The sequence below is a fragment of the Camellia sinensis genome, chromosome 13, assembly GCF_055761805.1.
Source record: "Camellia sinensis isolate YWXY chromosome 13, ASM5576180v1, whole genome shotgun sequence".
Lineage (NCBI taxonomy): Eukaryota > Viridiplantae > Streptophyta > Magnoliopsida > Ericales > Theaceae > Camellia > Camellia sinensis.
The window spans coordinates 20,235,488-20,307,576 of NC_138973.1; the positions used below are offsets into that span (position 1 = coordinate 20,235,488).

At 34.7% G+C, this 72,089-nt stretch overlaps 4 protein-coding genes, 3 long non-coding RNA genes and 1 pseudogene across 10 annotated transcripts; 2 read left to right on the plus strand and 6 right to left on the minus strand.

The window, feature by feature from the left end:
* Positions 1-5,360: 5,360 nt before the first annotated feature.
* Positions 5,361-13,003, minus strand: LOC114321794 (tetraspanin-19). 4 transcript variants are annotated; one of them, XM_028269009.2, is made up of 6 exons: positions 10,998-13,003; positions 8,788-8,962; positions 7,452-7,551; positions 7,280-7,360; positions 6,094-6,198; positions 5,361-5,696 (listed from the first exon to the last, which is right to left on the minus strand). In XM_028269009.2, exons 2-6 carry the CDS (start codon positions 8,943-8,945, stop codon positions 5,490-5,492), a joined length of 651 nt encoding a protein of 216 aa, XP_028124810.2. In that variant the 5' UTR covers positions 8,946-8,962; positions 10,998-13,003; the 3' UTR covers positions 5,361-5,489. The 4 variants fall into 4 exon arrangements, with proteins under 4 accessions (XP_028124810.2, XP_028124813.1, XP_028124812.1 ...); XM_028269012.2 differs by having other exon boundaries at positions 5,361-5,590; positions 10,998-11,158; XM_028269011.2 differs by having other exon boundaries at positions 5,361-5,656; positions 10,998-11,158.
* Positions 13,004-13,155: 152 nt separating this feature from the next.
* LOC145806044 (uncharacterized) lies at positions 13,156-13,586 on the minus strand. The gene is made up of 2 exons (XR_014348473.1): positions 13,480-13,586; positions 13,156-13,386 (listed from the first exon to the last, which is right to left on the minus strand). It is a non-coding gene; the product is annotated as an uncharacterized LOC145806044 (long non-coding RNA).
* A 141-nt stretch (positions 13,587-13,727) lies between these two features.
* On the minus strand, positions 13,728-22,825 carry LOC114321795 (uncharacterized). Its single transcript, XM_028269013.2, has 8 exons — positions 22,360-22,825; positions 21,869-22,027; positions 20,505-20,836; positions 15,173-15,512; positions 14,867-15,015; positions 14,669-14,762; positions 14,167-14,238; positions 13,728-14,069 (listed from the first exon to the last, which is right to left on the minus strand). Exons 1-8 carry the CDS (start codon positions 22,723-22,725, stop codon positions 14,025-14,027), a joined length of 1,557 nt encoding a protein of 518 aa, XP_028124814.1. The 5' UTR covers positions 22,726-22,825; the 3' UTR covers positions 13,728-14,024.
* On the minus strand, positions 16,048-16,267 carry LOC145806045 (uncharacterized). The gene is made up of 2 exons (XR_014348474.1): positions 16,139-16,267; positions 16,048-16,101 (listed from the first exon to the last, which is right to left on the minus strand). It is a non-coding gene; the product is annotated as an uncharacterized LOC145806045 (long non-coding RNA).
* A 583-nt stretch (positions 22,826-23,408) lies between the features above and the next one.
* On the minus strand, positions 23,409-30,105 carry LOC114321796 (uncharacterized). Its single transcript, XM_028269014.2, has 3 exons — positions 29,214-30,105; positions 27,921-28,001; positions 23,409-24,327 (listed from the first exon to the last, which is right to left on the minus strand). The coding sequence occupies exons 1-3, from the start codon at positions 29,602-29,604 to the stop codon at positions 23,909-23,911; spliced, it is 891 nt and encodes a 296-aa protein (XP_028124815.1). The 5' UTR covers positions 29,605-30,105; the 3' UTR covers positions 23,409-23,908.
* Positions 27,547-27,665, minus strand: LOC114321826 (5S ribosomal RNA; annotated as a pseudogene).
* Positions 30,106-52,846: 22,741 nt separating the features above from the next.
* Positions 52,847-56,703, plus strand: ADCL (D-aminoacid aminotransferase-like PLP-dependent enzymes superfamily protein). The gene is made up of 5 exons (XM_082901685.1): positions 52,847-53,271; positions 54,003-54,046; positions 54,474-54,652; positions 54,932-55,605; positions 56,376-56,703. The coding sequence occupies exons 1-5, from the start codon at positions 53,079-53,081 to the stop codon at positions 56,468-56,470; spliced, it is 1,185 nt and encodes a 394-aa protein (XP_082757811.1). The 5' UTR covers positions 52,847-53,078; the 3' UTR covers positions 56,471-56,703.
* A 427-nt stretch (positions 56,704-57,130) lies between these two features.
* LOC145806046 (uncharacterized) lies at positions 57,131-59,269 on the plus strand. Its single transcript, XR_014348475.1, has 3 exons — positions 57,131-57,424; positions 58,703-58,853; positions 58,941-59,269. It is a non-coding gene; the product is annotated as an uncharacterized LOC145806046 (long non-coding RNA).
* The last annotated feature ends 12,820 nt before the right edge of the window (positions 59,270-72,089 follow it).

Genomic DNA, 72,089 nt, shown 5'->3' on the forward strand with positions numbered 1-72,089 from the left:
TCACCCTTCTTAGCTCTAATTGCATCAGACGCAACTGACTGAGACTCTAACTCCCTCCCACTTCTCAAAGTAATCACCGCTTACACCTGCTCATGGTGCTTTTCATTCCCACCCGAACTCTCTTCCCCATATTGTCCCTCAGGGTTAGCCACAGTTTGACTCGGTAATTTTCCCTCATCTCTCCTATTCATGTTGTTAGCCATTTGACCCAATTGGTTCTCTAGCTTGGCAATGGAGTGAGTATGGGAGTGAACTACTGGTGCTAACCTCTTAAGTTTTGAGAGAACTTCTAATACCTGAGTCTCAAAGGCCGAGTTGCCTTGAGGTACAGGCAGGGGTTATGGTTGCTGGTATGGTTGTGGGGGTCGATAAGGTTGCGGTGGTCGGTAGGATGATTGGTTGGCAAATTATTAAAATTCTTCCTTGGTGGTGGAGGATTGTAAGAAGTACCTTGTGAAGGGGGTCTCCATGAAAAATTGGGGAGATTTTTCCATCCGGAGTTATAGGTATTGAAATATGGGTCATTACCCGGGTTGAAGAATCCTTGAGCCGCATTCACATGCTCTTGGACTAACTCTGGAAATTATGATGCCGAAGGGCACTCACTCATCATGAGCAGGGCTCGCACATATAGCACATGCCTCGTGAAATTGAGGTTGATCTTGTTGTGTAGGGGCATGTCCCGCAGCTAATAATTGGTCCATTTTGCAGGACAATGCCTCTACTTGTTGGGCTAACTCCAGGTTTTGCCCGACCTCATAAATGTCCCCTCTCTTCGGGGCTCCAACTATTGGTTGCCGGACTTGCTGGGCTTCGTAGGCTTGGTGAAGGGAATTATCACTTAGGTTCTCAAACAATTGCCATGCATCGGCATCATTTTTGGACATTAATGTCCCACCACAGGATGAATCCACCATTTGGCGGTGCGACTCAGTTAAGCTATAATAAAATGTTTGAACAAGTTGTCAATCAGGCACTTGGTGGTGGGGACACTGTTGGAAAAGGTCATGAAGTCTTTCCCATGTCTCATGAAATTGCTCGCCATCAATTTGAGCAAAATTGGTGATGGCTCGCCTAAGTTGGTTGGTTTTACCTATGGAAAAGTACTTCTCCAAGAACCGCTGCTGTAATTGGTCCCAAGTTGTGATTGAATTAGCAGGTAAGGAATTCAGCCAGTGTTTGGTTTTATCCTTTAATGAGAATAGAAACAATCGCAACATTAAGGCCTTATTTGTGAAATTCTAGATCCTCAATGTCGATCAAATTTTCAGAAATTCATTCAAATGTTTGTAAAGATCATCATGAGCTAGTCCATGGAATGATGGGAGCATTTGTATGGTGCTGGACTTAATCTCATAATGAACAGCAGTGGTATTGGGTAATTGGATGCATGATAGTGATGTATATGCAGTGGGTGTGAAATAATCCTTAAGGGTCCGGTTGGGCACATTCGGGACATTTGGATTTTCCATCTCTAATGGTTCAATGTATGATTATGAATATTCAAGCCTAGAAACACGGGCAGAGGCTCTAAGTCTCCTAAGAGTCCTTTCTAGTTCAAGGTCCAAACTCTACAATTCAGGGCGACAAGAACGGCGCCTGTGCATACACTACTCACACATATACAAAAAGTTTCGACTCTGTGCTTAAGTTACGAAAGCAAAATAACAAAGGGAGAAATACTCACAGCGGTTTAACAAAAACGCTTTACTCTTCTTGTGGGTGCTTGACGTGTAGATGTTGTCTCCAACCTCTAGTTAAGCTTTGTCTTTCTTTTTAGCACTTTGATGCTTTGCTTGCGAGTGTTTGCTTCTATTTAAGCACTTTAGTGCTAAGGTTTTTTTTTTTTTTTTTTTTAAGCTCGGTTGCGCTCCGCTTGCACTTCGGTGATAGTTTTCACTTTCAAATGCTTTGAACACTTAGCAACACGAAAGCATAAAATCCTAAACTAAAAATTAAAATAAGAATATAACTTTAAATTAATTAATTTCGCCAGAAGACCCCAGCAACGACGCCAAAATTTGATGGGTCGTTACACACACCAAAATTAAACACAAAACTACACCAAATTCTTTTAGAATAATGGCAAGTCTAGGTATCGATCTACAGGGACAATTGTGAAATTAAACTAATTTAATTATTAAATTCCTAAATTAATTTTGATGAAAAGATTGATTGTTCATAACCTAATTTAATAACAAATAAATTAAACTAAGTAATTAAAATATCAATTATAAATAAAACTGGATTTACTGATTTGGGGAAAAACCTAGGGTAAAGAGTCCACCACTAGTCATGTAAATAGGGTTTCCAATTGAAATCAATTATGTTATGGTTCGAACGGGATAATGCTTTGCAACTACAAGTTCAAAGCATTTAACAAGAAAATCATCACGTTCAATATACAAGCACAAACCATCTCAAGTAGTACGAATTGTTCACTCTAAACTAGGGTAGTGACACGACTCGTCCCTGGTAGTATGGTCCGTCTCATACCTTGAATGTGAAAGAATAGAAAACTCTTGTATGGAAAATATTCAACAATCACAGAAAACCGAATATTTGAAGTAATAATGGAAAATATATATAAAACTTCTAAAACACCATACAATTGTTCAAACCTTTACATAATTGAAAATCAAAAAGAAAAACCTAATTACATGGCTAGGGTTTCATCAAAACCCAAGAAAAGAAGACTAGCCACTCATGGAGAAGTGGGAAGATGAAGAAGATGAGGAAGAAGACCCCATGGAAGTGTCCTTCAAGCTTTTTGAAGAAAATCACCTCTTGGAACCCTAGCCTCTCTTTCCTTGCAAAAATAATTTCAAAACCCTAATCCAGCCCTTTTCTTGCCTATTTATACTTCTAATATCTTGCAAACAGGTTTAAAATATCGAGCCTGTTTTCCCAGAAAAGTCAACGCATGTGCGAGAATCTATTTTCTCTCCAAATTCTGTCTTTTTGCCCATTTTATGCTCCGACTATGTATAACCTTGACATTAAACACATAAAATATACAGTTTGACAAGCAAGTAAAGTTAAAAGATCCTAATTAACGGCCTCAATGTTGCACAATTTGACCTTAATCATATATTAAATTTTATTAAAATTTTAATTCACATAATACTGAGTACCCTTTTTATTAATAATTTCTTAGTCATATATATGAAAAAAAAATGATATTTTCATATCTTTTATTTTATCTTATGTTGTCACACTATCTATATTAGTTACCGTGTATTCAACTTTACTTTAAAAATTTGGTATGATCATAAGGTTGTTTTGAGTATAATTTATAGGTTGATTTTTTAATTATTATAAAAAAGAAGTGTTAAAAAAAAAAAAGAAAAAAAGGAGTATCAGTTCTGATTTAAAAACCTTATTATATGTATATTTTTTTTTTAAATTAAGAAAAATTAATAATTTATCTTAAATATATTATTTAGAAACTCTCCAAAAAGAGGAGTACCAGTTCTGATTTGTTTTTGACTAGTTTTTGTGTAAACGATAAATGCAAAAAACATGAAACCCCCACTGCTAATCTAAACAAGAAAGACAATCTCACATTGAGGGGTATTTTGAAAAAATAGTTAAAAGTTGATTTTTTAGTTTTTTAACTCTTTTTTATGAGAGAAGAAGTGGGTTAAAAGTTGGGAAGTAACTTTTAACCCACTTTTCAAAATAGGTCTGAACTTAAAAGTGCGTCATACAAGTTTAGAATGTTTATTACATTTATCTTTTATGAGATTTGGAATAATAAAATAAAAAAAAAATTGAATTTTTTTTTAATGATCCATGATATTAAGATTTTATAAGATAAAAGACATACAATATTTTTATAATAATTGGGATCCCTCTACATTTTCACAGAAAAAATTCAACTCAAACAAATTTGTGCCCGACTCAAAAAAATTCCGGCCCCAACACAAAGAAATTTCTCTGGTATGATCACAAAAAAATTTCATCAAGGAACCTTAACTAATAAAAAAAAAAAATCTTAAATCTCTTCTACAACACAAAGTTAGAGAGGAATATTTCATTAGTTTTTCCAAATTTTTTTACAAATTTAATATAATTATATTATTTCTTTTTTTTTTTTTTAGTAAGATTAAAGAAATCAAAATTAATACAAAAAGTACGAATATACTTATAAAATAGTAAAATATTTATTTCAGCATAAAAAATATGATAACATTATTTTTGTCTATATTAATAATGAATTATTGATGAAAATGAGTTAAATGTTACGTATTAAAACTTTAAGAAGTTCAACATAATTATGCCAAGTTTATAAAATTTATCATATTTTTTTCTAAATCTTAAGAGAGATCAAAGTAATTTACTCATTTTTAAAAGTTTTATATTTAATTATTACCATATGCAAAACAAGTAAGCTTAATCAATTTCAGTAATTTGTGAGTTATTGAGCACATTAAAAATTTATTTATCAAATCTTATACCAAATGACAAGACCAGCTGATTAAAGTTCATCATAAAAATACATAAATAATAAAAAAATATTTAAATGGCAAGGTTGAAGCCAAATTTTAAAATGGTATAGTTCAAAATATCATAATTTGCAAATGTTGCAAATGTTTTTGCTATTTTCTTCACAAAAAAATAATTATAAATTTAATTTATAGACCTCATAAAAATAAAATAAAACATATTATTCAAATGGGATTAGGGTTATGAAGGTTTATATACACAAGGTTGATATCCTATACTTTGAGTTGCAAAGCAACAAAGTTCTATATATGTTTATAAATAAACCATTGGTTCGGTTCCAAATCAAAACCCTGATTTTGAACGAAAGAACCGAAAAACGACCAGCGGTTAACCTAATTTGAAATGGACCTGTTTATTATTTTTTCAATTATTCTGTTCAGCCCTAAATATAACTAAGTTAGCAAGAAAACAATTACATTCATTCCCCTAAAACCTCTTCATGGGCTGTTACTATGACTTTGCCCAATCTACAAACAAAAAAACAGCTCCACCTTCCCCGCTGCCAAGAACGACGAAGGGACGGGAAACTTCCATGTAGGTTCTAATAAGTGAATTTATTATTTAATAAGTCTTATGAGAATTAATAACATTTATTATTAAACACTATTAAAAAGTCACTAATTGTTAATTTTTAACAATAATTTAAACATTGTATATCAATAATTATAAATTTTAGCAACAATTTAATAAAATGCCACAAAAAACGTAACCAATTTTTAACTTTTCAACAATAGTTTGAAAATTTTGTTATAGAAAAACGTTAGTAATTGTTAATTTTACCAACAATTTATAAAAATCGTGACAAAAAAATTTACTAATTGTCAATTTTTAGTGACATATACAAAAAATCGTCACTAAAAATTATTTTAACAATGATTTTATTATGATTTATTTTTTATGAGAATTAAATCCAACTATTAAGATTTATTAATAATTTACACAAGAAGAACTATACCAATGAAATGTTAAAACATTTTGAGTTAGCTCGAACTTCTTCTAATCTGTCGAAAGGATCTAGTGAAAATCCCCTCCATCATTTCTGCGAGGCGTCTTTGGTCATCCGATCCAGGTGAATCGCAATCTGTCAAAAACGATTGTGTGATGTCAAGTGGATCTGTATTGCGGCTTTGAATAGTTGGCTCTCCTCCTACAGCCCAAAGAATTGCAGCAAGAACAACAACACTGAGCTGAAATATTAACCTCAGATATCAGTTTAACAGTAAGAATAACAAAATAAAATTTTATATGGTTTTTGTTTTAGTTTTGGAAGAACTCTAAAAACTTGTTTGACGAACTGTTTTGGGAGAAAGTTTCGTCCTTTTACGAAACATCAGAAGAAGAAAAAAAAAAAAAAAAGTGATTTCAAATTTTTGAAAACTAGTGTTTTCACGTAAAAATGAAAACAATATGAAACATGGTTGTTTGCAGCACTTATCCATTATAAACAACATAGTGATTATAGCACTAATCATCATATTCACAAAATTAACCATTCCATCACAATTTCCTACACTGAAAATGTATAAATTGAACACATATATACATATAAAGTTTTCATTATTTAAGACATAAGACAGTGGATACCTGAGCCACCAGAACTAAAATTGCGATCAAGCGACACAAAACAATATGGAAGAGAAGGAAGCTCTTGAATTCTTTATAGTGCCCATGAATGTACTTGATAATTTGCTGTCACAAAACAGACCAAAAAAGAGAAGTATTTATGAGAGAACACAAATTAATTAACAGCCACATAACAAAAAAGAGTGCATTTGGAAGCAATGGCATGAAAGAATGACTTAAAGCCACCACCAATACACCTAATTATACGAGTGGCACGTCATTTTGAGAGAGCTCCCACTTTGTAGGACAAGTTGATTAAAAATCAACTTTGCTTGATGAGTTTCAACGATTTTTTTTTAAAGATAATGTCATTAGTTCTCTATCATCGCAAGAAATTAATTGAAATTAACAACAACTAAGCAGGGATTTTGACACGACAAGAAGAAAAAGGATTGAATGGATTAACTCCTCAACATTTGGTGATCTCAGATCAGAAGTGTCGATGGTGACTCACATAAAGAATTCAAACAACTTCATATACAATATGTCAAGAAGTACTGCTTGTGGAACCTCAATATCCACGGGCTTAAAGGGTCAAATGGGCTTTTGGGGTAGAAGAGCTTCAACCCTCAACTGTAAACTTCAACCCTCGACTGTAAATTTCAATCAAAGATCAAGCTGTGTCCGTATTTCACAGCAAACATTTCCAATGGGAAATTTCTCCGAGACTATACAACATTAAGATGGTTTAGTTAAAAGGTGAATATGTGGTAAGACTAGAAAAGACAAAGTTAGGAATGAGTATATTTAAGAATGAGTAGGAGTAGTACCGATAGAAAATAAGTTAAGAGAGAATAGATTGAGATGGTTTAACCATATACAACGGAGACCAACAGTAACCGTAGTGAAGAGATGCGATACAGTAACGGTACATGGTAGTGTTAAGAGAAGGGATAGACCTAAATTAATGTGGACTAATGTAGTAAATATAAATATGAATCTCCTTAACTTGACTAACGACATAGCCTTGGATAGAGTCGAGTTGAGAAGAAGGATTCATGCAGGCGATCCCATTTGATGGGACTTAAGGCTTGGTTTGATTTACACTCTAAAGAAAAGGTACATAGAACTCGTAACAACGTTGAAGTCATTCTTTCTTAGTGTCGCTACCAAGCACACCTTATTTAATGAGCACAAGAACACGTACTGATTCCCAGTCAATTCTGAATAAAATCGTGACAATAACTCCCACTTGGATTAAAAGAACAGAGAAGATTGAGACAATATACTTCAATATCTGGTTAAGTGTAACACTGCATGACTAAATCACATATACAGAAAGAAAATAAGAAGAAAAAAAAAAAAGAGAGAAAGGATACGACAGCAAGTGTGGATTTGTTGATACAGTTTGCAACCATATGTCCTGAAAGAGTGCTCAAGCAGACAACAATCCCAATACCTAAACATACATAGATGAACCTGTTGATAGGAGCTACAATGTCAAATGTCATTTCGATGTGAAAATCAAACAAAATATATATGTTATATAAGCAATGCTTGAAAAGAAAAATAAAATGAAACGAGTCTTTCTTCAAAAATCAAGACAGATCGTTGAGGGCCGGGTCAATTCAAATTAATCTCATAGCCATGAAATAGAATTTCCCAACTCAAATTCATCTAAAGCTTTTAGTCCCAACTAAGGCTGTATTTGGTTGGAGGATTTGATGAGAGAAATGAAAAGGAAAAAGAAAATGTAATCTGGCTTTTTGTTTGGTTATAATGAAAAACATAGGGAAATGGAATGTAAGAGAGAAATGCAATCCCACTTTCTATTTTTTGGGTTCATTTTTTTTTTTTTAATTTTCCAAATCAACGAAACATAGCTTGAAATTCGAATCCTATCAATTCTTTTTCATTTTCTTTTCATTTTTATTTCCCTCGTCAAATACTCCAACAAAACACAGCTTAAAGGTTTAAAAAAATGATAGGAAAACAACAAATTACACAACACAAATGAGATATTATTAGCCAACACAGCCTAAAGGTTAAAAAAATGATAGGAAAACAACAGATTACACAACACAAATGAGATATTAGCCATGTTTGGGGAGTCGGTTATTTAATTTAATTTAATTTAATTTTTTTTGACTATTTTACTTTGGCAAAAATAATTGTGTTTAAAAAGTTGATTAGTTTTTTTTTATTTGATTTGATGGTTGTGAAAGAAAAAATAAAATGATTATAAATTTGATATGATATTTTATTTTATTAATTATTTTAATTTATTTTATCTTTTAATAAGGTATTTTAATCCAACTACCCTTTCCTAACACCACCATTGAAAAAACGAAATCCCATGAAAATTGATTGGATTTCAAGGGAATTGAATTTAGTAAATCTTATTTATTTTTTTAATTCCCTACTAGAGGCATCACCATCCACATAATTTTTCCCTTTCCAATTCCTCATTAATCCAAACAGAAAAATGAAATACTTCCTTTCCAATTCCAATCAAGCACTGTAAAAAAAATTCTCCAGAGAGAGGGAGAGAGAGAGAGAGAGAGAAACTTGAAAGACTTTAATGGAAGAACAAATACGAATAATAAAGATATGTGAAACAGCAATACAGTTAAAACCCAGATGAGAGCATTGTTCTGAATCAGTGATAAAGCAACTAATAGACTCAGAGAGAGAGAGAGAGAGAGAGAGATATACCAAGGTCTGGGAAGATCACGAATAGAAGGAAGAAGAGAAACCCCATTATTCCACTTCTTGAGCAACCAAAGGGAATAAATAATGATCCCAACTCCAAACAGATTAACAATGACATTCACAATCCTCATAGAGTTGTACAAGCAATACCTGATCATCATTCTTCTCAACCTTCCTTCTGCAATATAATACCAACACACCCACACCAATCACTCACCACCATTTTTGAGCTTCCTTTGTTTTGGGTTAAAATAAATAAACCCTATGCAAACAATATAATTTTCAATGTGACTGTGGATCTCTTTAACTTCAAAACAAACATATTATTGAAAATTAATTTATTTACAAAAACCACATTGTCATATTTTGTGGAAATTTTTGTATGACTTTTTAATTTTTCAAAATAAATTTATTTCCACACAAGCAAATTTTTTATTTTATAAATAGATAAAAATAGGATTAATTACAGCTTTCACCTTTAATTTGATTCAAAATTTATTTTAATTTTTAAAGTTTTAATTTGAATAATTTATTCCCTACTCTTTAAATCTGATTTTAATTTGATTATCTTACCTACGTTTCTATTAATTTTCTTTGCATGCACATCTTAAAAAATTGTCAAATGTTTCAAAATTATTAATTTTAACTTTCAATTTGAACGAAAAAATCAAATTAAAATTATACTTAAAATATAGGGATCAAATTATTGAATTTGAAATAATTTGAAACTATAGTAATTAAATTAAGGGGTTATTTGAAATGAACTATATAAGTGCACTTTTTGACTTTTTGGGATTGTTTAGAGTGTCCTAAATAAGTGTACTTTTTGTCTTTTTTGACTAAAAAATTGAGGAAGAAAATATAGATGTTTGGGTTAACTTTTTGACTTCTTATGAAAAAATATGTAATAAAAAATTGTAAAAATTGATTTGTAGGGAAAAATTAAGATTGAGAGTTGTACAGCCATAATTGTTGACTTTTGATGAATAGTGTTAACTTTTTAACTTTTTAAGTAACTTTTTGACTTTTTAGCTTTTTTACAATATGCCAAACTTGGCCAAAAAGTAGAGGGAAAAAAATATGATTGTTTGAAATAACTTTTTGACTTTTTACGAAATATGTGTATTAAAATATTGTTCAAAATAACAAAATTACCAGATTACCCCTAATGCCCCTAGGCGTGTACTGACAGTGATTGTTTAGGAAGCCAATTAGCTGCGTTGTTTTGATGTTGTGCGGTGGACTGGACGGTGCTGTTCAGCCCGTGGGGTCCTACCACAGATCCCGTTTTGATAATCCGAACTATTAAATATGTAGAACTCATCGAATACTATACGATTGTGAAAAATCAAGTTGATCGGATATCGATAGCTATCTCATTGGATCAATTTTTTTTCAACTGTTAATTTAGTCACCGTCTATTTTTTTTATACAAAACTGATTTGATCATATAGCTATCGATATCCGATTAACATAATTTTTTACAAGCATATAATAGTCGATGGGTTCTACATATTAAACGGTTCAGATAATCAAAACGAGACCCATGATCGGCCCCTACGGGCTGAACTACACTGTCCTGTGTAACTTTTTTATGCACCACCTATGTAAATTTGTACCATCACTTCATAGTGTACCATCACTACAGTGGCCACAGTTGACTTGTACCTTTTTCTGTGTAAATTTATTGTTTTTATATTTTTTTTTTGTGAATAATAATAACTTTTTGACTTTTTGAATAACTTTTTGTCTTTTATAGATTATGCCAAACAATTAAATTTGAATCAAACTACAAAAAATGAAAAGTGTAATTTGCACTAAGTAGTTTAATAAAAAAAATGATTTAAAAAGATGATTATTTCACGAGTTTGATTTACAAATTAGGTATATATATAAAAAAAAAAATTGAAAAAAAAAGTTAAAAATAAACTCTCCTTTTTTATAAAAATACAAAGAATTAAAAAAAAATCTTATTTTGCATGTTTTTTTTACTTATACATCTAAACATGATATTCTTTTCTTCCTCAACTTATAAACCAAACCAACCGTACATATTGGAAAATATGTTCAACTTCTACGAAAACAAAGACATTAAAAAATAATTTTTATTTTTGTCTAAACAAATAGAACATAAATACTAATTGGATATATCTTTTTGGACTTTGAAGTGTTGGTATATCGAGAGAGAGAGAGAGAGAGAGAGAGTTACATACCAACAGGCAGGCCCGAGAGTTGTCAGTAAGCAGCTAATCAGGAAAGGAAAATATAGGACAGGCAGATTCGCGTTCATACATAAATACATTCCATTTGTTGGAGTGAGGTGAAAGTGGGGGAAGGTTGGAACGTGGGGAGGGAAACAAGAATTGTTTTGAATGTTAGATAGATTTTGGAGCAAAGTGGATCCACAAAACGTTGAAACTTTTGCACCTACCATTCACAGAATTTTAATACCTTGCTTGTTTTTATTTTTCGAAAAATACTTTTCAGAAAAATTTTATTTTATTATTTTTTATATTTTTTTATTTTTATTAAATTTTTTTAATATTTTAAATAATTTTTTTACTTTTTAGACACACCTAACATAAATATACTTAAAAAGTAAAAAAATTATAAAAAAAATCTTTTAAAAATTCACTAAATATCAAAAATACAAAAAAATATAAGAAGTCAGTACATTTTTTATATTTTTATGTATTTATTAATTTTTTAAAATATTTTTTCACAAATTTTTTACTTTTTAGATACATCTAAGTAAGGTGCATTTAAAAAAGTAAAAAAAAAATGTTTAAAATTTAAAAAATATTTACTAAAAACAAAAAAATACGAAAACCAAAAAAATCAGTTTCAAAAAACTTAATCCAAAAAATTCAAACCAAACACACTGAATAATATTGGATTATTATTTTTAAGGGCGAATTTCATTAAATGAAGTGTCATTTTGGGAACATAGTAAAAAGTCACGTTTTTAGATAGAATGTCCAAAAACGTGGCTGTCAAAAACGCAACAAAATCCATTTGGGAAGTGCCAAAAACGCAGCCCTAAATTACAAATTAGGACCTATGAAAAAAAAATAAAAATAAAAAATTTCTTATGTTGGGTAAGGATATTTTGGTCATTTTAATTTGATTTGACACTATAAATAAATATTAAACTAAAAAGTAAAAAGTCAGTTTTTTACTAACTTCCCAAATCACTTCCAAAAAAGCCAAAAAACTTGGTAAAAAGCCAAAAGTCAGCTTTTTACCAACTTCCCAAAACAACCCGAACTCTGTAATTTAAAATTTGTGTTACTTTAGTTTTTGATATTTTAATTGTGATATATTTGATTATAAATTTTGAATTTCGTTCTAAATAAAAATAATTGAAAATACTATTGTTCTATTTTAAAGATAAAGTCGTCAATTTGATAAAAATATAAACTGGTTTCATAAAAAAAATGTCAAATAAATATTTTTAAATTTTTAAAAATTATTTTTACTTCCCAAAGATAAAATTATATAAAAGTGATAAATCTTTTACATTTTTTATTTTTTTACCAAATTAATTTTTAGTATGTGTTTGGATGATAATGATGTAATATGTGGTTGTTTTTGTTAATATTTTTGAATAGTTATCATATAATAAATGGTTGTGTTTATTATTAATAGATATTTTTTTTATAATTATCATGTAATGGATATTTAGGAGTTATTTGAAATGTTCTAAATAAGTACACTTTTTGACTTTTTGTGAAATATGTGTTAGGTTTAAAATGATATGATAGAGAGGTGATGTGACTTAAATAGGATAGTAACTTTTTGACTTTTTAATTTTTTTCAAAATATGCCAAAACGGGCCTTGTTAGGCTTTGTGATCGATATTTTAATATAAGAAATATTTTTAGTTTTGAATTTTTTTTTATTTAATTGATTTGATTTAACAATAATATTAAAGTTGTCATCATATTTAATTTTTTAAAAAATAAAAACTAATTTAATGAAAATAAATTTTAAAAAAAATTATTCCTACCCTCCCAACAGATAAAATTATATAAAAATAATAAATTTTAAATTTTTTTCACCAATTTAATTTTTAATTTCTTAGAGAAAAAAAAATTGAAAATAGATTTTAAAAATCAAACCAAATAGAACTTTATAACTAAAAAAATTTTAGCATAATTTATTAAAAAAATGTCATTCCAATTTAAACAATATATAAATTAACCAACCCAATACAAAATAAGTTGTATAACGACTGCTCTTAAAATAGACCGTTTGCAAAGAAAACATCTCTGATTGTCCTTGTTTAAAACAAGATTCAAAATTCAAAATATAATGTACCACAATTGAAAAATTAAAAATTAAAATGGCACAAATTTCAAACTAGGAGAATTATTAGTGTAATTTGCCATAGGTTTAATTTTGATTATACGTTGACTCTGTCCGATTAATGATATTGGTACAACATGTTGAATATTATCTAATGTATTAGTATTACAAATATATCGACCTCACGCCTTGTTGTCGTGATTGTCACGAGTCATATGAAGCAACCTATCACATGATTATTCAGTCCTCGTAATTCAATGCAGGCGAAAAAACTAGAGCATCAAATAAATCAACCTATCATGATTATTTCCAAACAAAACTTAGTACCCGTTGGTTGGAGAAAACAAACCTCTAACAAACAGAGGAAAGGAACAGGATCGTCCGTACCTTGTCACAATATTTAAATATCTATCATTATATCGCAAAACCTCACTACATACACGATGAGTAATGCTAGGGATACCAAATTTTCTACCAAACAAATGACCAAATGTCTCACATGGGTGTGGGGTCCGCAATTTTGTGGGTCCCACACCCATGTGAGACATTTGGTCATTTATTTGGTAGAAAATTTGGGACCTCTAGCATTTTCCCATACACGATAAGACATTGGTATGACTCTAAGAAACACTGAATTCTGGAAGGTAACAATGAAAATAAAATCACTACATGGAAGAGAGCATAGCAAGTTGATATTACAAAAGGATTTTTGCAACTACAACGAACCTTGAGTCTCAGCGGTGCATGCATTTTCAAACAAATAATATTTTCCCCGCATACAAGCAATAAGATGAAAACTACTAATATTGTAAGAACTTGCCAAAATGCCCCAAGGAGCGACACTACAAAGGGAAGGGAACAAAAGTACCTTCCAATTATAATAAAAACTTGCACAAGGCATAGAGGTGTATCCTAATACAGATACGATCGACTCAGTCCAACTTTATCCTGTCCATATCGTTCATCACCCCTTCAAGCTGTACAGAAACCTCATCACAGTTAAAGCAACTCCAACCATTTGTAAGGCTCAGAAGAAAGCAAATTTATTGAAGAGGGACAATGGGGGGAGAATACCTTAACAATCTGACGCAAGAAGTAATCCCCGTATCGCTTAGCTGGTTTTGATTCAACCACGTGAACCATGTCCTGCATTAACAGAAACAGGTTGACTCAGATATGCCTGTTAGCAATCTAAAAAACCACTGACAACCCAACTTCGTGTGCCTTGGGAGATTTCTTGTCTGTTTATTCGCATAAACTAGCATCCAGTTTACATTACATAGATGCAAATAATATAGCATGGGATACTAGATTTGCCTAGTCTCTTGTGTGTGCAGTAGTTGTTTGAAGGCAAGGAGCAATTCATGCAACTGAGAATGTGCCAGCCAAAGTTTTCTCAGGCATTGCATTTTGTAAGATTCTGCTGCTCCAAATCCCAACCATACTTCAGGTTATACCATGATAATTCAATTGAGTTATCCAAACACCCCTTTAAGCTATTACACCTCAAAAATTCACACTGACCCTACAATGAGAAGGTTATGAACAAAAAAAAAATGCATAACTACAGACATACATCATCGATGTAGAAATCAATATCAGCATTAGAGATGGTTTTTCCATCAGAATCAACAGCATGAGTTTTATGCTTGTATGCCATCAGAATTGTCCTGCAAAGCAACAATCCCAGCAGACAGCTTAGAGAATCATAACAGATAACGCCTACTCAAGCCACCAAAGAAGTAGCAAAAATAATAATTCATGTAATATTAACCTCAGAGTTGGTTCATCAACTTCCATGTAAGTTGCAAGCTTCCCAAGGGAGATGGTCGAATACACATTCAGAAAGGTCCGAACACCTGATAACAACTGTTGTTGCTTGACTTCATATAGGAACAACTTCAACTGAAGTCTATAAGCATCCTGCAACAAATGCCAAGTTGACAAATCATCCATGAGAGAGAGAGAGAGAAGAGTATGGTCCCCAAAAAAAAAATGTGCTTCAGTGACTGATTGGATCAAAGACAGCAATTGTGGGCCAGGTCCCCTTAAGATGCAGGCATAGATGATATGTACATACCTGGTTGTAATTTACAAGAGGCTCCTCATAACTTGGAGCTGAGGGAGTAATGAACTTGGGACAAGCATATGAGAAGAGCTCATCATAGAGGGCAAATGCTTCATCATCGTATCTCTGCATTCTCAACATCTTCTCACCATACTTCTCCCTAAGTTGTGAGTGCACAGTCTCGTCAACAAGCTTCACTTGGGGACAAAGAGAGAGACAAATTGCAAGCAAGGCATACATCTGCTCATTCTTCTTCAGTATCTGTTCATATTGAGGAGATTTTTGGTGATATTGCTTAATCTTGTAAATGTACAGCAGAATCTTATTAAATTCTCGAATCGCCTCCACATACCTGTAAACATGCTAACAAATGTGTTAACCAACCAAAAAGTGCAAATCAAAATAATACGGACATGCAAGTTGTGTTTTTCTCTATGTGGTGTCTCTTAGAAGAGAAAATGATATGTCATGAAGCAAGAGCTTTACACACAAGTTCCGATAAGGGCATGGAAGTAAGTATGTAAGCCCCCACCAACAAACCTAGAGTTAATGGTAGGTTACTATGATAGGAAATTGATGATCCTAAGCGGGTTCAATGGAATATTGACAATTACACCTTACTTGGTTGGATAATCAATTCTATGGAAAAACGCATCTACAACATGTCTGTGATACAGTTCCTCGGGTGTGAAGTGCTCTTACCCAGATGTACGCACATGCCCACAATGATGCTAGGATTTTCGAACTCTATCAGGATATTTCTCATGCCTCTCAAGAAGCTTTGGGCTTTACCGTTGCCGAATTTTTTGGGTAACTTCAGTCTCGCTGAGAGGAGTTAGCATAGTATGAACCATTAAGTGATTTTCCAGCTGTTGCCGCTTCTATTGTGTCTGCTCATCTTGCTCGCCAGCACACTTATCAATTTCTGATGGGTTTAAAACCTGAATTTGAGTCTCTTCGTATTCAGATTTTGAACACATCACCTATGCCATCCTTATAAAAAGCTTTTGCTACTATTGACAGCAAGGAGCGTCGTCATCAATTGATTCAACCGGTGGCTCCGCTTCCTTCCTCCGTTCTTGCCTCATCTTCAGTTTCAGATCAGATGGCTCTTACTGCCAAGTTTAGTTCTCGTGCTTCTAGTAACAAGGTTATTTGCCACTATTGTGGCGCAATTGGTCATGTCCAAGCACGGTGCTTCAAGCTTCATCCTGAGTTGAAGCAACGCTTTGTAAGGACACGCCCTTCAAACCCTCCCCTTATTGTTGTTATTGCTAACACATCTAGTACTCCTCAGGCAACTCATTCTGTTGATCTTCATCAGCTTCAATCTCAGATTGGTCGCCTTCAAGAGCAACTTGGTTCATTCACTATCACATCTCCAAGTGTCCCTTCTACTACCACACTCGCTACAAGTACTACTACAGCCTTTCATGTTTGCACTGCACCTACTTTGGTATTGGATTCTAGGGCCAATGATCATATGACCGGTGAGTTTTCTTGTTTATCCTCTCCTGTCTCTACTACCGCTCATACTATATGTCTTGCTAATGGGTCTATTTCACATGTCCAACATAAGGGTGATGTGTCCCTATCGTCTGATATTACTTTTGTCTTACATGTATCCTGTTTTGCTTATAATCTTCTCTCTGTTAGTTGCCTTGCTAAAAGCCTTCATTGTGCTATTATTTTCTTACCTACTCATTGCTTATTACAGGACCTGACTTCGAAGAAAATTTTTGGCAAGGGGTTTGAGCGCGACGGGCTATACTACTTCGAGGACCTAACACCTTTCCATCCTACCACTTCTGGCCTGCAAGTAGTTGTGCTACCTGAGCCGTCTTCCTATGTGTTTTCTTTTCATACTTTAGCCTTGTGACATACTCGTTTAGGACATGCAAACTTTAATTATTTATGTTTACATTTTCCATCACTTAATAAAGCTTGCAAGGATCATCAGTTTCATTGTGTTGTTTGTGAACTGTCTAAACATATCCGTACTTCTTTTATTCCTCGCATGTATCGCGCCTACTGTATGTTTGCCCTTATTCACTCTGATATCTGGGGTCATTCTCCTATTTTGGCTTTTTATGGGCATCGCTATTATGTGACTTTCATAGATGACCATTCTAGGTATACTCGGGTTTATTTGCTTAAAAAGAAGTCTGATGTGCTTCCACTTTTTTTTCAACTTCTACAAATGGTCAAAACCCAATTCCACACCGTTGTACACAATATTCGTTCTGATAATGGAGGGAAGTACATCTCTAATGCATTTCGCTCCCAACTTAATCAGTAGGGAATTTTGCAGCAACTCACTTGTACTCACACCACCAAACAAAATGGGATTGCTGAACGTAAAAACCGTCATATTATGTCTGTTGTCTGGTGTCTTTTTTGTGGGATGAATGTCCCTAAATCCTACTGGCATATGGCTGTGCTTACTGATGCTTACCTCATTAATCGAACACCTAGTCGGATTCTTCACAAGTTGACCCCTTTTCAATTACTTCGCCCAGATACCGTGTTATTTCCCCTTGTGCCTCGTGAGTTTGGTTGTACTTGTTTTGTTCAGGATCGTAGTTCTACTCGAACCAAGTTAGATAACAAGTTTCTTAAATGCATCTTCTTGGGCTATTCAGCTCTCTCTAAAGTCTATAAGTGCTATGATTCGTCGTCTCGTCGTTTTTATCATCCTATGGATGTCACATTTTGCGAAGATATGCCATTTTTTGGCTCTAATCCCGTGTTACAGGATTCCGCCTCGAGTGCACCGCCTCCTGCTATGTCACCGAGTGCTCGCCCTGCTCATATCATTGATTCATTTGCTCCTTCATCATTGCCTGTATCTGCACCTGCTAGTCCTCCGCCATTACAAACATACTCTCGTCGCCCTCGTGCTCCGCCCCCTCCAGCATCTTCTTCGCCCTCAGGCCCAAGTACTCCCTGTACTATTCACTCCCCAGTTCCTTCCTGTTATCTAACCCGTGAACACTGTCCCCTTAATCAGTTTGGTTGGTTTAGTAGTACTAATCACCCTATTTCCCAACTTTTATGTTATGATGGCCTTTCAGCTTCTCATTGGTCTTTTCTTAGCAAGCTTGAGTCGGTCTCTATCCCGCGGTCTGTGTCTAAGGCTCTCCAGAATCCCCAATGGGTTGCAGCTCTGCAAATTGAAATGGCTGCTTTGGAGCATAATCACACTTGTGATCTAGTCTCTTTACCTTCTGGTGAGACGACTGTTCGGTGCAAGTGGGTTTTTACTGTCAAATACTTGGCTGATGGTACAGTGGACCGATATAAGGCTCGTCTTGTTGCTTTACCCAGGTTCCTGACAAGGATTTTGGGGCTATATTTGCACCGGTTGCTAAAATGACCACTGTTCGTTTGCTTATTTCCTTGACTGCCTCTTCTTCTTGGCCCCTTTCATCAACTTGATGTCAAGAATGCTTTTCTACATGAGGACTTAAGACAATCTACATAGATCCTCCACCCGGGTTTCGGGCTGAGGAGGCGTATACTGGCAAGGTCTGTCGTCTGCGTAAGTCTCTCTATGGCTTGAAGCAATCTCCCTGTGTATGGTGCCACCGTTTCAGTTCTGTTATCCTATCCATGGATTTTATTCAGTGTCACTCTGACCATACATGTTTCATTTGTCGTCAGCCCAATGGTTAATGTATTATTTTGTTGGTCTATGTGGATGATATCATCCTTATAGAAGATAACTCCATTGGTATTGTTAAGGTAAAACAGGAGCTTAGTCGAGTATTTGACATCAAGGACTTAGTCCTCTCAAATATTTCTTGGGGATTGAAATAGCTCGTTCTCGCAGCGGGATATCATTGTCCCAACGAAAGTATACTTTGGATCTTCTTCGGGACACCGGTATGATGGGTGCAAGCCTGCATCTACTCCTATGGATCCAAATCTGAAACTTTCGACTGAGTCTGGTGAGTTGCTTTTTGATCCATCTCGCTACCAAAGATTGGTAGGACGTTTGATCTATTTGACTAATACACGACCAGATTTGACATTTGTTGTAAGTGTGGTTAGTCAGTTTATACATTTACCTCGTACTGCTCACCTTGATGTTGTTCACCACATCTTGAGATATCTCGAGTCATGTCCAGGTTTAGGTTTATTCTTCAATGGTGGGATTCAGATATGATTGTCCTGTTTTACTGATGCAGACTATGCAGGTTCATTGACTGACAGACGTTCCACTTCTGGGGTATGCACTATCCTTGGTACCTATCTTCTGACATGGAAAAGCAAAAAACAAGCAGTTGTTTCTCAATCATCTGATGAAGCTGAGTACCAAGCCATGGCTCATGGGATATATGAGTTACTATAGCTTCAATCCATTCTTACTGAGTTAGGCTTTGAGGAGAATAACTCCTCCAAGCTATTTTGTGACAACAAGTCTGCCATCTTACTTGCCTCTGACTCTATGCTTCATGAGCATACTAAACATATTGAAGTTGATATTAATTTCATCCGGGAAAAGGTTCGAGCTGGCATTGTATGTCCTTCATTTGTTCCATCTTCTGATTAGACTACCGACATCTTTACCAAATCTGTCGGACCATCCCTACTTCGATCTTCCATTGACAAGCTGGGTTTGGTTAACATCTTTGATCTAGCTCAAAGGGGAGTGTTGAAATACAGAATATTGTTTATTTAGGAGATCCCGTGATTTCTATAAATTACAGTTATTTAGGGATCTGATTTTTAGGATTTGATTGTATAATTATTTAATTCTTTTTTCTTGTGTATCTTATATTGATTATAAATAGACATGGTCTCACCCAAATTAGGGTAAGCCAATATTGTACAACTTTCTTCTCAAGATACACTGACAGTAAAATAGTATCATAGATACAGAGATAGGACAGTGGTTGACCTTTTGCTCCTGTATAAGGAAAATTAAATGCCACTAGCTGAGCCAATTGTAAATGACAAATCACCAATAAAGGCAATTGAAAAGAACTTACAACACCAGAGAAACACCAAACTCAAGTACTACACTTGACTACCAAATCACACAAAGTGAATGCTAAAAAACTGCAGGCGAGTTCATCACATGTAGGCCTATTTATTTATCATTATTACTAGTAATTTATAAAGTAAGAATATTCACGTGGTCATCAAATTTTATTATTGAAATACTGCATCCAGGTGATCAAATACTGCATCCTGGTGATCAAATACTGCATAAAAGTAAGAAGTTCAAGTGCTTAGTTTTTACTAAATAAATGTTGGGCTCTTGGTTTTCAAAGTCATGTTTTGTCTAAGCAACCAACGCCTACAACATTAAACATGATGGATAGATGTACAAACATACCTCCGTAGCATAAGATTCGCAAAACCATAATGATATATGGTGGTTATGTGGCTTCCAATAACAATGGTGTAGACACCTTGTTGACTTATGTCAATGGGAAGTAAACACTTTAAACCAGTATGATAATCACCCAAAAGACAATGGACTCGTAGCAATCCCACCATGCTGAAATACCCCAAGACCTTCAAGACATTGCTTCCACCATCGTAATCATATCCATCAGTTGAAGTGAACTGTTCAAGGCCTTCCTTCTCCTGCTCTAGGATTTGAATGATCATGGATTTCTCAACAAGTGCTTGCAAAAAGTTGAGCACACCATACACATTCCAAGCCTATAAAAAATTGAAAATGAAAATGTTAATGTAATCAAGCACTCTCCTATTAAGGCAAAGATATTGTGTAACTGAATTATAAAGAACGGAGATAAAAATACAGACATAAATTACTGAAAGACTCTTCCTGCTATAGCCTCTCAATAACCCTTAATGTAGAAATATAAGTCAGAATAAAATATTAACTTCGCAAAAAGAGGATGAATTGAGCCAAAGATTAACCACCTCTCCACCATTAAAACCTAGCATCTATAAACAATAAACACCAATGGCTCTCTCCCCGTGTCAGTAAAGCATTTACAAAACCACATCTCTCCACTCCAATCACCCACACTTGCAGGACATTTCCTGTATCTAGGGTATTTATGCGTAACACAAACACATGCATGCATGTATATCTATACTATTATACGCAGCCAGATCCTAGATTAGAGTTCACCAACATTATCAGATTACCAAGTTATCCTTCCTTTTTCATAGTTATTCCATAGACAAGCCAATAGACTTGACAGTAATTCTCCATAAGTACGTCCGAGCATGCCAAGTACCAAAGTTCAGACTCCACATACAACATAGCAATCAGTGGGACATCTAAGCTGACAAGTAATATAAGTAATCAAAAATAAAACTAACCTGAAGCTTTGGTGCAAGGAGAAGGGGGAATTTCAGTGCACATAATCAGTATAACAAATTTCTCGCGTTTCTCTCTCTCTCCCTGGATTCTAAAATAAACTTGGACATTTTCACAAAGCAAATGAAACTCAAAAGTTATCCCCTATTCTTTGTGACCTACTCCAATTATCACCTTTAACAAATTTATACCTACTCAAATAAATTCAACAAAGCTGTATTTGTCTTGCCACTTCAACCCAATACCAAAACTACACACCAGATTGGTAGTAACGAGGTATAGACATCATCAGCTTAACATTTTAACCCCCAAAAAAATTGCCATTCAAGAGAATATTCACTTTAATTTGAACTCTGAAAAATCAAAACCAGAAGAAAACACTCACAATTCGAGATCAATACCTGATCAAATTGCCTGAGAGTTGCAATCTCCTGCTCAGTCTTGTTCTTCATCTTCGCCCGATACTGACAAAACGACTGAAACTGGTACACAAACTCATCCACCATGTCCCACAACCATTGGTTCGGCAATTGCATATTCACCACCCCATGCAACACCACCTAAACTCAATAACACAAAACATATCAAATTGCATATACATGCCCCATAATAAATACATATTATTCGCAATTAGAACACCTACCATCCTAAATTTTTCATCCAATTCAAATTTGATGAAAAAATGGCCAAATTTGTGCTCCAACCATTTCATCAAAACTGTATCAAATAAAAGGAGAGATATTTTTTTCACCAAATTTACAAAAGATCATATTTTTGATCAAATTTGATTAAAAAAATAGAGTGAGGATTGGAGTGTTCCACATGATCAAGCTTTTAACAAAACTTTCACCCAAATTTGATGAAAAAAAAGAAACAAGGATTGGAGATGTGCCTGAAAGAGACTGCAGTAATTGTCCCAGGAATCGATCCTCTGCTTGAGAGTAGGTGACAAGCGAGCGTAGAGGTGGCGGAACCACATCTCGCGGTAGAGCAAGCAGAAGACGTGGTCGTTGTCGACGAACTTAGCGACGGCGTCGACGGAGGGCCAAGGTGTGTCCTTGAACATGCGCTCGCTCAGGGTCTGGAATGAGGTCTCGTACATCTGGTGGATCTCGTACACGTTCTTCTCTCTGATGTGCCTGTACAGGTGCACCGCGAACGACTTCACCGAGTCCGGCACCACGTTTGGGTCGTAGCTCAGTGACTCCGCCGTCTGGGAGTACCCGGCGGTGTCGTCGTAGTCGTATGAGGCGGCCATTGTTGAAGAACTTGTCTGGTTTCTCTCTCCAGTTGCAGAAAGAGAGAGAGAGAGATTAGGGTTTATGGAGAGACAGTCGAAGAGAGACAAATGTTTTGTTTTGCCCTGGGGAGAGAAGAGACGTCAATAGACCCATAGATGGGTTTTCTCATTCGGGTGGGTTGAACCCACTTTTGCAGATGGGTTGACTTTTAACCCGAATTTCAATTGGACCAAATAACCGGATTTTGCTCTATTTTTTATTTTTTATTTTTTATGTGAATGTACAATTTTATTCATTGATGTAGGTTCCCATTTGATAATTTTGTGCTTTCTTAACTTAATTTTTGAAATTTAAGTTTTTTTTTTTAACAGCATATATGCGCTTAAAAAAGCTAATTTTTTAGCTGGATTTGAGTTTTTTTTCCTTTTCTTTTAATTTGCAAAAAATAAAAATTTACCAGGCAAACTCATGGTAACTGTGAGTTGTTCTTAGCAAATTATTTGTTACTAATCAAATCTGGAAATAAAGAGAAATTGTGAAATTTGTTTTTCATAACAAACCTCCAAGGCCACCTTTCACCATCTCAGTTGATACATATCAATACACAATCAGAAAACTACATGCTTCTATAAACGTTAAGCATGCAACTCTAATTTTAGCTGGCTATTATAACATGACAGAAGCACAAGAACATCGATGATGACTAGAACATACATATTATCAGTCAATTAACAAAACTCTGAAATCAAAGTACCGAACAAGCTCAGCAAGAGGAAACAAAATGCTTCCCTTTAGAAGAATCAGGTTTGTAGTACACACACACACTCACACACGAGAAACGTATGATTTCCTCTAGTAAACTCTTTACAAATTATGAACAATACCTAGAACTGATGCAACAGCCCCCTCGTTTAACACCACATTCAAGTTGCGTCAGTAGCATTAACTCAGTCATAAAATTGACGCCTTCAATATTCCAGGATTGAACTTCAAATACCAGTGAAAGCCGAAAGTTGGGTAAGTTGCAGTCCTTTGATGCATTTGCAAACCAGTTTGTGTGTTCAAACAAGATGGACACTGCTGCTTTGATGTCTGTGACTATAGATGCATAAACAGTTCTGATCAAGAAGACTCTTCTAGAAAGAAGAGAAGAACAATTCTTCCCAACCGTGTCGGACAAAACTTGACTTAAGGATGCAATCACACTCTTTGCCTGTTCAAATTTGTGCCGACTGGATGAAGTACTTCCTGGTAGTCGTCAGGTTCATCCTCCTCGTCAGAGGATAGCAAAGATGATCCCATCCATGTCTTAAAACCTTCATTAACATGCCTCTCCACCTCTGGTGTGACTTCCGCAGGATATGCTTCCAACATTTCTAACCCAAGATTCCGACCAGAAAAATTGCCCTCACCAAGAATTACAGCCGCTTTACTTCTTAGGAAGAAAGCAGTCCCCCCATAGAGAATGACCAATCCCCACGATGCAATCTCATAGCACCAAAACAAAGCCAAGGAGCAGCTGCTCCCTAATGTGACGAGGCTTGAGCCAAGGATTATTGCAAGAAGACCAAAAATGATGGCAAAAGCAGCATTTAGTACGGATAAGCAGCGCACTCCACCTGTAAATTATACAGAAAAATATTGAAGGCACTTGCAATAGAAGTTCATGAAAATCAATGTTGTAGCTAGTTTGTGGAATTTTAGATTCATCATTTTCATTTTGGATGGGAACAAAATTGCCACAGGTGACTTTCATTTCTCACAATACAATTTTTAGCTGAAGAGAAACACATGTAGCCACATAATGAAGTCAGTTTTTCCAGCAAGTGAGATGCTGAGAGCGGGTTTCCCCTGAGATCTTTATTTCCCTCATTTTATTATTAATTTGACGACAATGACGATGACGACGACAACAACAACAATCATTTCTTTACTTCTACATTTCTTGTATAGTCTCAACACTCTTAACATCTGGAATTCCGTTTTTGGGGTACCTGAAGCTTTTAACAACTAAATGTTTCATTCTTATGCAATTTTCTCCATTGAGTTGATCAGTATTCAATGATCAACCAGACAGCAACATTGGAAAAGCACTTTGATAGATAACAGACATCCCAGTCTAAATGAGCAACATCCTGTTCATCTTCCTCTACAAACAATGGATCAAAGATGACAAAAAAGATCACTATTGGGTTCTCTCCAAGTTAAAGGTTTAGTGAAGTAGCAAGCTCATCTGTAAACCTTTATATACTCAAGACTGAATTATCCCTCAACAGCTCTAACTTGGATCAACTAAAACTGGAAAGTGCAAAGATTAAACTGCATCCTCAGAGAAGAACTTTACACGATCAGACCTCTTCCTAATCCTAGGTATGGCAATGAACTCCAACCTAAGAATGGATAAGTGACACGACACGGACACACGGATACATGGACACACGGATACGTAAATTTTCAAAAAATACAGGACACGACACGTTGGAGACACGTTCAAACACATATTTTTATATTTTTATTATATGTATATTTTTAAATATTTAATATATATTTTATGTCAAATATATAATTTTAACAAACTTATCAACCTTAGGTATGCTATTTTAGTAAAAAAATTAAAAATTATAATTTTTTTGAAAAATATAGTACTCAACGAGTCAGTGTGTCCCTAGAGTGTTTCCAACGTGTTCCTAACATGTCCTCAACGTGTCCAAAGTGTGTCTAAAGTGTCCCAACGTGTCCAACTCTTTCCAGCTCAAGGTATGAGTTGAGTCCTGGTACGGAACTCCGTTAGAAAAGAGCAAATGGATTCCTCTTTTTATTTATGATAATTTGGGTGATGCTCTCTCTTCCTTCCCCATCCACGAGGGCAATTGTCATAGCTCCTCGCTCGAATCAAAACCTTTCTTTTTTATGCACAGAGGGAAAGATCACTCCCTATGAAGCACGGACACGGACACGGACACGCATACGGACACGGACACGGACACAGGACACGGCAATTTCTAAAAAATGGGGACACGGACACGGCAGGGGACACGGCAAATTTTTTAATTTTTTTATAAATATTTTTATTTTAATACATATTAATTATTTTATTTATTTATTATATTTTTAAATAATGTGTTGTAATTAATTATTTTATTTTACATACATGTATTTATTTTTTTATTTATTAATATGTATAAGTATATATTATCTTATAATATGTATTATCCATTATGTAATGAGTATATTTATGTTATATAATAACTATTATATAATATATAATAAAATAATAATAGTTATTAGTTATATATATTATATATAGTTATTATATAATAAAATAATAATAGGTATTAGTTATATATATTATATGTGAATATATAATAATTATAATAGTTATAATATCAAGAGATAAGACAGACGGGAGAGAACCGAGAGGGAGGGAGACAAGCAAGGAGACGATCGCGATCAGAAGCGAGAGAGAGGGAGACGATCGCGATGATCGCGATCGCGATCAGGATCAGAAGCGAGGGAGAGAGAGAAGGCGAGAGAGAGAGAGAGCTCTGCGAAGGCAAAGGCGAGACAGAGAGAGAGCTCTGCGAAGGCGAAGGGGCTGGATCGTCGAAGTAGAATGGGGCTCTGGATCGTCGATCGAAGTCGAAGGGCTCTGGATCGTCGCCGACCAGGTTTGTTCTCGTTTTCCCCCTTTCAGTTACTCTTCTCGCCGTGTCCATGGCGTGTCCAGATTCGGACACGCGTGTCCCCTGCAAAAAAATAAATTAAATTAAGGGGACACGCCAAATGCCGTGTCCCGTACGTGTCCCCGACGTGTCCCCGTATCCGACACCGCCACGGCTTCCATTTTGCCGTGTCTATGCTTCATAGATCACTCCTAAATGCAACCATGATCTTATACATGATACCAGCAGACGCACCTTGGTACTTCCGTCCGCCAATCAAGGCTAGTGGAGCGAAGGGAATCCTGCGACAATTATGAGGGCCCGAGCGGGTATTCCTTAGTTTACAGGAAGTGTGACCCTTATAACGAGCTATTCGAACTATGCTCATCCGAGACAAGCCTGCTCAGCCAATTCTTTCTATTTTTCCGAGGAAGCATGGTCAAGTGCCAAAGACTTTGACTAACTTTTAGGATAGAATTAAAGCAAGAAAAGAAGACGGGCCTTAGCCAATGGCTTCATCGATGGGTCCTTCCTGTCAATCTGGTATTTTTTTTATGACTCCGACTGTGGTTTACCTGAGATTAGACCGAATCTCCTCCTGCTACTCAACCACCTCGGTCTGACCTGACTTTGACCGCTTTCTGATCGCTGGTCAATGAAAACCCTACATCCTTATCCATTTCCTTTGCTGGCTAGTTGCCCCACGTGTCCGGAGCATGTCCATGTCCGACACGTGTCGGACACCTGTACGCGACCTCCGGAGAGGTGTCTGTACTTCATAGACTCCAACCATTGCTATACTGAAAGAATAGGGAACACTGCCAACATTTGACATACATATATAGTATAAAAATCCATTAGTCTTTCCTCAATTCATACCATTCTACTTACTACTCGCAAAATCACATCAATATTTCCAGTTCAATAGCCTTCCATTTCTAGAACCCACCCATATTAGAATTGAGAATCTTATAAGTACCTATACCCTTTTCTAAGCCGAGAAATACCACATAGAAGTTCTATAGTACATAAACACATATTGCAGAATATATAGGTAACCTTCATTCACAGGTACTTTCATAGGATCTTCATTCATAGGTACCTTTGTATATTTAAAAAATATATGTAAGAACTGAAACATGTATTTGTATTGATAAATAAAAAAAATAGGCAAAACGGGTGCAACACGAAGACTTCCTAGGGGGACACCTATCCTAATATTACTCTCTCCCAAGAACACTTAACTACGGAGTTCTGATGGGATCCGGTACATTAGTGTTGGTATGATCGCATCCATAAGTACTGAAATATGTATTGTTCCTCCATTCATCAAGTATTGTCTTAAATCTTTCCCCTTCTTGAACAAATCAATCAAGACAACACACCTTAATCTCTGAATATCATCCAGTCTTGTAACCTTTCTTATATTTTATCTTTTACTAAAGTATCATCAACTCCTGAGAGACACCAATATGGAAAAATCACTAATGGCACCAACCAACATTGCGGAATTGAGTTATTCAAGCTGTAAAAGAATTAACGAAACATACCCCTTTTTGACGCACAGTAGTTATTCTCAACAACCTTTAAACACCAATGTCTTGTTGGAGCAGTGTAAGCAACAGTAATTCCTGGAGCATATTAAAAAAAAAAATCAAAAATTAAAGCTAAAAGCATAGCCAAAACAAAACTTCATGAAGATTGCATACACTCCAAATAAAGCAATATCCAATGGGTCAAACATTGCTCAAAGAAAATATTTTAAAGAAAGGAATTCTTAAAAAGATTAGCCCAAAGAAAAACCATTTCGGTTTTGGCACAGGATTCTCTATGTCAACTAGCTTGTTTAGAAAAGTCGTGCTTCTCATTTTGAAAGGACCAAAGCTAATTAAGACGAGCCAAAAACATTTGCAAGCTTCTTTTGGGTAGAGTAACGGTATTTTCAAAAACAATAAAGTCAACAGTAAGTTTGATATTGAAGCGCACATGTAAAATCGAAACCTATCTCATCGTGAACACAACATGAGCAAGGTAATAAAATAAAATCAGATATGTACCAACCTAAACCAAATAAAAAAAAAAATCATTTTTCCATTTCCAAACACGTCCCTTGTATATATTTACCAATAGTTCCAATACTCAATCCATGTATAGTCATCATAATTGATATTCATAATAACCAGTATCATCAAGTCCTCATAACGCTCAATAAATACAGCCAAAATGCAACAAAGATCGTCCAACAGCCTGTTTGGATTGGGTGATTAGGGAGAAAAGAAAAGAAATACATTTCTCTTTGTCCATATCACTGTTTGGATAAGCAAAGTGGACAGAAATGGGATGAAATGGAGAGAAACTCATTTATCTCGTAACCCTTATATTGAATCTCTCCAAAAGTGGAGAGATTGGAAGAGAAAAGAAACCAACTAAATTCTATATTGATATTGTTATAATACCAAAATTTCCCTTTCAAATACTGAAGAAATAAAAAGACTACTACTTATAAAAGGTTATTTTGGTTATATAACATGATATCATTTCTTTTCATTATATATATATATATATATATAGCTATAGCATAACCAAACAAGATAGAATAGAAGGGAAATCAATCTCTTTTCTTTTCTTTTCTCTCCTATTTATCCAAACAAGAGGAAGAAAAACCACAATCTTTTCTTTCCTTTTCTCTCCTAGCCTAGGTTGCCAAATAGTGTAAATCCCTAGTCAAATTTAACTAACATGCTAGAACCATTTTACAATTTCTGTCATTTATTTCCATTTCTACCAATACCAATCAGCAACAAAAGAAAAATAATCTCCATGAAAGCTTAGAATTCACAAACCTGCCAATAGATAAACCGCGGAGGCGAAGAAGAGCAATGTGGAAGGAACGAACAACACCATCCAGTAATAATCCACAGTTTCTTGATCCGTAAGATAAAACGCACTCGAAAAAAGATCCTCAGATTCCCCACCGCCGTCGCCGTCGCTGGCGTTAATTGATAGAGGCTGGAGCCGCAAATCGACGCAGAAGGGCCGCTTGAGGCCGTCGCTGGGAAACACTATGCTGAGGCTAATCCAAGTGGAGATTACAATCGCGAGTGAAATGAATGCCAATCCAGCCATCGACAGAGGCCTCTGTAATCGAAGCCAAGCTCTGTCCTCGTCGCGGAGACTCTCGTACTCGCGCTTCGGCATGAACGCTTGCCGAAGGGCATCTCCGATTATCGCCATTTCCTGGGATTTTTTTAACCAAAACCCTTGGGTTCTGGAAATTTGTTAGGGTTTCGAAGATTGGTTCGAGAAATTGTGAATGATTTAATCTGATCGATTCGAGAGCTAGGCCTAGGATTAGCGGACGAACACACTTGATCTGTGAGGCTTAAACAAGTTATGATCAACGCCAGTAACAGGATTAGGGTTTTGAAAATGCGAAGATTTCAAAGCCCTAAACATGGATGTTTTCTGTGAAGAGAGGTTGGATTTGTTGAGTTTGGTAAAGTTGTTTGCTTTCTCACTTTGCCTGGAATTTTAATCCATTCACGCAAAATTTGTTCGCTCACCTCACCTGCAGTACAACTGTCCTTTCACCATATCAGGAGAGATTATTAGGTGGTTTTAGGGCATTCTTGCGTGAGCATCTCTAATGACTGTGTACTCGTCTTTTTCCGCGCCCTTGTTCGAAATGTATGAAATGAAGGTCTTAGGCCAAGTTTGATATGATTGGAAAAAGATAAAAAGTCAAAAAGTCACTATTCTATTTAAGTCACATCATCTTATTTAAGTCACATCATCTTATTTAAGTCATATCACCTCTCTAACACATCACTTCAAACCCAACCCAAACCCAACTCATATTTCATAAAAAGTCAAAAAGTATACTTATTTAGTCTTCCCAAACTAGGCCTTACTATTCGGACTCTCGTGGTTCTGAATCTACTTTCACAAGTGTAATGTAAAACTGATAAACACCAAAGAGTCTAAATCCGACAAATCTTTTTGAAAAATCGATTTTAAATCAAATAATGCCAAAATTGAACTGTTTTACCAGATACAGAGTCACCCCTAAATATTTTTTATTTTGGAGAAATTTAGAAAATCTTAACTCGTGCTGAAGGCCACGTGTTTGCCATTACCAAAAGTTAACTCGGCTCGGGAACTTAGGTTCGAGAGGGAAATGTCATGAATTGAGTACCCCCGCTCGCCCGATCAAAGATCGACCTCTACTAATCATGATATAATTTTTTTATAAATATTATGTGTTCTTATTCCGGTTATTAAATTAGCCTTACAATGTAACGCGCATAAGTAAGTATAGATTAGTTTGCAAGACTTGTAACAATTCAACTCGTGTTTGTTTGCAAAAATTGTTTGAATTTGCCACCTCAAATGGGCTTAAAGATGCAGATTTGCCACCAAACATAGTGGACTTAAAACATGATTTGCCACTCAACAAAGTGGGCTTAAAACGCACATTCATTGAATCGTTCCAATTCAAATAACAAGCCTTCATCCACAGGCATTCAAGTAGTTTAGCATTTAAGCACATAACTCCATAGCAAGCATGCGAGACATAACAACATGGCAATCACACTCATGCAAATATCCTAAAGCATAAAAACTCATCTAGTACTCCAAGCTAGGAAAATATGTGTTAGAAAACAATGAATGATTTCTAACTATATAAGATGCATAATACAACACGTGTAATATGCAATTTAATAGGCTCAGCTACTAATATGGCATATGGATCGATTTGAACAACATGCGGTTAAACACGTATTCAAATAAGTATTGAAATTGCAATGCAGTTTGAATGATGTGCCGAGCCTCGGTGCACGCAAGACGAATGAATGGATGTAAGCATGCGATATGCTAATCTAAAATATGACCCTAATCTAACCATCGAAAACGATTAAATAAAAGGGAGAAAGACGTGGGGTTGGAAGACATACATCTATGCACACACACTTATTACAACATTACGTCATCGCGAAGGAGGGTCTGAATAAATAAAAGCTAACTAGCCACACTAATTAAGTTAACTAATTATTACAAAACTTGAAACTAATTAACTATTCTAGTTAATTAATTATTACAAACCGAATTTGAATAACTAGTTAAACTAACTAATTATTTACAACACTTAATTAGCTACAACTAATTAATTACAAAACGTATTTAATCTAATGCTAATTATTAGCTAATCTTAGGAAGTGAGGGATGCAAGCATGCTTGGTTCTTCATCCGAAAAGCCACTACCTTGCTGCTGAATGCCTTTGTTTGCACATTTGAGCATTGATAATGCTGCAAACTTCTAGAGCACCTTTGATCCACTTTTCTAACACATTGTGCAAATTTCATTGGTGGCCGACAGGGGGCCGGTCAGTTACCAATGGTGGCCAATCAGCCACTAGTGATGGTTGTCGGCCACTGCTGGTTTGAATCTCCTTGCTGCAACAAAGAGCAAAACAGTATATTCTCAAGGGTTGTTTGCACACTTTGCCTCTCCTTTTCGTAGGGAAATCAAATGAGGGACAAGCTTTGATTCACAAACCATCAATCAAGCAATTTCATTGCATGATGGCTTGTGAAACCAATTGTGCAAGTTCAATAAATGCACAACAAGACTCAAATGACCATCACCCTATCATACATGATCAAGGGCAATGGAGACTAAGGAGAATGACACATTTCATCACTTTTGAGTATGAATATCCCATTTACCTTGTGTTCAAGTTAACGTCTGATTTGAACACATGCAATGCAACACAAAAAGATGCTTATCTTGTCACTTTTACTTGCCACTTTTGTTTACTCATTTTAATTACCAAATCATTCATTAATCAATTAAGTCCAATAGTGAGTGTCCTCTAATGGAAAGAGGGCTCAAACCCCAAGTTGCTTTGGGCATGAAAGAGGCATTACACTGTTGGTAATGAACCCCCGAAAGGACTAAACCATTAGGTGTATCACCTCCATTTCACCCTTAGGAAAACAAGTGGTTTGAAACCACTTTCAAAGCAAATCAAAAGTGAAGAATTGAGGGGGATTGCAGAGATTGATTAAGTGCTGGGAATGAATGATAAAAGTACTAAAACATGCAACCAACTCAAGCCAATGATAGTTAAAGCCTTAAAACACTAAGCTAGTGAAGGAATTAACACTACAACCATGCCATGCAAGGCTCAAATGAAATAAATAACCAAAAACAGAGGCAAAACAGTCCTAAATATGGTCTAAAACATGATGGACTTAAGTCATAAAAAGCCAAAACATTAAGCTAATACATGGAGTTACACTACAATTATGCAAAGCAAGACTTATGCAAACCAACCAGCCCAAAACAGAGCTAAAATAGGTCATTTCAGAGGCTAAAACATATTGGACATGAGCTAAGTTAAGCTAGAAAAACATGCTAGCATGTGAAACTAACTAAGCATGCAAACAAGACACAAGGAGGGGAGACTAACCCTTCCAATTTTGGACTTCAAAATGAGTTTTTTGCCACTGAAAAACCTCCGAAATTCAGTGGTTAAAAGGCTCAAAAAATTTGATTTGAAAGTGATGAAAAAAATGCACAAAAGCTTTACAAACTAGTAAGCAAGAAAGGTGAACCACTCCGTAACCAAATAAGGGGTCAAACCACCAGTTTTAAGCCACAAAAATAGAACTTTTCTCAGTTCAAAACCAAACCCAAATTAGTAAGAAAAGACAGTAAAACAAGCTTGCGAAACAAAGTAAACAAAACAAGTAAACTACCTCTTGAAGCAAAGGGTAATTCTAGGCACAAAACCAAGCTAAAACTACCTTCTAAAGCTCAAGGAAGATCCCAAGTAGCCTCAGCGCAAAGGTAAAAGGATTTGATTTAGGATGTGTATGCAAAAGTGTAGAGAAAACAAGCACTTAGGCACAAAAATGTAAGAGCGAGAGAGAGAGAGAAATCTAGAGAGAGAGGTTTTTGCTCTGAATTTTCTAACCCTCAAAAATGGGAGAGGAACCCCCTTATATATAGAAAAACATGCATTGAGCTTAGAAACATCATATCATACACGTGTAGGGAGATACAGCTCATGTGCTAACAACTGGCACAGTTGTCAACAACTATAACAAATATCTGGAAAAAGAGACTGGTGGCCGACCCGCCACACCAATGGCCGACAAGCACAAGCCATGGCCGACAGCCTCTGGTGGTGGCCGACAGGTCACCACAAGTTCCAAGCACCAAGTTTTGATCCAAAACAAGGCACAGAAAGGACAAGGTTTAAAGGCTCAAAGACAGGGCGTTCCGTCGAAGACTTCGGGCACTCAAAATGAACACAAACAAACACAATCATCAAATGCACAGGTAATGACATCCAAGTCTTGAGGACAGTCAAAAATGGGGTGTCTACAATGACAAATGTTATAATAATATTGTTATTGTTATAATTTAGCAATAAATAATAAATTTATAGTAATAGTATTCTAATGGTCAAATGTCATTTTAGCGTAATCAAACATAGAAACTGTGTGTTCAGGTCGATCGGTCGATTGACCGAACGATCGTCCCGAACACATCAATTTTTGTGTTTAGTTTTACAAAAATAGCGATTTTGCAAAAAAAAAAAATTTGTTTTGCTGGGAGGGAGAGAAGTTTTTTCAACTGGACTAAAAATATGTTAATATTTAATAATGTGACATATTTAATACTTGTTATGCTTTCTATTAAATTTGACAATAGAAATAATATCCGTTATATTTGACAAGAAGAATGACATGCCATTAGAGATTTTTTTATTATTAATACTCTTGCCAAATTATAACTTTGATAACTCTATTAAAAATTCTCTTATTAAGTTGTTTTAAAATTTTAATAAAAAATATTAGATTTATTATTCCGATCATCACATAATTTTTTGTTTGGACAGTGAGGTAACAAAATAAACGATATTAACCCAAGGGGTCGGCAACTTGGTAAAGGCCTGGGAGTTAAGATCTCAGGTCTCAGGTTCGAAACCTCTTGGGTCAATCTCCTGAGCGTAGTGCAATTTGTTAGGAGGTTAGTCTCAAATTATTGTTACCACAACTCTTGGTGTGGGTTTAATACTCATCCGCTACACGAATCCGGACTTAAGTGAAACTTGTCGTAGGAGGTTGGGGCAAGTTCTCAAGTTATAATCTCGTAACTCTAAACGGACAACAAGATACCTTGGTGATCTCTACAAGGGACACTGCCCTGAACTTGCAAAAGAGTGGGAAGATTTTCCTGTAACAAAATAAAATAAAATAAAATAAACAAAATTATTGTATTTTCTAATTATTTTATTTTAGGTAAGTAAACAAGCAAAGTATGTGAAAAGAAGAATACGTGTAAGATTTTTTTTTTAATATTTTAAGAATAATTTTGGTATTATAAATATTTTATAACCAATCGAATTTTTTTCACTAAGACCATCTCTAATCCTTCATCAGATTTTTCATCAAATTTAAATTTGATGAAAAATTAATAAAAACTGTGTTCTAATGTTGATATCAAACTAATATCAAATTCAGGATATCTCAGATCTTTCATCAAATTGACGATGCCTACGAGCATCTCCAACGGTTCATTATAATTTTTACCAAATCTGAGTAAAAAAATCCTGATTTTCTCAATCTGATACGAGTAGCTCCAATGGTGTGTGTCAAAAGCGAAGGGGACGTCCAGCCGATCGGCCGATTAGGCTTCTCAAATTTTTTTTTTCTCTCCATTTTGTTCCCAATTCATTTATTATTTATTTTTGCCTCCATTACATATTTTTCATTTTTTGTTGCCTCCAACAATGATTTCCTTCCAAAACCTTATATAAACACATTATCCATATGCGATATACCAGGCAAGTGATACGATTATTAAAAGGCACATAAGTGAAAGAAAACAGAGCATAATGACTATTTTAAATTCCATGATGTTCACTTCATTTTCATCCTCTTTTTCTTCCTCATCCTTTGATGATGAGTCTGATGATGAATATATGGTCACACTTTTGGGGGCTTATGAGATGAATAATGCTAGTATAATTCAGATTCTGCAATCAACTGATAGCTCAAAGAAAAGAGGTGGTTCTGTTGTAGGCCATAAGTACATACGCCGCGATAGAAGAAAGGGTCATGAGAGATTGTTTGCAGATTATTTTACGGCAAATCCAGTTTATTCACCTACAATATTTCGGAGATGTTTTTGAATGCGTCGTCCTTTGTATCTACGAATTTTGAATGCCATCGAAGCACACAATCCATATTTTGTTCAAAAACAAGATGCAGCTTATATTGTTGGATTGGATTGTCTCCCCTACAAAAGATGACTTCAGCTATGAGAATATTGTCATATGGAGTGGTAGCAGATACAGTTGATGATTATATATGTTTTGGGGAAAGCACTGCAGTTCAAAGTTTGCAACAATTTTGTAATTCAATAATTGAAATCTTCAGACCAAAATATCTAAGATCTCTAAAACCAACTGATATTGCTAGATTACTTGCTATTGGGGAGGTTCGGGGGTTTCCGAATATGTTGGGAAGGTTAGATTGCATGCATTTAGAGTGGAAAAATTGTCCAAATGCATAGCAAGGTCAATACGTAGGCCATCAAAAAAAGCCAACCATTATTCTTGAAGCAGTAGCTTCTTATGACTTGTGGATTTGACATGCATTTTTTGGAATGTCTGGATCACACAACGACTTGAATGTGTTGGATCGATCGCCCTTGTTTTCTGATCTTGCTCAAGGTAAAGCTCCCCCTATCCATTACACTATCAATGGACATAGTTATATTATGGATTATTACCTTGCTAATGGTATATACCTTCAATGGGCAACACTGGTTCAAACAATCTATTCTCCCTAAGGAGCAAAGAAATAACATTTTGCAATGATGCAAGAGTTCGCAAGGAAATATGTAAAGCGAGCATTCGAAGTACTTCAATCTTGATTTGCAATTATAGGTGGTGCTGTACGTTTTTGGGATCCGAAAATGCTTGGAAACATAATGAAGAGTTGCGTTATATTACATAATATGATTGTCAAAGATAAGAGGGAGGAGCACCTTGATTTCGATTATGAACTTTCATCAACCAACGCACCAGTACAACTTTCATGTGCTGCTAACAATTACTTCCAATCATTTAGGTATTAGAGATAAAGATACATATCATGCCCTCCGTAATGATTTAATAGAACATATGTGGCATCCTCATTTTTAAAACTAAATTCACCACGCCGACGCGAACATGTAATTTTGCTTATACCACGCCGACGCGAACATGTAATTTTGCTTATATTTTTGGAATGAGAGGTTAGTTTGTTTGTACTCTTCATAATTTTATCAATATTTACCAAATACTTGAGAAGTTCTATTATGATGTTCTATTGTGATAACCCAATATATAAATTTGACAATTGATAAATGTTCAATTCATAATTTATAAATGTTGTTTGCTTAGATATATCCACATATATTAAATTACCAAAGAATTACAATTTTTAATAACCATGTCTTAATCAGTTACAAAATAATGGGAAAAGGCTTACTGATATTGGAAGTCTTATATTTAAATATTCATTCATGAATTTGGGAATTCATTTATTCAGTACATATATTTATTGATGTTGGAATTTATTTATCCATATATTTATTGATGTTAGTTGGCTTACTGATGTTGGCATTCATTTATTAAGTACATATATTCATTTATCCACAAATGTGGCATACGAATTCATTACACACACCACCATCCAATAAGTTAATGCCTCATCAAATGAGTCAATGCCTCATTACACACACCACCATCTAATTAATTCATTAAACTAATTTACCAACCACATTGATTCCCTCCACCACCTACCTTAATTATTCACCCTTTATATCAGCTCAAGATTGTAGATGAAACAGATATACAAATTCTGCTCCACAAATATTACAAATTCGACATCACCAAATTCTGTTCCCAAACACTACGTATTCACTCTATACAAACTCTATATTGAAAGTGTGAATTAACAGAATCAACAAGGCAAAGCGTCTGAAGTAACAAGGCCAACAACAGCAGGAACAAGAAGCCAGCAGGAAAATAGAGTGAGTGTTTAACATGGGTCAACCGGCCCTGCAAATTTTTTATTTTTTATTTATTTCAGTGTGCACTTCCTTGCACTTCTGCACACCACATTTCACACCAAAAAAAAAGGCTTCTATAGGAGAAAGATGAAGAGCTTAACACCATGTTATTTGATTTTAATCAAGTTTACGGTTTGATGTGTTTTAATTGTTGAAGTTTAACCTTGTTTTGAACCCAACTACATTAATGTTTAACCTTGAAAATTCACTTCTCTCATATGAAACAGACAAGTGAATTGCATTAATAGACAAGTGAATGGCATTTCTATCTAATGTTTGTAAATTCCTTTATGGGGGTTTGGTTTGAAGATGGGAACTACCTACTCTCTTTTTCTCTTATTTTATTTTATTATCTTATTATCTTTGATTTGTTGTCATCAAATGCGTTATCTATTCACTACAAGCTCGTCTACTATATTTTTTTAATTTTAAATAATTTCATTTAGAGATGTATTGGCAAAGAAGAATAGTTATGTGTACAAATTAAAACTTCTATTAAAGTAATTTTTAAACTCCTATTTTGCCATTCTCCTTGATATAAGATCATAATTATTTGTTAAACTACGACCTATAACATGCCTTTCCTTCCCATCTCAACCTAATTTTTCATGGTGAAAGCTCATTTCCATTTTACAGTAAAGTTTTGCAGTCTGAATGTCAGCTCTAATTCACCTTTCATATTTAACACATTTCCATTTTAATTTTAGCTCCTGTGTAATTCATCATTGATATTTAACACATTTCTATTAAAATTTAACAGATATTCACATCATGCGTAGAACTTAAAAAGGCAAACCAGAACGTGGTGAAAGCTCCAACCCTCTACGACGCCAACAACAGCAGCCTCAAAATCAGTCTTATCTTACTTCTGATTTTCTTAGTGAAAGTCATGAACAAGCCTTTCAAAGCTTCTCCAGCCGACCTATTGTAACAAGGAGGAGGGTAAATCTGCCACCTGATGCACTATTAGTTAGCAAACTTGACGCAATGGGATGGCTAAATTTAATTAATTTACTGCAAAAAGTATTTCCACGGCTGGTGTCTTTATTTTATGTTCACCTAAAAGGTACTAACGAAGAAAATGGAAATTTTACTCTTCTGTCTTATATGAAAGGAAAGGGTATTCAATTTGATATCCCTACTTCGGCAGGAATTATTGGAGTTGAGGTAGGTGATATGCATATCTATTTTCAGAGTGAGGCTGACTTAGTTAATATTGTTAGTAATAGCAATGACATATATAATACTATTTGTGAGAACAGATTTAGTGGGACTAATCTACAAGCAAGACATTTGAAACCCTATCTTCGGATTCCCCACCGATGGATTGTAGAAAATGTCACTCCGAAAATAGGACATTTTGATGTTGTCCCATATTTTAATGCCTATTTGTTATACTGTTTTGAAGTTGGCCATAAAATAGATTTGTGCTACATAATAATGGAAGGAATGACGTATGCAAATCTTGGTCAATTCATTGGGCGGTCATTACTTTTTGGGGCACTCCTAACAAAAATTTTCAAAAATTTTAGGGTTCACCTTGTAGATGAAAAAGAGACCAAAATCTGTTCACCCATTAATCAGTATACACTGACCCGTGCTGGTGGAGCCGACAATTTAATGGGAATTCTTAATGCATATGACCCAGAAGATGATGTCCCACCAGATGATGTCCTACCAGATGATGCTCTAGAAGATCCTCATGCCAATGTGATGCCATCAACTGAACAACCTCAATATTGGACTGAGTTTTTGGCCATGGAAGAAGAATGTTATAATCAACGCGTTCAATGGGACTCAACTTGATGTATTTGCCACTAGGCTGAACTCATTAATTCAACAATTTAGTGAGTTTTGTTTGGACATTGAAAGACGTAATGAAGTGGCAAGCAATCGCATAGATAGGATTGAGCATCGCGTAAATGACCTATACCATCACTACTTCCCTCCACCACCACCGGAGAATGACTGTTGATGTGTTTCGCTGACAACTTGGATGACACCATTTTAATTTGTTTGTTTTTAGAATGTACTTTTACATTATGTATTTTCGTTGTTTTGTACACTACAACAACATGGTACTTTAATGACAAAATCACTTCATCTCCAATAGTGAAATTTTCGTTACCAAATTGATCTGTGACGAAATAATTTCGTCACCACGTTCGTCATCAATTCGTCGTCACTAAAAGTACCTGATGACGAAAATTTATTTTGTCACCTATTATTGGTATTTGGTGACGAAATATTTCGTCACTAAATGGTAAATATTTTGTCACCTATAACGTTCATTTCGTCACTAGAATTAAATAAACTTTTATTATATTTGTTTTGGGTGACAAAATATTTCGTCATTAAAAATAGCGATAAAATTTTTAGTGACAAAAATATCGTCACCAAAAGATGGAAAAAAAAAGACCCTTCAGTGATGAAAACTTTTGTCAACAAATATTTTAATTTAGTGATGAAATAATGAATATGTGTGACGAAATAATTTGTTGGGATTAGAAAGTTTTAGTGTCAATTTTTTTTCGTCGCCAATAATAAATAAATTTTAAAAATTGAGGGGAGGGTTATATTTGCAATTTATATATATTTTTCAATAAACAATACATGTACATTTTAATAATCTATTAAATAAAATATCTAAAACAAATCAATATAAAATTAAACTATTCATTATCATAAAATAACCCAAGCAAAATACATGTCTCATAGTATTAAGAAATTAATAGATAACATCCAAACTGGAACATCTATTCTAGTAAAATCAAAAACTACAACACAATCAAAATAACTTGTGCACTTTAATAACCTGCTGAATATAATATCCATTACAAATTATTACAAAAACCTGTTCATTTGGTAACATTAACAAAAACCTGTTCATTCTAATCTATTCAATAAAATATCAACAAAAAGATAAGATCCATCACAATATAATCATAACCCACAATAACATAGTTAAAATCCATGTTTGGTAATATCAACAAAACATACAACTACAATGTGATGGATGTGTCTGGTAATATCAACAAAAAACTCTTGCTAACAGGTTACCAAATTCGTTCATCTCCAATCTGCCATTAAAAAAAAAAAAAAACAACAACAACAACAAAAGGTTAAGGTAACCATTCACTAAATATGTTAATATGCAACTTAGAAGAGAAAAAATAAAAATTTCAAAGTAAATTTTAAACCAAATTTTACCGTGCTTGTTCCGTAAATTTTTACAACTTGCATTAGTTCCTCCCAAGGTGTTCATGATATTTCTTGGCCTTTTAACAACTATTTCAAGATTTTACTCCCTAACGGCCTATTTTCAAGCCTAAATGTTTTCCAACCGAGAGTCCTATGATTGTTCTGTAAGTTTTCACAACTTATGTTGATCCCTCCCAAAGTGTTCATGATAATTTCTGATAATCTCAAGGTGTTTGTGATGTTTTTCGGGCCGTTAGATGCATATTTCACTATTTTCCCCGGACCTTGTGCCTAAATGTCAAAAGTAGTTTTTTATTCTACCCTAGTTGAAGAAGAAATGTTCTACTAAATTAACATATAAACATAAGTTAGTGATTGTTCCTACACGATTGAAACACCAATAAAAACAACAAAACTTAACATTAGTAAGAAGAAAATTAATTTTTGACAATTAACATAAAACATTATACCATGAATTCTTTACTATTCCACTTCTTGTCAATTAGAGATGTCTATTGATTAAGAATAACCTAAATTTTGTTCACATACACAATTAGACGTAGCAACAGCCAACTGTGATATATACATTTTTCAGCATAAGACAAGTCTTACTACAATGGGCACATCGGACATAAAGTTTAAACTGCTAAACCAAATTATTCTAAAATATGTATTATAAATGGGGCTTTACAGGCCACTCATGTCACAATTCAGACACCTACTAGTTCATATTACTCATGCCTATCAAACTTTGAAAAATAATAAAACTAAACTGAAAATTTGGGTGTTGAAAATCATAACAGCTCTAGCATTGATAATTAAATAAGGCATGGCTCAACCAGTTGTATTAGAAGCAAACACCACTACCTTTGGTATTTCCATTTTATTTTAATGAATAGTTTCCTACTGGAGTAAAAATGAAATGATTGTTCACAGCAATTACAAAAAGTTCTTCCTCATTGTTTAGATCTGAATACTAACTGATTCTAAACAAATGCATAAAAAGAAGTAAGCATCATATGAATGGAAAGATGATAGGCAGTAGTATTCACAATTTATGGCCTTATCCAGTCACCATAAATAGGCATAACTTCGAGTATTCAGACAGCAAACTTGAGCCAATTTCCTAGAGGCTTATCCAACTTGAGGATGCCTTTTTATATTCAAGTGATATACAGCAAATGTGAATCCTCTTGAGTGCTACAAAAGATTTAAGCACATTAATTTCACGATTCCTTTCTCTTTCACAAAACCAATTCAAAGCTATGCAATAATGGATCCTTAGAAAATAAAGTTACATATGACATGTATACTTGTCAAGAAAAAAGAAAAAAGAAAGTATGATGCATAACCTGAAGTAATCCTTCTCTATCTTTCCTATTCCCTGTTTCTTTATTTTTATTTTTATTTTTTAATTTCAATTTTGTGTTAATAATGAAAATCATAACTTGTGTTACACGTGCTCTTCTAAATTTGTTAATTAACCATATCAGACACTCGACACTTGAGTAAGGATATGAAATATTTGTCCAATATGTCTAGTTGGACATGCACATTGAATATGCCTAAAGGCATCTCCAGCCTTTCACTTTACTCGTTTCAAATGTACATTTGAGCAGAAATCCCCTCCAAAACCCGTTCTTCACTCTTTACTCAAAACTCATATCAAAATGAGTTTCTCATTTTTTTTTACTCAAATCAAGGGAAAATCAAATGTTTACTCAAAATTTTTAAGGCCATTTTGTGGCTTTAAAATTTATTGTCCTGCCCTTGGTGAAGTTTATACTCAAATTTAAGCTTAAATTTGAATTGTCTATTGGAGTTTTTACCACAACAAGCCAAGCAAAGCCACTAACTTTCTTGAATTTGTAAGTCTCAAGTAAGGCAGAACCCGTGTTTGGTTAAAGCAATCAATAACATGTTTGTACAAATTCATAACATAGATGTAAATAAAGAAATTAAATTGGACATCAACAATACCTGTGTTTTCTCTCTTGAAGCACCACTGAGTCTTGGCATTAATTGAAACCTTCATAGATACATACCAGTGACACCAAAATAGAAGCCATCAAAAAAAAAAAAAAATAACAAAATCAATACCAAAAACAATTGAAGTTAAGAGACTTGGTAAATTGACATTATTAAGTCCCATTTAAACATTCATAACAAGTATCCAAGTTAAACACTAAACCCCAAATTGAAAAGCCCTAGATTTTGAAATTGAAAAACCCTAAACCCTAATTTTCAAATTGAAAAGCCTCAAATCAAAACTCAAAACCCTAGTATCTAAACATGCACCTGAAATTGGACAGTGGGAGGGAGAGGTGCGAGAGCTCCGGTCGGAGGGAGAGGTGAGACGGCTCTGTTTGCTTCGTTCATGGGTCTTCGTCGACCGGAGGGAGAAGCGAAGACGAACTAGGCTGCGAAGGACTGCTCGAGCAACGCAATGGTTGTTGCTCCGAAGGACTGCTCTTTCCTCCGTCTCTCTTCATGGTCTATTTTCCCTCCATCTCTTCTTCGTCTTCTCTCTCTCTCTCTCTCGAACACATCTTCCTGTTAGTCTTTCTCTATTTTTCCCTTTTTCTTTTTTTTGGGACTAGGGAGTAGAAATTTAGACAAAATTTTATGAGGAAATTTAAATTGAGGCAAAATTTTGAAGGGTTTGTTTCAAATATTGAGAAGAAATTTGAGACAAAATTTTTTAGTAAAAATTGGTTTTAATTTATATTTTTTTAAGTTTATTATTTATGTTTGTAATTTTACCTTTATTAAGGTTTAATTAATATTTTGAATGAAAATAAATAAATTTAAGAAATTTTATGATTTTAATCAATAAATAATAATTCTATTAAAAAATAATTATTATTATGTTCTTAATAATTTATTATTTAATTATTAATATTTTTTTTGAACTGATTATTAATAGTTATTTCAAATCGTAACAAATTTAATTAATATTAAAAAACATTCAAAACTACGTAGTTTTGATACAAAATATGGCATTTTCCTTTCTATGACCACAATTTATTGGTCACCAAAGGTTTTGAGATCTCGGTTTTTTTTCCCCCTCTCCCGCTATTACTTTCCATGATCATAATAGGGAGGGAGGGAGAGGAAGAGAGAGAGAGAGAGAGAGAGAGAGATACCAGTTGTAGCGAGCGCCGGCCGGCGACGTGCGGGTTAGCCGGTGCGACAAAGATGGACGGACGGTGTGACGGAGATGAACGGGCGAGGGGGTGACAAAGAGAGATATAGAAAGTAAAGTATATGCATCTAAACAAAGAAATATCTATCTCTTGGTTCAATTTTATTTTTTATTGATTTTAAGCATTTGGTGATGAAATTTGGTTTTCCTCTCTAAAAATAATACATTTGGAGATGGAATTATTTCCTCTCTAAATTTTTTTTACAATGGTGACGAAAAATTTCGTCTCCAAAATGGCGCCAAATTTTCCCAGGGTGAGAAACTGTTTTGTGATGAAAAATAAAATTTAGAGACGAATAAATTTTTTGTCACCAATTGTTTTATTTGATTTTAAGCATTTGGTGACGAAATTTGGTTTTCATCTCTAAAAATAGTACAATTGGAGGCGAAATCTTATTTTCATCACTAAAACATGTATTTTTGAAGACAAAATATTTTTTCGTCATGCGTTTTCGTCACCATAGACCTTTTTTGTTGTATATTTTGTTATTTTAACAACCTTTTGTTGGGTCAATTTGTTTGATAAATGTAGTGGTTTTGTCTTGTATAATATAATAGCTTCCTCTATCATATTATCTGATGTTAAAGCCTCTGTTAGTTTTTCACTTCCATTGCCAATCAAAACATCTGCACCATCTTTTGGAGCTTCAGGGATTCCACTGCTTCTTTTCTCTTTGATAATTTTATTTACTAAATCAACCATTTCCTTCTTTGCCTGAAAAACAAAATCCCAAGTGCAAACCATTTTTGTTGAATTTTTTTACGAAATTAAAGAATCTAATTTAACTAAAACTTGCTTGTAATGATCTGTGGAGTCTACTTGCAGGGAAATTAATAGGTAGAGACATGAGACCTGGAATTCATTCTTGAAATAGCATGAGCATGTTGTACCAACCACAGAATGTTATAAATAATTAAAATGTTGTACCAACCACATATGTATGAGCATGTTAAAATCAAATCAATACAATTATATGTTATAGAAAAACAATGAATACAAATAATTCAAATACAACCAATACAACCCACTATTAATGTTTTTTAAATAATAAAACCAATACTACCCACCAATACAGAAACAATCAAGGCAATCTATTAGTTGTTTGAAATAAAATCTGTCGTTAAAGATCTTCGTAGTACGCCCTTTGCATAGGATTTAAAATTGTCATGTCCATTGACATTATTTTATGATCTTCATTTTGTTGTTCTCTTTCATTCATCATAGATAGGAGTTTTAGTTGTTCCTTCCTATCCTCGGCCCTTCTGCAACGCTTCGTAGCCTTCTTTTCATGGTCTATCACCTTTTGTTCATCTCACTCAACAATTCTAGCAGAGATAGTTGATAACACTTCAACAATTTTGGATTGGTTGGCTGCCATTTCATTAAATCTACTATCATGAGTTGTTTGATTCTTCAACTTCTCTTTCGCTGCCTTAGTACCAATTGGTCGTGTTGATGTATTAGTTGGTTGTTGGTGCACCACATTGTTCTGCTTGAGTTGAAAAGCCTCATCTTCAGTTGGTGGATTTGAACATGGATAAGCATGTTGCGTGATTTTTTTGGGTTGTGTTTGAAATTCATCCCACTTACAACTTCAACCCAAAATATCCCAACATGTATCAAATGTGAAGCTTTTTTTTTGTATTGCATGATACATCCGTTTCGCTTCAGCGACCTACAAAAACAAAATTACAAAAATTTTAATAACAAGTATACATTACAAAAGAAAATTGATATTTAATAACAGAAAGAAATTTTACCATTTATGCCTCAGTTGTTCCTCTTTGTTGCCTCAGTTGAATTTGTTCAAGAAAACCACAGAATTTATTAATTGCCTTTTGCATGCCAGACCAACAGTAAGACAAAGAAATACGAATTTGATTTGATTCACCGCTCAATTATGAATTAAAATAAACAAATACTCGTTCTCAAAATATAACCGTAGTTTGACTATTACCAGTAATGGGATCTTAAGAGACTGCCAACCAAGATCTACATAAATTTTATCTTCTATAATTGTGAATGCTTTACCACGAGAAACACGAGAAGTTTTAGAAATAAAATGAATATCAGTGTTCTGCTCTCGTGAAGTTTCCAAAATAAAATTAATATCAGTGTTGTGCTCCAATATTTGTGATTCCTCAAACATTTCAAAATCTTCTATAGTTTGAAGCAAATTCAGTAGGATACAATATATAACTTAGACAGTGAAAAATATTGGAATGATGTACACTCAACCTCAAAATCAGATAATATGAACTGAAGCTCACAAAAAAAAAAAATTGTAATGACACAGAACTAGAAAAATTTACAGCATGTCTACAACTTCAACAAAATGTAATGCTATTATCAAACTGAAATACTCTATCAACCCAACTGAAATTCACAGCAAGCTATTATCAAACAGATATATTTTATAGAGCACAACAACAACGGTAAGCTTTCAAAATACTCTGTTAACACAACGGTAAATTATTGGAATTGCTAATGCAGAACGGCTAGTTCTTAACACAAAATTTATATGTATATAGGATGTAACCTTTTCATTTTCATTTTCATGGGAATTTAAATTTATATCAACCTTCAATTTATTCCTAGTCCACAAAATAACTTACTTATTTGAACATATTCCAGAAAATAAACCAGTTCGCCCCTATTTCAAAAAATAAACCAGCTCGCAGATTGATGGAGCCGGCTTGTAACAACCCAGATTTTTAATTATTCTGTAAAATTTATACTAATATTATTTAATTATAGTTAGGAAAATATACGATTTATTTTGTATTATTATGTGTAATTTTGTGAAATAATATAATTATTATGAATTTAGGGGTCAAAGTATAAATAAATACTAATAATAATGAGTGTGATAGTAAAATAAATAATTTATTTTCTGTTGGTATACGATAAAGTGTAATTTAATTAGAGTTTGATTTATTTATATAGATATATTAAAATATTGGGCTAAAATGTAATTATCTTAAATATTTATAAAAGATAAGTATAAATCTATATAATTATGAATCAAATCTTGGGAAAAGAGACGCATAGCCACGTGTTGGTCCACGGATGGCCTCGTCTCCCTATAAATAGGGAGAGTTGATCAACCTAAGAAGAAAGAAAGAAGAAAGGAAAGAAGAAAGAAGAAAGAAATAAGGAGAGAAAAGAGAGAAAAGAAAAGAGAGAAGAAAGGAAAAACATAGTGGGTGGTGAAAGGGTCTTTGATAGTAGAAAGAAAGGGTGAGATATTAAAGTTAAGGTGAGTTATATTATACCTTGAGTCACCACTATATATTTTACATATGTTTTGACTTACCATATGTATTTTATACAAGTTATATTTTATAAATTATTATCAACTATGTTAATATTTCAGTTACGTGGTTTAATTTCTGAACCCTATTTGTGAAAATGAAACCCATGTATATGTTTGTTTATATTTTAAAGGATATTTATCTATGACCTTATAAACAATTATGTTTTGTAAGTACCACCACGAGAGTCCATGCCTTGGGGGACTTAAATAACCATTAGCCTCTGTTTGACCACTTTATGGTCCTCTATTTGTCATGGATCCATTGACCACTGTTTTGTGCGGAGCAAAGTGTTGTACGGAGTTAAGTGCTACACTGCTGTGAGAGCCACCTCTAGAGTTCGTACGAGCTACCTCTTGAATCCGTACCTCTGTTCTGACTGTCACTTCTGTGACCTCTGTTCTGTTATGTTCTGTACCGTGGTTATGGTTATATACTTACATAATTTCTGTTTTGCTACTTAAATGATTATTTGTTAAGACTAAGTTTTCTGCCACTTAAATGATTTATTTACCAAAATAAGTCATGTAAATGTTTTGGCCTAACTAACTATCCATGGTTATTTTGTATCCCTTATACTCTTGATATAATATTTCTCACTCTGTCATGTCCTTATAGTTGTTTACCAATTTTCAGGAAATAATGCAATTCAGAAATAGCTTTTGGAAAGTCTTAGACGCGGGCTACAGAATAGACAGACACAACACTTTTATGATATTTTTCTATGTAAATATCGGCCTTTTTAGTCAATAGATTTTGTAATAAAAATAGAAACTCCGATGATTATTTTGGTACTCTCATTTATATATTACTTTCGCTCGCGTTTATTTATTTGTTTATGAATTGGCCAGAGGTAACCTCAGTTACTAGCCATCACGATACTTAACCCTTGGGTACGGGGAGCGGGTCGTGACACGGTCGACCTGTGGGTCAACCGCCCGGACATTTGGCTGGTTGACCGGTTGGCCCACCCCCAACGTTACAGCACAATGAAATGGTGAAATCTCGTGCTTGTCCTCAGTTTGATGAAAGTTTTATTCCGTTCTCAGTTTGATATCAATTTGGTGAAACCATTGGAGGGGGGAAAAGTGACTTTTTTCATCAAATTTGAATTTGATGCAATGTTGGAGATGGCCTAAGCCTTTCATTTAATTACTGTAGATAGTTGTTAGCTTTACAGGTATACATGAGCATCGGATGACCGCTCAGCTGTCTTTTATTCGGCCACTTCCTTACAAAATTTGTTTCAGAAATTTGGAAAATTTGCACTGTCAGGTTGACCGGCCGAACATCCCCGGTCGTCCTCCCAATCAACCAGTGGTTTGATGAAATCCCAAACTACTCCGTTGAAACGCGTGATATTAGATGAAATTTTTACTCAAATTTTTATTTAAATTTGCTGGGGAAAAAAAAGGTATACATTGGAGATACTCTAAATCTTACCCCAAAAAAAAAAAAAAGTGAAAAATAAAATATGTTTACTAAAAGTGGTGAAAAATAAAATAGAGTTTTATTTTTCACAATTTCTCATAATTTATCATTCAAACCCAACATAAGAACAGAGCTATTTCTCATAATTTTCACCAAATTACACTATCTGGTTGACCGACCGGACATCCCCGGTCAACCGGGAGTTTGATGAAATATCAAATTACTCCGTTAGAGTGATATGAGATGAAATTTTTACTCAAATTTTTATTCAAATTTGATGAAAAAAAAATATAATAAATGTTGGAGATACTCTAACTCTCACAAAAAAAAAATAATGAAAAATAAAATAGGTTTACTAAAAGTGGTGAAAAACAAAATAGAGTTTTATTTTTCATAATTTATCATTCAACTTACAAACCCAACATAAAAAAAGAAGAAGAGTTATTTATCATATTTTTCACCAAGTCATCCCATGGAGACGGGGTATTATTAATCTAATTCAAAAGTCAATCGGGTTTATAATCAAAAGGATAGTGTTAAAATATTTAAAATAATTATTTCTCTTCATGTCTTCTCTAACCATCTAATCATCTATTTTACATATAAAAAATTGATTTATATATAATTTTTCTTACATAAAATATGAGAGATCACATATTCTAATGTCATGTTTTGAGAAGCCAATCTAACTTTTAAATTAAAGTAGTACTATGTTGGTCTCTTTTCTTGTTAAAAGTTAGTTTATTAATTTTTGAGCATATTATATTAATAGTTTCTATAATTTAGATTCTTAACTTTTTAATTATGACATATTTAATCATAAATTTTAAATATTGTTTAAATAAGGATAATTGAAGATATTATTACTTAATTTTAAGAGCAAAATCATCAATTTAATAAAAATATAAACTAATTTGACAAAAATAAATGTCAAAAAAATATTTAAAAATTAAAAAAAATTATTTATACTCACCATATATAAAATTATGTCAAATTGATAAATCTTTTAAATATTTACTTTTTCATATTAGTTTTTATGTGTTTAGATGATGATCATATAACGGGTAAATGTTCGGATTTTAATGTGTAATCGATATATTTAATATATAAAATGTTTTCAGTTTTAGATTTTTCAATTTAATCGATTAGTTGATAATAATATCAAAGTTGTCACCATATTTGACTTTTGAAAAAATATAAACTAATTTAATGAAAATAAAAACAACCACTCATTACATGATCATCATCCAAACACATAATAAAAATTAATTTGTCAAAAAAAATAATAAAAAATAAATGTCTAAACGATTTTTCACTTTTATATAATTTTATTTTTCGGGGTTAAAAATAATTTTTAAAAATTCAAAAATATTTTTTTGACATTTATTTTTGTCAAATTAATTTATATTTTATCAAATTGATAATTTTGCCATTAAAATTAAGTAATGGCATATTCAATTATCCTTATTTGGAATAAAATTTAAAATTCAGGTTCAAATGTGTCATAATTGAAAAGTCAGGAACCAAAGTGGCACAAGCCTCAAACTATAGAGACCGTTAGTGTAATTCCCCCATAATTTTTTTATTTTTTAAGTCACATTATCTCTCTATTTTTTTTTTTGTACTTTTTTTTAAAAAAAGTTCAAAAAAAAAAAAAAAGAATTAGCTCAACAGTGAAAAAAAATATAAATATGGAGGGGTGCAATGCAAGTGAGACTTGCACCTCACCACAAATTCACTTACACCTCTCACGTTTTTATAATTTTTATTCTATGTTCCATTGTCAAGTAATTTAAAATTAAAAAAAAAATCAAAAAATTAACTTTTAACATACTTTCCAAAATAAATTTTTATTTTTTAAGTGATCCTAAAAAATAAAGTGAATGACTAAAATTCAATACGAGCAATGATACATAATTCTAAATTTGGAGCTCTAACGAGACAGCAAGGTAAAAAATCAAAAAAAAAAAAAAAAAAAATCAAATCAATGGATGAATCCTACACCCATTAAAGCTCTTTTAAAACTATTAATTTAGAGTTCTCAAACATTTTACATTTAATTCTATGCAAAAATAATAATAAAAAAATTATTTCATTTTTCGGCTTTCAAATCTTGTCATGTCTTATCCTTTCCTTATCATTTTGAAAACCTATATAAAAAGGGGATTTTTTTTTAAGGTCCTTGGTATGAAGATTTTATTGTATAAAGGACACCAAATATTTTCATAATGTCTAAGGTCCCTCAATTTGATTCAGAGAAATTTCATCCAGAGAATTTCTCTGGACTTCCCAGAGAAGTTTCTCTCCAGAGAAATTCTCATCCAGAGAAATTTCTCCCCAAAATTTCTCTGGACCTCTGAATGTGAACGTGGTAAAAATGCAAGCATCAAACAACACTGATTTGCTTATATTTCCCCTAACAACAACATGTTTAATTATTGTATCAACATCAAGAATACTTCTGCAGGCATGTTTGTGCACTTCACTCCATCATGTTTTCTCTTTTCAACATCATTTCTTGAAGCAAAGTATATCCATGCATGATTTGCAACTGGAGAAATATTTTTCAACAAGGAACATTGATATTGTTTTATGGAAGTTTGAGACCACCAAATACTACTGCATTGTCATTGATGCTCCTGGTCATCGTGATTTCATCAACTCCACCACTAGTAGTTTTGAAGCCGGTATTTCCAAGGATGGTCAGACGCCTAAGCAGCATGCTTTGCTTGCTTTCACTCTTGGTGTCAAGCAAATTATAGAAATTCTCTCTGGCCTTTTCCAGAGAAATTCCTGAATTTCTCTGGAGAGAATAAGAGATGAAATCGAACTGCTTGAAGATTAGTGAGATGGCGTAAAGATCAAGTAGCGAGAGAGAGAAAGAGAGAGATGAACTTGAGCTGTGAGGAACTCATATTCATCTTCTCTGTATATTGGATGAGTCACATTATCTAAAACCCAATCTCCTTTGAAGAGGGGTTCAAACTAGAGAAAATTACACATGACAGAGAAAATTAAACATGGCAGAGAATTTCTCTCCAAAGAAATTCTAGGAAGGTCAAAGAAATTTTGGATTCCAATCTAGAGATTTTCTCTGGATTTTCTTTGAATTTTCTTTGGATTTCAAGTGAACTATAAAGCATAAAGTTTGTTTGGTTGCTAAGAAAAATAAGTGAAAAATAATTTCCATCCACAGAATACTATGTTAATTAATGATAAGTACAAAGTTAAATCACATATTTTCCCCTTTTCAAGCACAGTATTACCACATATTTTCCCCTTTTCAAGCACAGTATTGTATCTTCATCATCTCAGAGAAATTCCCAGACAAACATTTCCAGAGATTCTCTCACCAAAGAATTTCTCTGGACTCCACAATCCAGAGAAAATTCCCAGACAAATATTTCCAAAGAAATTCTCTCAACCCAAAGAATTTCTCTAGACTCCACAATCCAGAGAAAATCCCAGACAAACCTTTCCATATTGCTAGCACTTGTATTTGAACCCACAGTTGGAAGGCCATGGGAAAAAGATCAAGAGGATTTGCATTGCGTGTCCACTGGAAGGCACTGTTGGTTGTGGAGAAAAGCAAAACCCTTCACACTTCATTGAGCCTGATCCATCTTATCGATCACCACCTTATCTTCATATATTCATCATATATGTACAATTATATATATATATATATATATTATTCTTGTAATTCATCAATCTTAAAGACTATTTTTGTGAAATTGATTCAATTTTCAGTGTTATGCTCCAACTTTGCTTCGAAATTTTCGCGAGTTTCGTCCAGATAAGGGACAATTTCTATACTTATATACATACACATAGGTATATATGTTGGAAGGTCGGTGAAGACGGTGCTGATTGGCAAGCTGGTATAGTGTCGGTGTGAGCCAACAGCGACTTGGGTCGCGGTGTCGGTGTGTTCGGAGTTGCTGCGATGGGCGGTGTGCAAACGATGGTGATCCTCGGCAGCGGTGGGAGATAGACGAAGCACTGGTTTGATGTAGGGGAGAGAGAGAGCAGAGAGTGAGAAGTGACAAAGAGTCAAATTTCTTTGATATATGTTTAGGGACCTTAGACATTAAAAAATAATTTTGTGAATCTCTTCCATTACTAAAAATGGGAGAAGGACCTTAGACCAATTTTTTCTATAAAAAAAAAAAAAAATTACATATCAGATTGATTGACTAGAATATTTTGTGAAACTGCTATATTTGTTTTTTTGTTTTTTTTTTTTTTGGATCGAAAACTGTCATGTTTGTTTGTTCCTTTTTGTTTTTCACAAGTTTTTCGAATCTTTCCACCAAACTTGTTTATAGACTGCAATGCAAACAACAACCCATTTCTCACATCAATACTCGAAAGCTCTGATCTTGATTGAGTTCTCTCACTCACCACCACAGTTTGACTTTAATGGCTTCTCTCTCATCATCTCTCATGAAACCCATTTCACAAACCTCATACACTTCCCTCAATTTCACTGACCACTCTCCAAATTCGCTTCTCCTTCCCCAAATTCTCTCCTTTTCAGGACTTGGGTTTCGAGGACGATCACTGGGGCTATTGAGCGTTATGAAGAATTCGAGTCAAACAGAAGCTTCAGTTGGTAAGCTTTTCATAATCTTCATCTTCTGGGACATTTTCTTTAATGGGTTGATGAGAATTTAAACATTTTCCTTGTACTTTTGATGGTTGGCTTGTTTTGATTTCAATTACTCTGCTTGTCTTGGTCATATACATAACTTATGTCTACAAATCAAAATAATTGTGTTTCTGTTTTCTTTTCCTTCTGAAAATACAAAAAATCGTTTCTGGAAAAGCTGTTTTTTCTCAAAATTTTCTGAATAGAACTCAATTTTTAGAAAACATTCATTGTTTTTTAATATCTGAAAATTATTTTCATACTAGAAATAACACTATGGTTTACTCTATGTGGTTTGCCCTTTTATTTGGAAATATAGTTTGTGGACTAAAATGTACGGTCGACATTCTATCTAAATTACTTGAAGTGTAAAACCCATAAAATTGTATCCCAAAAAGATGATGAAAATGTGTACGGTTTACCCAAAGAGGTTACTTATGCAAAAAACATTTTAATCTGTTCGGTTACACAGTTTTAGTCCACAAATCACAAGAGTTCCATGCTTATTTTCAAATGTCGAATATTAAAGGAAAAAAAAAGGAAACACAACCAAACATGCTTATATGGTGTTTGGTTTAAGGGGAATATACAGAACAATGTACTCTGCATTTTGTGTACTGTAATTCCACATTGTCTCTGGCTTGGGACAGTTAATTTTGGATTTTTAAGACTAATGTTGGTGTTTGTTGTGGCAGAATCTACTCAAATATCTGATGTCCCACTTCTTTCTTGCTCAGAGGTTGTCTCTTCTACCTATATTGTATATATATATACTTGCATCAAATTATGCATATGCCATATATATATATATTTTACAATTGATAGGAGTGCAATAGGGGAAACATCACGCAACTATGAGACTTGAACACGGCCATCATGCCTAGTAAGGGACACCTCATTGACTAGGCCAACCTTGCTAGATATGTTAGTTTGATTTTCAAGTGCTGTGAAAATTCAAACAATAAAAAGAAAGATAAATAACAAATTTTGGAAGTAGATTACTAAGAGAAAGATTTGATTAGTTGAAATGGAGCTGATACATTCAACGTTTATTCTAATTGAAGCTGAAACTAGATTCTAAACTGTGTAGTTTGAATCTAATAGCAGTGTATAACCAATGGTCCGATGATAATTTTGTAAAGAGTGCTATTCGTGTGTCTGTTAAGGCCATTGAAAGGTTGAGAAGTAGTCAAGAAAGTTACAAAAGCAAGCAGCAATACTTGGCTATGTATTCTAGCATTTATGGTGGAATAACAACTGATTCAGCGGCAATGGTGATCCCCATGGACGACCACATGGTTCATAGAGGACACGGGGTTTTTGATACTGCTGCAATAATGGACGGGTTAGTGATTCTTGCTTCACAATTGACTGTACCAATTTATTTGAGGAGGGATTTGGAAAGACAAAGGAAAAAAAAAGAGAAAAGTGAACAAAATTTAGCTTATATTTCATTCACTTTTTTGCCTTACTGTTTCCTTTCCCTCCACAAGGAAGAGTTACGAAATGAACAAAATTTAACGCTTTTCTTTTCTCAGTTTAAGAAATAAGCAAGTGTCTGAACAATTTCTAATTTTCAAACTAATTACTGAATGCATTATATTCCTCCTTCTCTGCATCCTAGATATCTATATGAGTTGGAGCAACACCTTGATCGAATCATAAGGTCAGCGACACTGGCAAAAATAAACCTTCCTTTTGATAGGGAAAGCATAAGACGAATACTCATTCAAACCGTGAGTTCTTCAAAATGCAAACAAGGATCACTAAGATACTGGCTTTCAGCAGGACCGGGTGATTTCCAACTATCCCCATCCAACTGTCGTAAACCCTCTCTTTATGCCATCGTAATCCAAGATCAATCGCCATCCGATCAAAAAGGTGTGAAAGTAGTAACTTCATCAATTCCAATAAAGCCCCCTCAATTTGCTATCATGAAGAGTGTGAATTACCTTCCCAATGTGCTTTCGAAAATGGAAGCTGAAGAAAATGGAGGGTATGCGGCGATTTGGTTGGACCAAGAAGGGTATGTCGCCGAAGGGCCTAACATGAATGTTGCGTTTGTTACTAAAGAGAAGGAGCTTTTGATGCCTCACTTTGACAAAATTCTTAGCGGATGCACAGCTAGGAGAGTTTTGGTTCTTGCCGAGGGGCTGGTGAAGGAGGGGAAAATTCGGGGAATAAGGGTCAGAAATGTCACTGTGGAGGAAGGGAAAGGAGCGGATGAGATGATGCTGATTGGTAGCGGTGTTCTTGTTCGCTCTGTGTTGCAATGGGATGAACAGATCATTGGTGATGGTAAGAACTCATTGCTATTTCTTGTCATCTGCAAATAAATTATTTTGATCCCTATTTGCATGCTAGTTGCAAATTATTGTGTAACTTTCGGTTCCTTGGAAGTGATTCAGTTTGAAACACTTGAATCGTTTAGTTTTGGTAAATGTATTGGAAGTGTGTAAGGCTATATTTGGATCTTGGATTTGTGGAGGGATTTGTGAAATAAGTAGGAAGAGAGAGAGAGAGAGAATCTTCTACTTCATTTATCTTTTCCATTCTCTTCTCTTTTCTTTTTCCTCTACAAATCTCGCTACAAACTCAAGATCCAAACACAGATTAGAGGTGTGCTGTGATGGTAACCCCAGGGACAGACTAATATCTTCCAAGTAAGATTGTACAAAAATTTTCTATATGATTTCTAAAGCTTTTCTCGATATTTATAACTCAAAAAGGACTTAAAGCAATTATTTGGAAAATGAAATTAAAACAATACTTAGCCTGTTCGATTGTGTTTTGGTTTTCATTTTTCATGTTTTTGGAAACAAAAATAGTGAAAAGTTCAAACAAATCCATCACTTTCACATCATTTCCGTTTTTTGTGCGAAATCAGTTATCAAAAATTTGAAAACAACTTTTTGGTGTTTTCAAAAAGCTAGCTGTTTTCAGAAACAATTTGCTAAACAAGTTTTCCCAGGGGTTTAGGATTGAAAACAAAAATACCTTCTTCTTCCTGAAGTGGCTGCCTGTGCACTATTTGTTAGTTTGATTAATCCAAATCTGTTTCATTGTAGGGAAAGAAGGGCCGGTGAGTCTGGCTCTCCTAAACCTCATTGTGGATGACATGAAATCTGGTCCCCATACCGTTCGAGTCCGTGTTCCTTATTGAGAAGTGCATCTGTGACTTCAATCTCTTCTGGAAAGCTATTCTTGCAAAACTGCAACATGTTTTCCTAAACCACGTAGTTCAATTCAATGGTTGACAAAGCTCTGAAGGTTGATAAATAAGCAGAGTTGGTTGTTGCACTGTTGTTAAGCTCTGTGAAGAAAGTAACTGAAATATGTTTATGGGTACTCACTTTATTTCCTTTTCCTAAATAGCGACTGAATGTTTTTCTTTTATGTTGCGTTTAGATCATGGGTTTTGGAAAGAGAAGCTTTCCAATTGCTTATTAAATTCATTATCCAAACATAGCCTATAAGCTCCAAAATGACACCAGTTAATTCCAAGGAAGTAAAATATACATGCATTTTGTATGCTATACTAGAAAGGGGAGAGCACGGGGTTAACCTGTCTAATGAAGCAATCCTTATCGTGATATTGAGTTTCAATTTTATCATTGTGTGACGTAACTTCTTTATTGTCTTTTTAAAAACATAAAATCAAAAACAATTAGTATTAGAAACACACAAGAATTTTGCAAAAATAAGATACAAGATAGATCTGAAGTGTATATCATTAGGTAAAATTACTGTTTAATTAAGTTTTACTCCATTGATCCCAAAAAAAAAAAAAATGATAAAAAAGAGGGTAAAATTTTGATGGCAGGTGCACCGGGGTGCAGATCCTCTCCTTGCAAAGCCATACTTGCAAGCGTCCTTGCAACGGCTGAGATTAAAAAAAAAAAAAAAAATTGAAATTTCGATTCTTTCCGCCCGCCGCTATAGTTATACATTCATATGAGAATCACTCTCACTTTCACTCAACCTTGCAATCCTCCCACTCACACGTCTCCCTCCACCGAATCCACTCTCACCGACGACCAGTCCCTCCGAAGGCACCGGCGACCCAGACGGTAACCCACTTCTAGGAACGTGGGTTCTGAGACCATAGAGGAACCAGGTTAGTATTCGAAACTCTAAAATGAAGATGTTAGGATTGTGTGATTGAGATTGAGAAAATATCTTTTAATTTTGAAAATTAGGGCTTCGATTTCATGTTCGAACAGAAAATAGTGCTTCGATTTGGGATTCGAACAGACAATAGGGCTTTGATTTGGCTTTGATTCGAATAGGGATTCGAACAGAAAATAGGGCTTTGATTTGGGATTGAGAAATTAGGGCTTTGATTTCAAATCTCTGAAACATTGACATGAATTAGGAAAATCAGTGTTGATTTGGGCTTTGATTTGGCTTTCAGGGTGGGTGTGATTTTGTGGGTTTTGGATGAATTAGTTTGACAAATTGATTTGTTTTCTACTTGATTTTGTAAAGAATTGTTTTAGAGTTCCTGTGAAATGATATCCATGACACTAGTTTGAACTTAAGTTTTCAGATTATAGTTGAAAAACTAATTATAGTTGAACTTAATTATTGTATTTGAAAGTAGTTTGTTCTGTGTTTGAAATGATAGTTGAAGTAATTATCTGAGTATGGCACATTTTGGTTTAGCTGAACCATCACTTAAAAACCAATGAGAATGGAAATGATAGGTGAATGAATATATTAAACAAGTCTTTTGATAATGTGAAGTTGCAAGTCTTTATGAATTTTTTTTTTTTTTTTTTTTATGTCATCTCCTTTGTATGCTCAACCAAACTTGGGTTAGTTTGAGAGGGACAGTAATATAATGGCTTTATGGCTGTTTTTGCATTGGATGGATGGGTATTACTAATGTTTTTATGCATTTTATTTTATGTTGTGCGAAGGCTTACAAAATAAAATTTTTTCTACTTTTTTAAGTAATTGATTTGAAAAATGAAGTAAAAATTGTGCTGCAGATTCTTTGGGAACCCTGCTGTTACATTTGAAAATCCAGATTTCAGAGATTCAAATTGATTAAATAGAAATCAATTAAAGTAAAGAAAAATTACTTCATTATATTACATTTTTCTTTGTCAAGTAAGGAACCTTGCTTTGCCAAAAGTCACAGTATGTCTTTCTTTGAATTAGTCTCAAAGTAATTCATAGTAATTCTCATAGCTGAAATGTGACAAATTCTTCTGTTAAATTAGTCTTATATAGATTGCCAAATTTTAAAAGGGTTACCTAAACTATGGCTTTTTTTGAACTACCATTTCAAAAGTCACAGTATGGCTTTTTTTGAACTACCATTTCAAAGCTGAAATGTCCCTTTTCCTCTATAGAACTACCATGGTTCAAAAATTTGTCATGTATGCAGATTTTGAAAAATGGCTTCTTCTTCTAACATTAGCAACATAAGATTACAACCGAGGCTGTGCAATTGTGGAAGAACCGCTGCCATACGTATTGTAAAAACTAATGAGAATGGAAATGAAGGGCGTTTGTTCTTTGTTTGCCTATCAAGAAATGTAAGTTTGTAATTCTAGCTATTTTCTTTGTTTAGTAGTCACATTAATATTTGTCTTCTTCGACTAACTTATTCTCATGCATTGCAGAGTAACACTCCCACTCCCCATTGCAATTACTTCAAGTTCATGGATGAAGATGAAGATGATGAAGACGTTACGTCCAGAATCCATTCGAACTGTACAGCTTGTGATGGTATAACAGTAGAAGACTTTAACGATGTAAGGACGAGGCTTGATTACATGGAAACGAACTATGGTTGAAAACTTCAAAAGATGGAAAAGAATATCAAAGCGATGGTGTACTTCATTGTATTTTCTACCATTTTCTACTTTATGATGTAACTTGTAAGTTTGTAGCATTTTGGGTTGTATGTACATGAACTTGTTATCTATTATCTATTATCTATTTCCCTCAACTGGTGGCCTCAACTTTGGAATGAATGGTGGAATGACTTTTGGAATAAATTTTGTACAAAGTATGGCACATTTTCGAATGAATGAATAAATTTTGGAATGAATGAATGAATGAATTATCTATTATCTACTGAATGAAGTATGGCACATTTTGGAATGAATGAATGAATGATGGAATTTTGGAATGAATGAATGAATGGAATTTTGGAATGAATGAATGAATGAAATTCTAAGTATGGCAGCAGAAGATCATGTTCAATGAATTCTAAGTATGGCAACAGCAGATCCAGTATATCTGTTATTTGTTATCAATGAATGATGAATGAATGATGGAATGAAGCTCTAGCAGAACCATGAACCTGTACCAAAACCATAGAATGAGTGCCAAAACTACTATCTGTTACCAAAACTTATGCCAAAACTTATTTATTGAGTGCCAAAACTGTTATGGCAACATTGCAGCATTGCTATTTGTTTTATGCCACAACTTATTTATTGAGTGCCAAAACTGTTATCTGTTACCAGCCATGTATGGCATTTGAAAACACAATTAGAAGCCATTTGAAAACTGATACTATCTGTTACCAAGCCTATCTGTTACGATTTGAAAACACAATCACAAACCAAGACAGCATTGCTATCTGTTACCAAGCCTTGTTGAGTGCCAAAACTGATACTATTTTGAATTCTCTCAAGGGGTGTGTTGAACTATAACAGATTCAGACCAGACCAGACCAGACCAGAACCAGAAGATGCAGACTAGACCAGACCAGACCAGACTAGCAAATACAGACCAGACCAGACCAGACTAGGTCAGAACCAGACCAGACCAGACCAGAACTAGCAGATGCAACACATGTTATGGCACATTTTGGTGATCATATGTTATGCAACACATGTTATGGCACATTATGGCACCTGTTATGCAGGCCAGACCAGGCCAGAACCAGCAGATGCAACATATGTTATGGCATATTTTGGTTCTATCATTAGCATACCATTCACAGCAGTCAACAAGCCATTAACACATACATACATGTACAAGCCATTAAAAGATTTTACAAGCCATTAACATACATACAGGTACACAGAATTTTCCAGTAAGGCATTACTTCAGAAGCCATTTGAAAACACAATCATTCTCATTACTTAACTTTCCAGCAACATCAGAATTTCAACACACATACAACAGCAGTTTGAGCACACATGCTTAACACAATTTCAACAGACATTGGAGTGGAGTTTGAATAGCAATTTCAACATCACTTTCCAGCCAGCAAGGCATTGGAACACACATAAAGGCCATTACTTCACTTCTCAGCAACATCAGAATTTGTGCAGCAATCCAGCATGAGTTTGCTTCATAATTTGAGATGGTATGACTTCACTTTGCATGCCATTTTCATCTTCAGTTTGCTTGTCTTTGTGCTTGTCCATAGCCTGAAATGGACAAAGACATAATTTAATTGAAAAAAAAAACTATTGTGGTTTTCAACAACTAAAGACATACTTCAAATAGAATTTTCAGCAACTCAAAATCCAGAATTTTAAGCAACTATAAATTCAAAAGACAGCAAAGACAAACCTGACCCCACATTGGACTGTTTGATTCTTGAGAATATCGAAACACAATGTCATATCCATATGAACCTTGAAGTAGTGACTGAAATGTTGGTTCAGCAGGATACCGTTGAGGCATTGAATTTGGCAAAGAATTATGCACTACATACATGTCCTGCAAATTGGCAAAGAAGGTGTCGCAATCATAGGTTGAGTCACATATTATATCCATAAAATAAATACATACATTGTACTAACACTTACATGATATGTGGGATTCATCAATGGCAGAGGAATAGAATTACCACCCATGGGCAAAGATGGAGGAAAATGATGAAGGGGAGGAAGAGGTTTTTCACGACCCAAACCCGCCCCTATGGGTTTAGCACCCGTAACCAGTCAGTAATCCGAGATTGCCGAAGGCCTGCTTAACAATAATACAGTAAAACAGAGTACAGGGGCCTGGCGGAAGCCAATACAGTAAATAAACAATGTCCAATGAGCCGTGACAGTCTGTAAGCAAAAGACTTTTTCATACATATATGCAGTTAGTGACAAATAGTATGTATATATATACAATCATTCAGTTCAGGGACCTAATCCCTATTAAACAGTACGGTAACAGTCTACAGTTTACAAAAAAGAACAGAAGGGGGAAAACTAAAACACCCCATAGCCTTAGCTTGACAGGCTCGGAACCTCGCAGTGAGGCACAGTGGTTGGCTTGACAAAACTGGAGCTTAACCCCGACGCTTCTAGCCGCGATCTGGTGCCTGTACACCTACATCTATATATGAGCAGTGAGCTAAAGCCCAGTGAATAACGTAATGTATAAAGAGGTTAAGAATGAATTTCCTTACAGTAATGAAAACAGTTTATTAATTCAGTATATCAGTCATTCAGTCATATGTGGTACATCCATTAGCATAACAGTACAGTAAACAGTAGGTCTTAAAAGACCGAACAGTAAATGATGGCCATCTATCAGTAAACAGGAGTAGTTTCAACAAGGGAACCGACAGAGATCTCTGTAACAGTAACAATAAACAGTAGTTGCTAAGGATGCCACAATACAGTTCAGAATATAGGACATACATTCATTCAATTAACAGTATCAGTTCAGAAAGCAGTACAGTTCAATTGTTCAGAAGATAATCATTTTGAACATATCTTTACACAGTTGTTACTCACAGAGTTCTGGGCTACAGTAAAGCTAGAGCGCGTCCCCAGTTGCCAACCCTACACAGTTTACAGATTGAACACACACTAAGCTACACAGTTGGGAAAATAATAACTTAATCCCTAATTTGCCTCGGTGTGATTCTACATCTATATCCTCATTAAGATGCCTTAAACTAGGCCTAATAGTGCCAAGGATGAGATGAGGATACAAAGATGCACTTTAAAAGCATTTTCAAAATTTTTAGAAAATAGGGGTCACGCTCAAGCGTAGGTTACTTTGCTCGAGCGGACATACAGACAAAGGTTTCCGCTCGAGCGTTGACTTACCCGCTCGAGCGTTCTGCAACACAGTCAAAAGTGCTGGATAGGTGAAAATCACGCTCGATTGGGCGCTCGACACCCGCTCGAGCATAAGACACAATGTCCCGCTCGAGCGTCAATTATTCCTCTCGAGCGGACTTCAAAACGGTGCAAAGTACTGGGAGCACGAATTTTACGCTCGAGCGCCAGTCACCCCGCTCGAGCGTGAGTTCAAAATCTGGAATTCCCAGATTTGAACCTCAAGCTCAAATTCAATTTTTAAAACATAAATTTCGATCCTCTTGGGCTAGTTTGCTGGAAAACACATCAAAACTTATAGTTTAACATGATTCAAAGCTCAATTGTAAAATCAAAGCCCCAAAGGAAGATCAATTCAACTCAATTTCAAACCAAAACTCAAGAACATAACTTCAATTGAACATGCATGAGTTTAAACCAATTCAAAGCTTCCAATACTTGCTCTAATGAGCCAATTCCTTCAAAACCAAGGTGAGTTCATGGTCCAATGCAAAAATATGAACATGCATGTACCAAATTCTATGCATTCAACCTCAAAATGCTAGGATATAAGCATGCATGCATGATTTATGCTACAATTCAACATATTAAGCCAATTCTAGACTCAAATCACTAGAGGCTCAAGGAGCATGCAAGAATCAACTCAAATACACAAATGAGAGGGTGAAACACCAACCTTAAATCTTTAAACTCAAGAATATAAGCTCAATTTTGCAATCCTCTCTTCAATTCTTCCAATTTCAAGCAAGCCACCAATTTGAATTCAATTCTCTCACACTCTCTCTCTCTCGGTCGGTTGTGCCTCTCAAAATGGCTGAAGAAAATGTTTTGTCTAAGTGTGATAAGGCTCCAACCAAGGTTTTGATAGTGGCCCACTATAATGGCAAGGTTGCAAATAATGCAACTTGTGGGATTAAGCTCATTTTAATCTAATTAAATCATACCAAATCACATTTTAGATAATTACACTATAAAATCACATAAATTATGATGATCATGAAATACTAATCGATCTCCGGTTCGGCCGCCGATAAGGCATTCAACTCGCAATTTAAACATAAAACATGAACAGATAATCGAACAGTCAAACAGATAGATAATGCATTTAAACAGATACAGTCAATCAATCAGTTTCAGATTTCAGTCAGTCAGTTCAGTGTTTCAATCAATTCAATTACTTTTCATAATCAATCTCAGTTTAGCAGTAATCAGTAGTTTATCGGTAAACAGTGGTGAGGGTTGTTACAAGGTTGAAGAGGAGGAACATGTTGATGAACATAGATAACTTCTCCAATAGATAATGGAGAAGGTGCAACTGTTGGACTTGCAATAGATTGTGACGAAGCCAAGCTGTTAGCACGGGATTTTTTTTTGAAGTTCGCTATCAACGCCGCTTCGAATCCACCTTTTACCCTCCTTTTGCCCTTACTAGTTACCAGTTTTTTCTTCAATCCTTTTGGTTGCACAACATGATTCACATCTTCGCAATCCACTTCAAAGCTTTGGGTGTCATGATCATTACTTACTTCATTTCTAACACCAAAAAGAGCACCTAACTTGCCTTTCACATTTGCACCTAATGTAGTAAGGTGTGCAATACAAAAATCATAAGTTTCTTCAGTTTCAGCAGCTCTACTTGATAGTGCTCTAAATGCGGTCATCAATGTCTTATACCGCGAGGCTTGTTGGAATTTCACATCCACTTGAATGTCATTTCCCTTAATGTCCTTCACATTTTTGACTCTTGCTTGTTTGGTCCACCTCTTTAGAATGTACTGTGGAAGAACCTCTTTCATCTTCAATATGTCTCTAATAACCTTCAATGAGTGACAACACAAGATTCCTTCCCTTTCAAACTTTGTACAATTACAACCCAATGACCCATCCCTCTCCGTCTTCACTTTCCTTGCATGTTTGTTACCAACATCAACAACTGTGTAAATGGTACTAGCCTCGTCATATTCAATTACTTCTATGTCCGATTCAATGGATCGAAAGCACTCATTTTGAAATTCTTCAAATATCTTTTTTGTGTAAACATTATCCATTTGAATTAACATTCTTATTGTTGCTTTCACCTTTGGCAACCTTTGGCACAAAGCATATCCTACTTCTAACTCCTTGTATCGCTTCTCGTAAAGTACCCTTTCAAAATGCATGAAGAATTCATTTAAGTTAAAATCAGAACGAATATAATCCTTCAAAAAAACATTAAAAGATTCACTAAGTTGTGTGGTACTCATTCCCGCAGCCCATGTTGATCTAACATATGGCCAGCCCCATTTTTCTTTCACCACAAAAGTCAATTTCAACCAATGGTTTTCATGCCCATCATATTTATCAAGCATTTCCGCCCACTCTAACTTCTATTGATTTGCATCTTCAATGTCAAAGAAGAACTTATTTAGTACACCCTTTGCCCCCTTATCTTGGAACAAACAATTAACATGTTTTAATGCATTTTGCATCAAATGCCAAGTACACAAACGGTGACTTGTGTCAGGCATAACGATGGGTATGGCTTTAGCCATTGCAGCATCTTGATCAGTGAACAATGTTTTTGGTGCCTTTCCTGACATAGCCTCCAGAAAATTTTGAAACAACCATACAAACGATTCGGCGGTCTCATCATACAACAAGGCTGCACCAAATATAACTATTTCCCTATGATAGTTAAATCCCATAAAAGACGCGAAGGGTCTATGTTCTTTGTTTAACTTGTAAGTAGTATTAAAAGTGACAGCATCACCAAATTAGGCATAATCCATGATCATTTGTGCATCAGCCCAAAACATATTCGTTATTTGCTCTTCATTATGTAACTGGAAAGCATAAAAGAAGGAAGGATTCTGCAAAGATTTTTCTTTAAAGTATTGCAACACATTGCCTACTTCCTCATATGCTAAACTTTGTTGTCTTTTGGTTCTCAAATAATTTTTCTGATCTAATTTTGTAAACCCAAGACATTGCCTCCCACCAGCTTCCCTACCCATGAGTTCAAAAGACTGGCCTAAACGAAGACCAGATTATGCCACCAAATCTAACTTAATTGCTTGGGTAGTCGATATCTTTCTTTGTGACGGCAACATGTGGGCACACTCGGGTGATACAAGATCATGGTTGTGTTTTTCTTTGAAATCAATCACAACATATTTCCAAGTACCCTCATCTAATTTGACATAACGTCGAGCCTTACAACCGGTCCTAATTTCAGCTCTAGGGTTTTTTAACAATGGGTCTCGTTTGTCACCCTTCTGAAATCCCTCCTTGTTGCAAACCAAAAGTCTACAAATAAGTTGGTTAGTGACCTTGTTCTTCCTACAAAAATCCCTTCTTATGCTAAACCCCAGTCTTCCTCCATATGTATTATAAAAATCATACACACATTGTTCAAAATCGAATGTCATTCCCTGTTTTGGCTTCCAAGCACAATCATTCTCAGGTTCCATATCCATATGAAAATGCAACTGAAAATGATTATAATGAACATAGTCAGAATAATGTTCAAACTGATTCAGGTAGATAATATATAATAGATTTGTAATTTAGAAACATATTTCAAATTTGCCCCAACGGTAGTGAACAACAGATCATCCATTTTTGAATCAGTTGAATGCCTCAAACTGATATTCAACATAATCATAAATTTCAGATCATCCATTTTAAAAAAATATGCCATATCAATAAAATCCTCCTTGCTCAATTCTCAATGGAAGTCATGAGGAACAAACAAAAACTTGAAACTGCCCAACAACACTCTTTCTACTCGATTTGGTCAGATCTCTTGCATATAATTATCAGATTAACGGTTCGAATTCAAATTTTTTTCTTCCACTTTGATAGTTTCTTTATATTAATTATATATTATATTTGATTTTTAAAGTAATATCATATGTAAATTAAATAAACAAACAAATAAATAAAAACTCTTTCCAAGTTCATATGAAGCTGAAACATTTAACTATTCCTCTTGGCTTAGGAAGAAAATTAGTGATTCAAACTCAAAAAACTCAGGTTTGCCAGTGATTTGCTAGTAATTCTAGCTATTTGAGAAGCTACAAAATAGCTACAATTACTGATTCAAACTCAGAAAATAGCCATAATTGAAATTTGGCAAACCTCTGATTTACAGAGACAAAGGGAACTGACCTGTGGTTTCACCGTCGTCGGTCCTTGCAACGGCGTCGAGACTGGGTCACCGCCGGTATTGGGTCGCCATCTAGGGTGGGTTCGGAGAAGAAGGAATGAGTGTGTGTTGAATGTTTCCCCACGAAAATCTACTTGCAACGCTGTGTTTTGTTTTGGGCGGGAAGAATCTGAAATTTTAATTTTTTTTTTTAATCTCAACTGTTGGATGTGCAACAGCTGATCTCAGCTGTTGCAAGGACGCTTGCAAGTATGGCTTTGCAAGGAGAGGATCTGTACTCGATGTGCCATGGGGTGGTTGTGTGTGAGTAGTTATTTAATTGTTATTATTATTTTTTGGGGGATCATTAGGAGAGCAGTTTAAAAGAGTAGCATACTTGTGAAAAATGTCAACAGTATTATTTTAATCATATTTGTGAATATTTTTTGCATAAAGCCCAGAACATATGAAACAAAATAATTACGCCTAAAAATAATTACACTAACTCAAAAATGTCAACAAATAGCTTAAAAAATTCAGTTCAGTATTTTTTTTGGACAACCAAGTCTAAACTAAAAGCTTAATGAGCTGAGCTTGAATTAGGTTTTTGTCACGACCCAAACCCGCTCCTATGGGTTTAGCACCGTAACCGGCCAGTAATCCAAGATTATCGAAGGCCTGCTTAATAGTAATGACAATAATACAGAGTACAGGGGCTGGCAGAAGCCAAAACAGTAATTAAAGATGTCCAATGAGCTGTGACAGTCTGTATGCAAAAAGACTTTTTAAAACATATTCACATAAACAGTACATGTACATTCATATACAATCATTCGGGTTAGGGACCAAGTCCCTACCAAAATAGTACGATAACAGTCTATACAGTTTATACATAACAGAGACAAAAAGGGAAAAATCTAAAACACCCCGAAGCAGCCTTAGCTTGGCAGCACTTGGAACCTCAAGGTGAGGCACGATGGTTGGCTTGACAAAACAAGAGCTAATCTGACGCTCCTAACTCCGGTCTGGTGCCTGAATACCTACATATATATATAAACAGTAAGCTAAAACCCAGTGAATAACATATGCGTAAAGAGGTTAAGAATGAATGTCCTTTCAGTATTGAAAACAGTCATTTATCAGTATATCAGTCATTCAGTTTGTGGCTCATAACAGTAATTCAGAAACTATAATAGTCATATGTGATACATCCAATAGCAAAACAGTACAGTAAGTTTTAACAGACCGAGCAGTCAATGATGGCCATCATATCAGTAAACAGTAGTGGTTCCAAACATGGGAACCGATAGAGATCTCTGTAACAGTAGCAGTAATAGTTCAGTAACAGTAAATTACTATGGATGCCACGAATACAGTTCACAAATAGGACAAACATTCATTCAGTAAACAATGTCATTTCATAAAGCAGTACAGTCATTTGTTCAGAAAATAATCTCAATTGAACATATCTTTACAATATTGTTACTCACAGAGCACTGGGCTATAAGCAGCTAGAGCGTCCTCGGATGCCAACCGTATAGTTTCAGAACGAACACACACTAAGTTACACAGTTGGGAAATAATAACTTAATCCCTAATTTGCCTCGGTGTGGTTCTACATTAATATCCTCATTAAGATGCCTTAAACTAGGCCTAAGAATGCCTAGGATGGAATGAGGATGCAAAGATGCACTTTAAAACACTTTTCAGAATTTTTAGAAAACAGGGGTCTCGCTCGAGTGTGGCTTTCTACACTTGAGCGGACATGCAGACAAATGAGCTCCGCTCGAGCGTGACTTCTGTCGCTCGAGCGAATTGTAAACTACAGTAAAAATACTAGATGCACAAAAATCACGCTTGACGAGCGCTCGATCCACGCTCGAGCGTGAGACACAAGTCCTCGCTCGAGCGTGAACTCTCTCGCTCGAGCGGACTGTAAACGCATGCAAAGTACTGGATACACGAATTTCACGCTCGAGCGCCACTTTTCTCGCTCGAGCGGACTTCATGTATTCAGAGTCTACGCTCGAACGTGGAGTTCCTCGCTCGAGCGTGGGTCTAAAATCTAGAAATTCCAAATTTTAACCTCAAGCTCAAAACTCAATTTTAAATCATCAAATTCGATCCTTTTGGGCCAATTTTCTGGAAAACACCTGTAAATTCATAGTATGGCATGTTTCAAAGATCAATCTGAGAAATCAAAGCCCAAAAGTAGTTCAATTAAACACAATTTTCAAACAAAACTTCAAGAACATGAAGTGTATGCAACATGCAAGAATTTAAACAACTTTAAAGCTTTAAATACTTCTTCAAAAGAGTCAATTTCCTCAAGAACATGATGAATTCATGAACTATACTCAAGATATGGACATGCATGCAATAATTTCCATGAAAACAACTCTATACTTCAAGAGGTGCACATGCATGCATGATTCAAGCTTCAATTCAACATTGTTAAACCAAAACCTGACTTAGATCACTAAAATCCCATGAAACATGCAAGACACAACTTCAATTCACAAATGAGAGGATAAAATTTCTACCTTATGTCTTGAATTCAAGGTAAACAAGCTCAAATATACAATTCTCTTCCAAATTCTTCAAGTCTCCAAGCTAAATGCCTAGATGAACTCAATTTCTCCTATCTCTCTCTCTCTAGTCGACTAGCTCAAGAAATGGGCTGATGAAGTGTTGAAATGCTAGCATATAGAGATCAAATAAAGGCTCATGAAAGTCCACTAAGTGGCATTCTCGTAAATAAGTCCAACTCTTGTAAATCAGCATTATTTGATCCAATTTAAACATACCAAATCACATTTCAACTAAATATATCATAAAATTACATAAATTCCAATTAGCATAAAACACTAATCAATTTCAGATTCGGCCGCCGATAAGACCTTCAATTTGCAGTTTAAAACATAAAACATGAACAGATCATTTAGCAGTCAAACAGATAGACATGCACTTAACTAACACATTCAATCAATCAGTTCAGGATTCCAGTCAATCAGTCAGTTAACATGCTTAATCATAGATTAGCACTAATCAGTGGTGAGGGTTGTCACAGTTTTATATTGACCCAGTTTAGTTTTACAATTATGATTTAAATGTGAAGTTGTATTTTAAAAGATAAATTTTTTAAATGAATTTTGAAAAGAGAAAATTTGTTTAGTTATGAGTTTTGAAAAGAATTTTAAGTTTTGAGTTGTATTTTGAAATACAAATTTAGACATGAATTTAAAAAAATGAAAGAGAAAATATGAGAAAAATTTGAGAAAAAAATGAAAGAGAAAATATGAGAAAAATTTGAATGATAAATAAGTTGAGTTTTTTTTTTATTTTCTTTTAACTTTTCAAATCTCGCATTATTATTCAAGAGGATCCGGGGTCCTTGCTCCTAAGCACAACAGGGTTGCTGTCAATCAATACGGCATCGTATTGAGATTGGTTGAGTCGTTTTGCACGCGCAAGGGCAACACAACATTAACTTTATTTATTTATTTTTGTGTAGTTAATTAAAATCACTTATGTATGATATTAATTAAAATTTTATGTATGATATTAATTAAAATTAATGGATTGGATTGGTTTAGTTTTTTTTATAACGCTCCGTTTGTTTGGACAAAAAATATTTTTTATTTTTTGGTATTTAGTACAATCAAAAATAAAAATTAACGGAAAATATTTTTCATGATCAATAAAAAAATAAGCCTATTTAGGTGAAAAATATTTTTCACTTTTAAAAAGCGGATAATGTTTTTACGAATTAAAATTTCACTAGTCTCACCACACCACCACCACCACCACTACCACTATCACCTCTACCACCACACCATCATCACCACGATCACCACCACTATTACCGTAGCCATCACTACCACCATCGCCCCACCTCCATCTCCACCTTTGCGCCACCACCACTATCACCAAATATAAAAAAATATTTTCTTTAAAAAATATTTCCAAAAAAAATATATAATTTTAAGATCCAAAGCTGAACCAAAATATTGAAAAAACCAAACCAATTCAACCAATAGATTTTAATTAACCAAAGAAATATTGAATAAAATAAAATCATGGTGTCCTGCCTTGTGCACGTGAAATGACTCAACAAAGCTCAATACGATACCGTATTGACTCACAACAACCCTGCTGTGCTTAGGCTGTGCAAGGACCCCGCATCCTATTCGAGATAAAAAATTAGACCCAATTTTCAAGTATAGGCATGTGGCAATCAATTAGGATAAATATAACATTTTCTCTCATATGTTTTTTAATCATCAACCAATCATATCACTTACAGATCATTAGGTCTAGAAAATGGGCTTCTATATCATCTTTATTAAAATTAATGTTCAAACACAGTGTTAATGATCAAACTTATTCAAATTACACAATTAATTTTAAGGGTAAATTACATTACGGTAGTGTTACATGCACCAATTAGTGTATACATTAGTGTACTAATTAGTGCTATGATACTATCATTGATCACATTTATTATACAAGTTACAAATATCCAAGACCATACAAATGATACCACATCATCTGTTAGTACAGTGTGGGGATATATTTTTGAGTACCAACACGTGGCAAGGTGACGCTGACGTGTCAGCCGAGCTGCCACGTGTCCTGGTCGTTATGCTGAGGTCGTCTCGGTTAGGTCGAGGTTATCTCCGAAGATATCGGAATCTGAGGTACGCGGATAAGGGATAAGGGACAAGAGTCCTAAAATAAAGAAGAGACTTAGCCAAGATAAGGATAAAGCTCTTAGGGAGTTTATCTTTATCTCTTGAGGAGTCCAAAGTAAGTACTGAGCAGGAATACATAGAAGTCAGGCTTCTATTGGGATTAGGATTAAGATAACTATAAAAGAGAGGCACCCCCATGGGTCTAAGGTACGCAATTTATATTCTATCTAGTAAGTTAAGCACTATTGATTATCTTTGAGAGATATACTGACTTGATCGTCGGAGTGCCCCCGGGTGGACGAACCACCGCCGGAATCTTCTCTTTCTGTTACAGGTTAGCCAGGTGTCATCTATTCTGCCAGTGTTCTCCAGCTGAATACTGAGTTGGGCAGTGTGATCGGAAAATCACTCACACAATTTGGCGCCGTCCGTGGGAAAGAAAGTAGAATAGATGGCCAGTAACGGACAGAAGGAAAAGATTGGGGACAACACTCCTACTGGGAGTGGGAGACCTATTGACCTTGATGGCTTAGGAGACAGGTCCAACACAGAAACTCATGAGCAAGCTCACGGAGTAAAAGACGTCGGCCAGACTGGCGACGTACCAAAGAAACCTGATCAAAGCAGGTACTACAACGAGGACGACCTCCATGTTTGGAAGGATAAGTGCCTACGGAGGGACGAAGAGGTAAAAGAGATGGAAAACAAATTGGCAGACCTGCAGTCGGTCGTCAATTTCATGATGCAAAATAACGTCATGCAGCCACCATTCCCGCTGCAGGACACACCGATTCCAGCGGCCAATGCCCAGAAGGGAGGGCAGAAAACAATCCCCGTAGCCCCTCAGCACAACGGGAGCGAGAGATACTCTCACCGACCTTCTAGGGAGGTCAGACGAAGAGAATCAGGAAGAGAAAAATC

Coding starts and splice junctions, on each gene's coding strand:
- LOC114321794 (XM_028269009.2), bottom strand. CDS start 8,945: ATGATGATCAGGTATTGCTTGTACAACTCTATGAGGATTGTGAATGTC. Junction 7,361..7,451: donor ACAAATCCACACTTGCTGTC/GTATCCTTTCTC, acceptor CAGATATTGAAG/TATATTGTCTCAATCTTCTC. Junction 5,697..6,093: donor TTTTAGTTCTGGTGGCTCAG/GTATCCACTGTC, acceptor TTAATATTTCAG/CTCAGTGTTGTTGTTCTTGC.
- LOC114321795 (XM_028269013.2), bottom strand. CDS start 22,725: ATGGCCGCCTCATACGACTACGACGACACCGCCGGGTACTCCCAGACG. Junction 22,028..22,359: donor ATTACTGCAGTCTCTTTCAG/GCACATCTCCAA, acceptor TATTGAGTTTAG/GTGGTGTTGCATGGGGTGGT. Junction 14,763..14,866: donor GTTGATGAACCAACTCTGAG/GTTAATATTACA, acceptor GTTGCTTTGCAG/GACAATTCTGATGGCATACA.
- LOC114321796 (XM_028269014.2), bottom strand. CDS start 29,604: ATGGCGATAATCGGAGATGCCCTTCGGCAAGCGTTCATGCCGAAGCGC. Junction 28,002..29,213: donor CGCGGTTTATCTATTGGCAG/GTTTGTGAATTC, acceptor AATATGCTCCAG/GAATTACTGTTGCTTACACT. Junction 24,328..27,920: donor CTACTGTGCGTCAAAAAGGG/GTATGTTTCGTT, acceptor TATAATTTACAG/GTGGAGTGCGCTGCTTATCC.
- ADCL (XM_082901685.1), top strand. CDS start 53,079: ATGGCTTCTCTCTCATCATCTCTCATGAAACCCATTTCACAAACCTCA. Junction 54,653..54,931: donor ACTGCTGCAATAATGGACGG/GTTAGTGATTCT, acceptor TCTGCATCCTAG/ATATCTATATGAGTTGGAGC. Junction 55,606..56,375: donor TGAACAGATCATTGGTGATG/GTAAGAACTCAT, acceptor GTTTCATTGTAG/GGAAAGAAGGGCCGGTGAGT.